The following is a 62158-nucleotide window of genomic DNA, read 5'->3' on the forward strand; positions in this document are numbered from 1 at the left end:
TACTCTCATATATATCAATGGCATCAAATTAAGTAAATCAATGATATATTTAATATGAGATATTTTGTTTTTTTATCAAGTATATACAACAAAATTTATATCAAAATGTTGATTAATATATCAAACTAGCTATGCAACGGCTCAGCCACATAGAGGCCAGGAGGGACATATATCCCCCTTCACCCCTCCCCTCAACTTATGGTAATTTACATTTTTTTATATAAAATTTAAGTAATATTTAACAATATATATATAAGAAACCCTCTTTCTTCCTTAAACTCGATGGTGGTGTAGTGGTAAGGAGAACACATATTGGAGCTGTATTCATGAGTTTGAATTCTCAAAAATATGTCAATGAAGCCGACCATTAATGACTAGTTCGAAGACCAGGTGCGGTCTGATCAAATAAGGGGTCAGACCGCTCTTAGAAAATGAAAGTAAATGTAACTTTTGAAATTTAATTTATTTTAAAATTGAAATCTGATGTCGTAGTTCGTCTAAAAAAGAAATTTAGGATAATAAAAAAAGACTTTAAATTTTCTAAAGAAAAATAAAATAATAATAATAAAGGAACTTAGGTTTTCCTGAACATAACAACCTTTAAGTTAAATTTTCTAGTTATCACCGAACAAAAATTTAAAAGAAGAAAAAATCAACGGCAATTTCTTTTGATTATAGATATTTTTTTCAACCTAAATTAGTTAATCTATCGAGTTATGAATATTTTTCTCTACATTTTTTACAGTTTTTTTATTACATAATGCTCCTATGCAAAATTTCTGGCTCCACCACTACAAGTATGTATATATATGTATGAATGTGTATATATATATATTCTAATTTTATAAAAATTGAAAAGTAATTGCTACTTTTATTTTATTTTATTGCTACTTTTGTAAGCACTCCAAATAAATAATTATTTTGTTAAGCATCTAGCGTTACGTGTTAGGAATATTTTGAGTTCTTTCAGATGGATGTATTATAAAACTCTTCATTTAAATAGTTAGGAGGACAAAATCTAATTGAAGTCGTTCAATGTTATTTTAAGAAGTCTTTATTTTATTAGGACTGGAAAATAGTTTTTTAAAATATAACTTCTTATTTAATTAGTATTGTGGAAAATTATTCATTGTTTTTTTTTTTTTTTTTTTAATAACAAAAACTATTCATTGTTGAAGTTTAAGGAAAAACCAATTATTATTATTTCTTGAAACATATCTTCGAACACATATTGGAGAGAGAATATATGCATAAAGCTAATATAATAACATATATCCATTATATACATTGTAAAATTACAATAATAAGCTCAATGATGAATTTGGCAATAAGAGAAAAGTTACGAGTTATTTTGAAGTTAGAGACCTTTTACAAAACATGCAAAATGGCTCTCCTAATTCCTTTAAAGAGCAAAAGCAAAGATGGTAAAAATGAAGACAGAAGCTTCTTTATTGGGAATTGATCAATAACAGCTTGAAGCCACAAAAGGCAAAAGAGAGATATAATAAAGTGATTTGTGCATATTTTCATAATCAAAATAAAAGTTACCCATGGCCATCATTGAAAGTTACCTTTGTTGTTTGGGAGACGAGAAATAAGATGATTTTTCTAGTTGCAGCAAGTGTTAGGGACGACAGAACTCCCACAATAACATGATATTGTCAATTTTGGATAGGTGGTATGATATTGTCCACTTTGGATATATCTTCGTGACTCTGCTTTTGGAACCATTCCAAAAAGTCTCATACCATTGGAGATAGTTGTTCTCCTTTATGAATCCATGATTATCCCCTTATTTAACCAATGTGGGAGATTGCGTTCCCACCTAACAATAAGTTAATTGACTAACATATGCAACGTAGGAGAGTAGGCCATGGAGAGAAGGGGTTTGATGTGAAGGAACTCGAATGAGAGAACTTTGAGCGAAACAAATCGACCAAATTCCATAAATTATTGTACAAAGTTTACAATAAACAAACAACTAGATATGCATTTAAAACTAAATTACAGCATGCTTTATAAGAAACGATTTCAAGAAATATCACTTTATAGAACCTTTTCTTCACGATTCTCCCTCGAACAAAATCACAAACTCCTTGAAGACCCTCTTCAAGATAAACTCGAACAAAAAAAATCCAGACACTACCACAATAGAAACCTTGGTATTCTCATAGTGAGAACCCAAGAGTGGTGGACTCTGACTATTTTAGTTAAGAGGGAAAGGTTAATGTGGAGGAAGAAGAAGATTGAGAACTTTCACAAGAACACTCAAAGATACAGAACACTTCTATTCTTTTTCTTTCTCTCAATCGTTCAACAACATCAACGTATTGAACAAGAAGAAAACAATTTTCTTTTTATTCTCTTTTTGCCAAATAGAATAATCACCCCCACTAATGTGGGTGGAGAGAACAGATGGGGAATGAAATTGTTACTCCCTTATTATCAGAATAATAATAATAATATAAATATAACTATGATGACTAACTTAACATATTACATATATATTAAATTATATGTTATATCAAATATAACACATAACCTATAGTTTTAATATTATATCACATACAATATAAACTATAGTTTCTTTTCTTTATTTATGACATTTAATATAAATCATATTTATATTAAATTTAACAATTATGGATCCAATTCATTGGAAATATATTTGAATCTCATTCAAATATTTCTTTCTCCCATTAAGGTATAATGTATCAAATCATTATGACAATTATATCACATATAATTTGAACAACTTAGTTATATCATATATAATTAAATCTCTCTATTAATTTCAACAATTCAAATTAATCCAAAAATTGATTCTCAACTAAATCCTATTGAACTACCAAGGAAACCTCATGGACCTGTAGCTTGAAGCTTTAATAGTACATGAATAATTAATTAAATTATTTAATTACATTATTCACCATCCGTTAACTTTCAGACACTCCACTAAAGACCGACAGTTCCACTCTTCGCACTACAGTGTCCACTAGATATAACCAATCAACAGTACGATGACCTTTTACAAATTGCTTGTAAGTACAACTGGGCCAAATTACCGTTTTGCCCCTATAGTTTACATCTAACTCCTTAAGTACCATTGATTCCTCTAATGAACAATAGATCATAGTCTTACTATGACTAAACCCCTCTCGGGCCAGAAGAAGGTGTGGCGTCACATTGTTCAAGACCCGAAATCAGTTCTTAAGAGAGCAATTTATCTACTAGGGAAGGAGTGAATTCCATCTTGTGTAGCTGTGTTCCCAGTTCCCCAATTAGACGAGTCCCCAAAATGGTAGACTTGTTGAGTCGGCAATCTGACCACTCTCTCCTATACAAATCAAAAGAACCGCCCTTATAGGCAGAAGTTCACAACTCACTCAGGATTCAGGTCATGTTACCTATGGTCATCTTGGTGAAATGTAAGTCTTTATTATGAACGACATTATATAATGAGACTAAACATTTCGTGGTCCGGTCTTATACAAACTCTTTTGTATAAAATATCCCGCTCACATGTCTAATACGTGAATGATCAGGATAATATCATTTGTAGCACTTTACAACAATTATGACACCTATAAAGCAGGTCATACTCGTAGTGACACCAGGATAAGGTACCCAACCCCATATCCATCTACTACAGACCATTTAGGTTATCACTTAAACATGATCTACTCATATGTCTCCACATACATGCTTCAGTTACAGAGATAATCTTGGATGTTTGTTTATTGGTTTGTGGTTAATGCGATTAAAATATCATATATTTTATAGATAATGAATAAAATATCAAATATTTTATTAAATACATAAACAGTTTGTTCAACAATGTTTACAAACTATAGAACCCTATGAGATTTAGGGCATCAATCCCACATGATGAAAAAGGCACTGTGGAGACACCCTTCCTCTTAATTTCCCTTCTCTGACCACGGTTGCAGCCTTCCGCGGTACACTTTTGAAAGTTGAACACTCATCCTCCTTGGAGTCCTGTCTCTAAGATGAGAAGCCTGGGTTGGATGCTTGGGGATCACCTGGATCGTGTTTGTCTTGCTGGATCAAAGTTAATTCCTAAATGTTGTGAGATTAAGCTAAGGTTCTTAATGCGACACTACTACAAAAATTGCATTACTTAATGCTTGCAAATTTTAATTACTTAACGTTTTTATGAAAAAAAAAATTGTCAAGTAATATGTAACTTTTAAGAACGTCAAGAATAATGAAACAAAAGCGGAATGGCATTTGAGTAAATAACACTTGATGAAACTTTTGTAAATAAGTGATATTCCCCACTTAGGGCTTCCATCGTGAAAATCCTTATTGAAAAAAAGGGATTTTACAACCGTGCAAAGGAGGACACACTTAGAGTGAGAGTGAAAAAAAAAAAAATTTGCAGTCGTGTGAAGGAGGACAAAGCATTTTTAGCGCCGGTCTCGGTTCCGTCTGGTCTTCATTCAAGGTCTCCGTCCGGTTGGGCATTCATCGGCAGCGGGTATGCTGCCAGTAGTTTTTGTATAAACCTCAACCTCTCTCTCTGGGTTTTCCTCTCACGCAAACTCTCTCTGCCTCTCTTTCTCAACCATCTGCAGAAACCTCAATCGGCAGCCTCCATCACCTCCACTGTTGTCCAGTCGTCGCCGCCCATACCATCCATCAGGAAATTCCAGTCGTGGGTGTCACTTGTAAGTTCAAGTATGTTCAATCTGGACTTGTACGAAATTCATCACTTCTCTTCCAAATTAATGGATGCCCAAGCTAGAAAATTCATGTTCATAGTGGAGCTTTCTCAATCTTTGAAGTCCAGCTCATTTCGTTTTTGTTGGTGAGGTTCTTCGAAGTTGAAGCAGAAATCCAGATCGAGCATCCGAGTATTGACTTCCAACTCGAACTCCTTTGAATCTTCTGCAACATTGAAAATTGAGAATGATGATGATGGAGGTCATGTTTTCCCTCCTGGTTATCGGCCCACGTCGGCTAATCCTAAGTTGTGGACTCCTCACAGCGGGTAAAATGTTGTTTAATTTTTACATCTAACAATAGCATAATTGTCTGTCTTAGTTCCAAATTTCTTACTAATGCTCACTTGAATGATTGAGATGGCTTCGCTGAGTATATCTATGAAAACCCCATTTGTTGTAGTGCTTGGAAGAGGGTATAGTCTCTCTTTCTTATTATTACATATGCTTTGTGTTTTATGATTAAGGATCATAACTCGTTTTTTTGTTATTAAGTATATTGTGTCCAAATGAGTTTTATTCACTTGTTGGGTGAGATAGTTTGTAACTTTGTATTATTCATGAGGTTGTTAGTTTTGCAACATTGAAAGTATTAATATAGAATTGTAATTTTGGAATTATTCATATACTTGACAATTATAACATATCAAGTAAATTACAGCTTGACACTTTTAGCTAGTAAAAAAATTTGTCTTATTCTTGACATGGGATTATTTGACGTTTTTAATAAACACTGACACTTGATTACAAAAAATAAAAAATAAAAAAAATCAAATAATACAGTTTTTGTAGTAGTATGATGACAATTTGACTTGGGATGGAGAACATTTCCACAATCATTAATTCAAGTTTTTTAGTTAGATCTGACTGTTTGAAAATGGTCAACTTGTTGAGTAATTTCATGATAGATATCTTTTAGGTCTATTTCTTCATCAAGAAGGCTAAAGCTTGGGGTAGTAATATGAGGTTATCTCTTTCCCTCATATTCACCATTGTCGAATGTCTTGGCATACTTCTTTTCAACTAAAGCTTTGGAGGAGTATTTGTCTTCCTTTCATTTTACTATTTATCCCGAGTGGTTTTCTATGCTTGTTTTTCATGATGTAATATTGTAGGTGGTGTGTTTTTTCTTGTTTTAGAAAGGAAAAAAAAAAGTTTCCATTCTTTGGAAATTGGAATCACCAAAACCATATATTAAAAAAAGAACTATATAATAATATCAAGATCTAGGTCTATATACCCCTACTAAATCTCGCAACACAAACTCTCTGAAAGCTTAGCGTAGTTGAGAGAATGAGAAGTTGGCCATGTTAATAAGCTACACCAAATCTCATCGAATGATTCTTGCCCAAATTTACACACATCAACACAATTAATTAATTCCCTATGATTCCACTCCACTGCAATCATTGCTGAAGCTATAATCAAGTGGGGTCAGAATTGAGGATTAAACAAATCAAAACCCCATTATTTTAGAATCCTAAAGTTGATCAGATTCAATTTCCAATGCGCATATACCTTTGGGAGGGGAAAAAAAAAAACCTCAGCTTGTTTCGAAAATTTTAATTAAACATGGGTATGAATACTAATTTAAACGTAAACCACAACCAAAAATGGAGCAGTAGCAGGTGGTTTTTAATTAATTTATTTTTAGCAAATAAAAATTTTGGATGGCTCGTACAACAACTCTCCGACAACCAGCCCACATCAGATTCTTCTAATATTTTCTTCCATTTTTCTCAGAACATTTTGACAAATTGACACTCACATGGTTTGGTTTTGGCTTGCCTTAATTTCCATCCCAAGTGGGCTTCATGTGCTTGCTTTTCATTCCTATTTTTGGCATAATTTAGCCTTTCATTGGTTGGACGTTGTTGGTTTCTTATAAAAAGCCTCTAAATTCTAGACCTACAACTACAACAAACACTCTTTTCAAATCCACTCATTAAATATACATTACTTTTTCTTTCTTCAAATCACTTTTTATTGGTTAAATTATGGGTTTTCTCTATAAACTTTTATGTAATTCAACAGGCATTTAATGAAATTCTTAAAATTATTTTTATATTTTTTCATATTTAATTCATTCCTATACTATCAATCCATTTAGTTTGACGTTTATTTTTTCTTTATTGAAGTATGGAGATTTGAATCTTTAACAAAAAAAAAAAAATGTCAATTACCATAAGTTATGCATATTTTGGTAGTTTTATGTTTACAAGACAAATTAAAAATCAACCTTCTGCATTATTTTTAAACTTTACACCTTCATGCTTCATTTAAACGTATATTATAGGATTGAGAGTTTAGAAAAGCATAGAAACATGTTTTAGAGTATAGGGATTTAATAAAAACAATTCTAAAAATTAAAGAAATAATATAGTAAGAGAACAAGAAAAATAGAGAAAATATAGAAGTGTTAGGTTATATATTAAAGTAGGAGAGAGAGGAAATGAAAGAAGAATATAACGAGGGTATAAAATGGTAAGAACGTTTTAAATTTTTATTTTTTTAAGGTAAGGGTACTGAAACAATACTTGATAGGTGAATAATCATGGTTAAATTTATTTTTTTTTTAATACAAACTACAAAGTTCAAGATTTTTTTTATAATTTAAAAAGAAAAAAGAAAAAAAAAGTTGAATAATCATGGTTAAACTATCAAAATAGGTGTAGAGGGACTTATTAAAAATGGTTTTTTAGGTATAATTCGAACTCCTTTTTGAGTAATGCATGTTATAATTATGATTGAAACTAGTTTCATCATCTAAAATCATAATTGAAGTAAAAGTAGAGAATGGGAAATACAAATATGTTAATACATAATTAAAGATGATAGCATATCTCCCTAAGATGGGGAGAGCTGTCCATGGGATTAAAATACGACACCTCCACATAGGATTCTTCCCTTGCCTCAAAAAATAATAAAAATAATATATTTTTTTGTGGGTCCATCATCTGCGATTACCAAAACACTTCCTGTGGGACCCATGTCCAAGTGTCGTAACTCAGTTTGTCCAATCAAAACGCACAGCTTAGATCAGATACTGCCATTTCCCTATCGCCCTCCGTCATCATAATGCTCTGTTTCAGTACTTCTTTATGTAGCTCAGCAACATTAAACATTTTTTTTCCTACTTATAAAATATGGTACGCTATTCATAATTTGAAATTTTATTAATAAATAATCATAATAATTAATGTAGGAAAGGAGAATAGATTCGGAAGATAAAATTAAATAGGTAAATTTATGGAAAGTAAAGGTTAAATACGGGTTTTTGTATAATGCTTTAATACAGGGCCAAGTACTGGCAGTCATAGTACCCCACGTTTGGAGTGGGTCCCGTCGTCCTTACCTGAGCCGTCCAATGTGCGCATCATCACAAACCCCACCCTATTCTTTTCCTTAATACTTAATTAATTAATTATAGCTTTTAACTCACTAATTTTAGTTGGTTTACGTCTCAAACCACCATAATTAATGTATTTTCAATGTCATTTACGCCCCCTCTTTGTTGATAGTTCCATTCACTCCTCGACACGTGTTGCTAGGGGTATGATTGGGCAAACCGGTCCCACAATTATTTCAAATGCTGAGAGGACGAGCAGTCAGTTACAGAGCTCTGGCTTCATGTACACGTGGATCATGGGCCCCAGTCGCCAGTATTTAGTCAAACCAGTTTTTTCTTTTTTCATTTTTTTTCCCACGGGACCATCTAAATATTTTGAGTTTGATCATTCAATCAATTCAGATCGCCCAACCCAAATTATAAAGATTTGATTGAGTTAGTTTTGTTCTTGAGTTGGGTTCAGTTGAACTTTTTGTTAGATTATTATGATGTTTGTATTTGTTCAAAGTTTGTAATAGTATATTTTACATTTGAATTGTATGAGATTTTAGTTATTATTTGGATCAATCCTAATTTTTTTATTTTATGTATTTTTAATTTTTGTTATTCGGATTACGTTGTGTTGGATTGGTTTGAAGATTTTGTTCGGATTTTTGGGTTGTTAATCCAATGAACTTGAATTTTTGAATTGGTCCAAAAAATATCCTTAATTCAATCCATGTACTGGCTGATAAATATGAATTTTCGTAATAAACTGGGGGTAATAATCCACTTACGATTTGAGGGCATAAAATTAAGCAGATGAATTGGGAATTAAAGATAAATTAATCATGGCCAAATTCCCAAATATGGAAGATTCCGGTCCGGTGCCAGTTTTCAATATAAAAACACAGAGAATGACAGCACGCGCCTTGGACAGAGCGTGACACTTAGGACAAGTCCATTTAATTTAAGAGTTAATTAATTATATTACTTGAGAAATATTTCGCTATTTGTATTTATATATTTAATTATCGCTTTCGTGGCTGTCTTGTCTTCTATCCTCATTTCTTACCATGCATCTGATTGAAGCTTCGATTTGACAGAAATGCAGACGAAATGAACCCAAATTCACATGAAATGCAACAAATGGAGTTTGTTATATATATACAACACATCCAGTCTCCAAACCCCTGCCCATGTGTTCTTAATTTTTTTTTTTTTGGTCCCCCTTTTATATTTTTATTAAATTTGATTCCCAGTCTAAGAGGGGAAGTTTTGGTAGTGTATACTCACTGTTTAATAGATATTTTTCCTAAATAATGGCTAAAGGTCGGAAATTGACGACGAGTCGGAGCGAGCGATTTCTCGGTAGCTATAGCTACAATCATAACCAAAACTCCACCGGGAGCGACTCGTCGGAACTGGGCGAAGAGGATGTTTGGCCGATGGCAGATACCGTGGAGACGGACCGGGAGGATTTCGGCGAAGAGAATTCGTTTGCCGCCTGCGGCGGCGGAGGGAGTAATAATCACGGAGGGATTCCGGTAAGGCGGGGGAGTGGGGTTCCTCGGGATACACGTGAGCGACACGTAGGCGGGCTATCGTTGGCATTTGAAGATCCGAGTAGGATGACATCGGCGAGAATTGTGCATCAGTTTCGAGGGAATGAGACGGTGGCGTCCCCACGAGGGCGGCAGATGGCTACGTCAGCGCCCGTGAACGTGCCGGATTGGAGCAAAATTCTCCGAGTGGAGTCGGTGGACTCGTTACACGAGTTGGACGAGACGTTGGATGACCCGGATTCGGAGATCGTTCCGCCACACGAGTATTTGGCCAGAAGTCGAAAAAAGAACGCCACTTCGGTTTTCGTCGGTGTCGGTCGGACCCTCAAGGGCCGGGACTTGAGACGGGTCCGGGATGCGGTTTGGCTGCAAACCGGGTTCGATGGATAAAATTTTAAAAGCCTTGTTGGAGAAGAAGATTCAATGATTATTAAATCCAGACATCAAAATCAACCAAGAATTAATTAATATTGTGAAAAAGGGATGAACTCATTTTTTCCCCCTTGAGCCGCAGTTGACCCGGATTAGTCGGGTAAACCCGGTGGCAACTCATCATCCCAGATTCGTAAGTATGGTTAAAAAAAGAAAAAAGAAAAAAAAAAATCCGATTCAAGTAATTTGAAAATCAACCCTTCTCTTTTTACTCTGTTATCTTATCTCCCAATTTGGTAGTTTTCGTTGCGGCCCTTCAGTACCGCGTCTCCTCTCTTCAATTAAAATTTTGTCAACGGCTGTATATAAATTTGGGGTAATTATTTGGCTTTTTTTTTTTTTTTTTTTTTTTGGTTTTTAAAAATTAACTCTATTTTCTTCTAATAATTGAATTTTTAGTCAAATTATAAAAATAAAAATAAATTTTTAAAAACTGTTTTTTTTTCCTAAAATTTTGATTTATTTTTTAACAAAAGAAGAAACTTAAAACTATCGACGTAATTTTTAAAAATAAAAAATTAAATAATTATAGCAAATAATTACTAAAGAGATTTAATTTTTTTTTAATTTTAAAATGTTAGTAGTCGGTTTAAGAAAATGATGACCGTTCATTGTCAAGATCTTATTTGCAAGAAACAAGATATAAAGTTGGAAATAGAGCAAGTGGATTGAAAGCAATGAAACAGTAGAGACTTGGGAAATGCAGTAAAGTTAGGAATTGAAGTTTGATGGGAAAGAAATTAGTCAAGACTAAGCGTTGGAATGAGTGAAGAAATGAGAGCAAGATGGAAATAGGGCGTCAAGCATCAAACCGTAAAAAAGAAAATTGGGTTGAAAACTGTGAAAATAGAATGAATTTTGTATTTACAAAAATGAATTTGGAATTTAAATCCCTTACAAACCTCCCTTGATTGAAATGGGAGAAGATTTAAACAAATGGCTTAAAAACACAATATAATGAAGCAGTTAAATTTGATTTTGCAAGATACTGAAAAAGAGATAGACATCGAAGGCAAAAGCTAAAAAGCACAGACACTTTAGTTTGGCTAGTGTGTCCGTATCCGATATGTGTCGAAAATTTGAACACTTTGACACTTGTTAGTATCAGACTATTGTTAGTGTAATAAATGTGTTAGACATGTATAAACACTTGTTGAGTAAACTAAAAAGACTACATGTATGATAATTGTAATAAATTTTAAGTGTCAAATACTATGAGTGTTCAAAAAACCTGATGATCCGAAAAAACCGATCAACCCAACCCAATCCATGCGATTTAGGTTTTATCAACTCATTTGGGTTGGGTTGGGTTCAAATAAATGAAAATTTCATGGGTTGGATTGGGTTCAAATAAATGAAAATTTTATGGGTTGGATTGGTTCATGGGTTCATCTAATATAACCTAAACCAACCTGAATTTATTATTAACTTTAAAATATTTTTTTTTTACTTATAACATGATTATTTATACATATATTAATTTTAATTTTATTTAATTCCAATATTTTTAGAATAATTTATTCTTCAACAACTCTGTAATTTTTTTTACACTTTAGAAAGAAAAATTTCACTATAAATTGAAGTTAAGTTGTTAATCTTTATTCAATATATAAAAATAATTAAATTAGATTTTTACATATTTACGTTTTGCTTCTTTTTAGAACAAAATTTTAAATACATGACCCAATTAACCCGAACCAACCCAACCCAACCCAAATATTTCATGGTTGGGTTGGGTCGGGTTCATTGTTTAATAATAGTTATTTGGGCAACCGAACAATTGGGTTGGGTCAAAAAAGTCTTTCAACCCAACCCAACCTATAAATGTCCCTATCAAATACATCAAACTAAGTTTTTTAAGTATATAGATGCATCGACCTATTTACTTTAAAATTTCTTTTGGTATAAAAATGATATATATTTTTGAAAATATATATTTGAATAAACGTGTCCTAAAGTTTAAAAATAAGATACATCTCTATATCTATGTCCCATCGTATCCGTATCCCGTATTTATATTTATATTGGAAAGATGGAAGGAAGCAAAGGGGGCGAACGTGTGATGGAAATGGTGGTGCCGGTAAGTGAAGAGAGTGCAAATGCTAAATGGGGCCTTCTTTTTGTATGAAAGAGACAGTTGCCTTTGTGAGAACCTTACATTTTGCACCCACTGTCCCTTCCACTCTTTCTCTTCTCTGTTTCACTCTTTTAGACAAATATGATCAAATTTTCACTATTCTCTACAAAACACCATTCTTTTATATGGTTTACTATCACTGCCACTACTTAAAACCTTCATAAATATGGCTATAACAAAACAGACATTATATACCTACTTTTATGCTTATAGTTATTGTACATTTGCCACCTTGTTTCTTCCTTTCTTTTGTTATTATACCATTCTTTCAAATGAATGGTTTATTGTATAAATTGTTAGGATATTTTATTACATGCCAAGAAAGTTAAAACTTCAAATTGAATTGAAAATATCCAATTGGATGATGTTCCACTCGCAAATATAACTTTTCATATGTTAAAATTTTTTGTTTCTTCCATTTGAATTAGTTATGTTTGATTTGTGTTAAGTAACGGTTTAATCGAATTAAATTTGTATTTATTTGATTTTATCTTTTTTATTTTGAAGAGTAACGGATAAATAGTAACTTTTTCCTCATTTAAAGTATCTCATTCCAATTTAAAGGTCTACCAGATTCAAGTAATTTGACATTGTTGTTTTACCAAAATTAGTCGTTATATCCTACTGAAACAATCATTATAGTTTGCTTACAACATGTGCAAAGTAAATAATTGTTTTTATGATAACGCTTATCATAAGTATACTTCAACTATCTATCAACGTTTCTACAATATTCGAATGTTTTTTTGTTATTTCAATTTATAAGTCATGTTATACTATCTAACTTAGTTTTGAGTTTGAACGTTATTATTGTATACAGTTAAGGTTGAATTTCTCTGGACATAAATCACTTTGACTAGAATCACTGATTAAAATTTCATACCCAAACATTCTCGAAATAACAAATTTTGGCATGGAAAAAAAACGAAAAAAAGAAAAAACTTCTTGCCACGTGTAGGTCAAGTCACCTTCTTTGTGAGATCAACTTGACCCCAAACACATGTTCAACATACCATCATTTTGGACGAATTATGGAGTATACTACATCATTCCTTAGCCCTTTCTCTCTATTTCATTTTCATTAATCCAAAGTTCTTTCATTATCAACTATTGGGTTCGGTTGTTTGCCTACCACACAAAACCTATAAAATTTAAAAAACTAATAAAAATAAAAATAAAAAAGGTCTTAAATTGGATTATTAGCTATTCCCTTTCCCGGTGACGTGAATATGTATTGTATCTCAAATTTGGTATATTATTATTGGGTTGAAGGTATTTTTTAGACCAACCCGATTGACAACCTAAAAGACTCAAGTAAACTCTCTAACTCGGGTTGGGTTGTCGGGTTATAACTTATTTTTTCTTTTTAATTAAAAATATGTAAATTTATATATAAAAAATTATTAATAACTAAAATCTTATAAAATTCAAATGCTAAATACCAAATATTTATGACATTTATTCCAAAATTTAGACAAAGACAAATATCATAACAATTTTAAAAGAAAAATATTAAAAGTTCACACATTAATCAACACAAAGTAATCAAACTTTAAATAAAGAGAAATATATATGTATATATGTATATATTTTATTCATATATATATAATTCGGGTTGGGTTGGATCAACTCAAATTTCTTTTTAGTCAACTCACGATCGAACTCAACCAACAAAAATAGAAAAAGTTTCATCCAATCCAATCCAAGAACATAACTAACCCAACTTAATTCTTACATTTAGAATTGGATAATTGGGATTGTTCGAGTTGTCAGATTATTTAAATACCTCTACTCTCAACTCCCTATATATTTTGATTTTTGGACCTAAAATATCGGACGGTAAGAAAATTGGGCTTTGGCTAGTTGGAGTCCAGTTAAAGCGCGTATATGGGCCGGGATGGGCCAGGATACAAGGAACGATAAATGCGGATCTTAACGATGAATTTGGGGGCAGCAAAATTATTAAATATCATTTTACACGTGTCATTCCGCATACATGCGAAAACTTCCTTTCAATTGCTTTGTCTTTTTTTCCTGTTTTGTTTTATTATATTAAAATCAAAATTAGGGTTTCCGCCCTTAGAAAATGACAAAACCTAAAAAGAAAAGTATAATATATATAATATAAAACGAATTTTAAAAAAAAAAAGGAAAAGAAAAGAAAAAGTGCATCTGTGATCTATGACGTATGAACCTGAAAAATCGTACATAATTATTGAGTCAGACTGCAATAAAATATTTAACTGGATTTAATAAATTATTAACAAAATACTCCCCAAGAAAAAGGATTGTTTAACATATTTAATTTTAGGATAGAATACACTTTTAATTTGAGATATGATCTTAGTCTCTATTTAATTTTTGAAGTTTCAAGAGATACACTTTAATCTATAAAATTTTGAAAATGATTCTAAATGGTCTCTCGAATCAATTTAATCATTAGTTAACAAATAAAAAATGACATGACATGTTGAAATGTCAATTTTTAATTAATTTTTTAAACCACTTTTCTGTTATTTTCTTTCTCCATCCTTTCATCTTCATGTGATTTCGAGTAGTTAATTTTCTATAATTAGGAGAATCATAAGGGTTTTTGTATTAATCTAGAATTTGGAGGAAGATAAAGAATTTAAGGAATTAGTGAAAGAAAACTTTCACTTATTGTAACGACCTGATCTTTTAAGTACTCTGATAAGAGTCATTACTCATAATTACACACTTACATTCAAAACATTTTGATCATTGAGGAAAATAAATTTCATTAAAATAATAAAGACGGTTTTCCAAAATAATTAACAAATAAGTAAAACCTTTATTCGGGACCCTAAAATAATGAAGAAAAAAATAACTTAAACAAATAAAATTTTGACCAACATTGAGTTTCAAATTAAAACTTTTAAATAGCTTGAAAACGTAAACTGAGCGGAAGCGATTTACATGTCCCATATGGCACGATCACAGGTTCCTCTTGTCACCCGCCGGTCCGTTCCTATCATTACCTGAAAAACATAAATTAAGAAAGGTTGAGTATAAAATACTCAGTAAGTGATTCCATTACCAGGATCAGACTATGCATCCATGAGCAAAAAAAAAGATAGCCCGTGGCTCATACAGCTGCATCAGTTTTTGATGATGAAAGGAAAACCAAAAGACGTACTATCTTGCCTTGAAACGCATGTCTAGCAGGCACACCGTCAAACATGATAATAACATGAACGCCAACCCGTCGACCCACACATGTCTAGCGGCCATAGGCACACCGTCAAACATAATAATAACCTGAACGTAAGCCTGTCGGTTCACGCATGTCTAGTGGCCCGTAGGCACACCGTCAAACATGATAATAACATGAATGTAAACCTGTCGGTTCACGCATGTCTAGCGGCTTGTAGGCACACTGTCAAAGCATGAAACATGAAAATAAAAGTAACATGAACGTAAACCTGTCGGCTCGTGGCAACCATAGATAGGCAGCGAGTGTTTCTGTCGGACGGCATAAATTGTTTAGGCTCGCGACTAGTAGTGAGGGTCTTGCATGAGGAGGGTTTGCGAGAGTGGGAGAGAAGGGGAAGTTCTTGTTTTACAGATTTAATTCAACCGCGATTACAAACAAACTAGAGCTTCAAATAACGATCCAACCATTCAAAATGAAACCTATATGTCTTGAACAGACTGACCAAATTTGAGCACAATCCAACGGCTCAAACTCTAGCAATCGACAATTTTGTGGAAGTTGTCGCTGAAAAACCGAATTGTTTTCTCTCCAATTTTTTACCTCTTTTCACTCTCATTTGATTTCGAAAAAATCTTAATTCTTTTATTTTTAAAATTTTTTTGAAAAGATAAATAAAATATTTGATCAAAATATCTTCAAAATCTCCAAAGATTCTATTAAATTTAGAAATCAATTAACTTTTCAAATTATCTTAATTTAGGTTTCAAAAATCAAAATTAAAGGGCATAAGATCCATCAATTTAATACAAATTAAATCTTTCTAAGTATTTAAATCAATTAAACCACATGAAATTAATTATCTCTTTAAATTTTTTTTTTTTTTAAGTTGGCCCTAAAATCCAAAATCAAAGGGAAACAAAATTCAATATTTTCAAGATAATCAGTTCAAATATCTAATCAATTAAATTAAATTTAATCAATAAAAGTTTTTCAATTATTTCAATTGAACCCCAATTTTCTAAATGAAAGGGAAATTTAAACTCAATAATTTTAGATAATTAACTTAAATTTTCCTAAAATTCAGGATGTTACACTTATGGTTTGTAAAAATAAACATTTTTCCACAAAAAAGGCATGCAGAAACAAAATTGGGTAGAATTGCAGCTCACGAAAATGGCTCTATTTACCACCTTATTGTTGGGATTGGTGTCCCAAATCTCTTATATTTTCGCAGTTTGTAAACTTATATAAACAAATTGTTACTAATAAAATAAGCGTTATTTTATATGTGCATTAACTCAATCTAATAAACTAACATTCTAGATTATTTCATGTAGCTTAAACATGTATGTTGTGACATCCAAGTGGATCATGTTTAAGTAATAACCTAAATGGTCTGTAGTAGATGTATAAGGCTGGATACCTTATTCTAGTGACACCACGGATACGACTCGTTTTCTAATAGTTACAATTTTTGTAAAGTATTATAAATGATCTAATCCTAATCATTCATGTGGAAACATGTGAGTGAGGTATACTATACAAAGAGTTTGTATAAGACTGAACCACAAAATGAATAGTCTCTCTTTATAACACCATTATTAAAAAAAGTCTTACAATTCACCAAGATGACCATAGGTGACTTGACTTTAATTCTGAGTGAGTCATGAACTCTTGCCTATGAGATCGATCATTTGATCTGCATGGGTGAAAGTGGTCTGATTCACTGACTCAATATGCTTACCATTTTGGAGATTCATCTGATTGGGGAGTTGGAAACACAACTACACAATAGGGAATTCACTCACTCTCATTGTTAGGGTAAGTAGATAAATTGCTCCCTTAAAAACTAATTTTGGGTCTTAAACAATGTGAAGCCACATCATCTCCTGGCCTGAAAGGGGTTCAGTTATAGTTCGACTATGACTAATTGTTCATTATAAGGATGAATGGTACTTAAGAAATTATATGTGACCACTTGGGTAAAATAGTAATTTTGACCTAGTTGTACTCACGAGCGATTTGTGAAAGGTCAAAGCACTATTGATTGGTTATATCCAATGGACATAAAAATATATTTACAGTGCAAAGAATGCAGCTGCCGATCTTTAATAGAGTGACTGGTTGTAACAACCCCACCTCCTAGGACTACTAAAAAGGGATCGCTACTGCATGCGTGCATAAATATTCTCATTGAGGAAAATAAAGTAAATTAAAATAGAATAATCATGATTTTGAACTGCTTTAGGTATATAAGAAAATGTTCTGACATTATCTCAAAATTTTAAATCGTTCAACCCGGGCATCCTCTTTAACGAGAAACAAATTATATAAAAAAAATAAATTAAATAAAACCATGAATGTAAATAAAAAAAAAAAAAAAAAACATGTGAAAATATAAAGGGTCAAATACGGAAGCGAATTCTTGTTCCTTTGGCATTGTCACAGATTCCTCTTGTCAGTCGCCTGAGTATCCTTGCCCTTACCTGAAAAAAAAATAAAGATAAAGATTGAGTATAAAATACTCAGTAAGTGATTCCATTACCGGGATCAGACTATGCATCCACGAGCAAAGAAAGATAGCCTATGGCTCATACAGCTACATTGGTTTTTTATGATGAAAGGAAAACCAAAAGACGTACTATCTTGCCTTGAAATGCATGTCTAGCGGCCCGTAAGTACACCGTCAAACATGATAATAACATGAACGTGAACCCGTTGACTCACCCATGTCTAGCGTCCCGTAGGCACACCGTCAAACATGATAATAACATGAACGTAAACCTGTCGGTTCACGCATGTCTAGCAGCTCGTAGGCTCGCCGTCAAAACATGAAACATGAAAATAAAGGTAACATGAACGTAAACCTGTCAGCTCACGCATGTCTAGCGACCCGTAGGCACACCGTCAAACATGATAATAACATGAACGTAAACCTATCGGTTCATGCATGTCTAGCGGCCCGTAGGCACACCGTCAAACATGAAACTAGACTCACAGGTCTTCTGAAATAAAACATGCGTCAAGGCGAGACAATAAACCGATCTACTGGTCTATTCGTGCATCACATACATAATATCAGTACTGATTAGAAATTTGAACATGCTCATAATACTTGTAACTGCCATGCAACACGCAAAACATAATGACAAACAAAATCATGCTCCAGAGTCTACCAAGTAACTTTATAAGTCTAATCTAGGTCGCCTGGCACGAAGGCATCAATAATAGTATCACTTACCTCAACTTGGTCTCAAAAGTCTGCACAAATAACTCCTTAATAGCCCTTGGATAAAACTCAAATCAACCCTAATATATTAAACACAAGTTTAGTTTAGCAACTATGGCCTAGGAAGTGAGTCAAAAATTAAGTAAATCCTTATATATATTTTCTTTTAAAAAATCCAATAAACACATTTAATTATCTCCATAGATAATCAAATCTCCAAATGCAAGCCAAAATAAAACTCAATTAATTCCAAATAATTAAATCATATTTTAGCTTAGCAAAAAAAAAAAAAAAACATAAATCTCATATAATTTATCCAAGTAGCCAACAATATATATATATAACTTAATTACAAAATAAATCAGGATGTTACACTGATAGTTAATGAATGTGAACTAATTTAATCAAAGAGTTTAATTAATTAACCTCGTATCGTTAAAACTTCAATTTGTAGGTTCATAAGGTCATTTTGTTAACTCAATAAGGATTAATAAGAATCAACTTGATAAATTTGAATTGTTCAAATTAAAGGATATTAATTATATGAGTTACAATTAATATAATGTATCTTGATACATTATAATATAAAGTTTAATAAAAAAAACTTTATATTTGAATATAATTCAAATATATTAATTATATGATTATGATTCAATATAAACTATAGGCTAAAATTAAAATAAATATGATTCATATTAATATCATAGGTTTTACGAGAAAATATAAATTATGATTTATATTATATGTGATATAATAAATTATAGGTTATATATTATATGAGATAAAATATATAGTTTAATTATATTAAATTAATTAATATAATTTGAATTTGAATTTTGAATTCAAAATTTATGAACTCTTTAGGAATTATTAATTAAATAGTGAAGGGAGTTATAACTCCCTCACTCACCCATCTCTCATATGGTAATGGACAGAGGATTTTGAGGAGTTTTTTTTTTTTTTTCTTTTCATTACATGATATAATTCAATCGAAAAATACTCTCTCAACATTCATTTCCTTCCTCTGTACAATTTCTCTCAACGCAACTCCTTCACCCTTTTCACCAAAATTAATCAAGCAAGTCCACCAAACTCTGGTTGATTCTCACATTGAGAATAACAAGTTAATCATTATGGTGGTGTCTCATTGCTATTGGTGTTCGAGAGAAGATTTGTGTTCAAGGGAGTAGATTTTACTATTCGTGATCATTCTCCAAAAGGGAAATGGAGAAGAAGGGTTCTTCAAGGGTTAGTATATCATTTTCCTTCATTATAATTTAAAGTAGAAAGCATGCTTTTAGGATTTATATTGTTTATCCTTGTTTCTGTTCTCTGTTTTCTTAAGTTCTGTAAAACGAAAAACTAAGACACAAATGCAAGCATATGCTTCCGATTTGGGAATTCCAATCCCTTCATCACTTATTATGTTGTTCCACTTCCAGATCAATTTCTTCCATACCTCATCTTCATCTTCGTCCATCCATTTCCACTCCCAAATTCATTTCTTTTGCTTGTTTTTTCAATCTTCCACTCATAAAAGTTTAGGCCTGTTTGGTAATCATTTCGTTTTTTTATTGTTGTTAGAAAATTAAGTCTATTTCGTTTCCATTTCTTACAATGATTCACAGGTTTCTTAAGTACAATAGTTGAATTCTTAGCCAAATTTCAAAAAAATAAAAATAAAATTTTAAAGCTTTTAGTTTTCATAATTTGGCTTGGTTTTTTAAACCATTGGTTAAAAAAAAATTAAGTTTTTTTTTCTTCCATAATTTGGTTTGGTTTTTTAAACCATTGGTAAAAATTAGATAACAAATATAGAATTTGGGAGGTAGAAGTAGTATTTATAGACTTATTTTTCAAAAACAAAACAAAAAACAAATGGTTACAAAACGGGGTCTTAGCAATTTGCTTTTCTAGTTTTAACTTACGAGTTGCAATATTTTTGGAGTTGAGATATTATGTTCAAACTTCCATCAAAACAAATTAATGATAGGATTAGAACCTTTGACCTATTAGAGATACACATTTTGTTTTTCAATTTTGGTTGATTTCGAATTGGGTTACTTGATTTTGTATGTTCAATAATGCAACAGGAAGAAGCTGCAGCTAATGCACACACAAATTTTGACTAATGCCATAGTTTAGGTTTTGGTGGAATTGAATTGTATGGGTAGATATGAGAATCGCCAGCCACAATGGACAAAAAGAGAAAAGAAATGGAAAGGATGGGGAAGGAGAAAGAAAGATGATAATTTCATAAGGAAATGGTTGGAGAAGAAGAAGATGAAGAGCAAGAGAGAAAATACTTGAAAAAGCTTAAAAAAAAAAAAAAAAAAAAACCATGTATTCTAAAACATAATATAAGTTTAATAAAAGATATCCACCTCATTAAAATTTACACTTCAGCATGTCATATCATTTTTCCTTTAGTCAACTATCGGTCAAATTGACTAAAGTTATCTTTTAAAACTCCACGGACCAAACAGATACTTACCTCAAACCTCAGAGACCAAATTTGTATTTTGCCCTTAATTTTATGTTCTCCAATTTAATATTCACATAAATTCAATAATAATATTTGGTACGATTTTGGCATATTAGATAACATGAGTTCAATCTCAAAACCAATTAGCTATGAAAGAAGTAATTTATCTATCTTATAAAGAGTGGCGTCCCCTTGATTTTTTTCAATATGGAATCCTCGACATGATAGTATTTTTTACTCAAATGTTCTAATTATTTTTTAATTGGTTCTTAAAAATGTTCAAACCATTTTTTGTCATCAAAATTTATTTTAAATGTACTTTTATTTTGTAGAAATAATTCTTACCTATAGCGGAAATTTTAACCCATACCTATATCGGAAAATTTAACCCATTAAATAAATATTCCTCGTCATAGCAATACTTTGGAGGCATTTGGTGTGCAGGTTTGGGATCTTAAGCCTGAGAATGTTAAGTCTGGGGTTAAGTTGGGAGGTTTAGGTAGCCTAGATTTAAGAAAATTGTGTTCGGAATACAGATTTTGAAAATATGGGTTTAAGAAGCCTGTGTATGGAGTGCATGTTTAACTAGTCTGGGAATGAAGTATTAATTTATAAATCTTTAGTTTGTGAAATATTTTCTAATATTTAATCACTGATTAAATTTTAGATTAGTTTAAATTTGTCATCTTAATTATCTTAATATAATTAGGTTTAAAATAAACTAAAAATTTTAGAAGAATGTTTAAAAAAAATTGAAATAGAGATTTTTACTAAAATTATAATTTTATTTAATCTATTGTTTTAATACTTTGATATTTTAATTTTACTAGATTTTGAAATAAAATTTCACAGACTTTTGTCATTTTAACTAATTTGGAAATGATCAATTTTTTTTTCTACCATAATATGTTAACTTAAAATTGAAACAAACTAGTATTTTAATATTAAATTCAATTATTGAAAAACTATTTTTTTTATCAAATTACATTTGAGGAATAAAAAATCATAAATTTTGAGTTTTAATTTTTATTTGGTCACTAAATTGTTTTAAACATTTTAAATCCTTATGTTTAGAAAATGATTCTAAGTCTTCGAATTAATTAAATTGACTAACGAAAAAAATAAAATATTATTAAATTAAATTAAGGTTTTCTACGCATATAGCCTAAATTCATATACCTAATTATACAATTACAGTCTAATGATATGTTTGGAATAACTTAGAAAAAAATATCTTTAAAAAATTCATTTTTATTTAAATACTTTTCATAAAAAAAATCCTTGAAATATAAAAACACACATGTATTTGGCAAATCTTTCTTAAGAGTGTTTTTATATATAAATTTGTTTAGTTTGTTATATACTAAAAGTGTTTTTATTAATGTTTTTCAAGGTTGACTTGTGGCAGTCACAGGTTGGTCGACAAAGTTGATGGCCAAAATGTCGCCAATGTGGGGGCAAGGGGGTTGCTAGAGGTTGGTCGTATTGGAATTGATATCCTAAATCTAGTGTATCTTATGGTTTATAGTTTTTGTTAATACAAATTATTTATCTAATAAAATCACATATATTTTAGTTGACATTTAGACCGTATTAATTCAATTCAATAAACTAAGATCCAAGGTTATATAATGTCACTTGAACAGTATGTGGTTGATATACAGGTGATTCACGTTCAAGTAATGATCTAAAAGGTCTACAATAAATGGATGAAGGTTGGGTGCTTTATCCTGGTAACACTAAAGATACGACTCCCTTTGTAATTGTTACATGAGATGTAAGTGTTACAAACAATATGAACCATATTGTTCATGTAGAGACATGTAAGTGAGGATATCATGTATAAAATAGTTTATACATAGACCGGACCACGAAATAATTAGTTTTCTCTTTATGACATCGTTACTTGAAGAAAGTAATATTTTACTAGAATGACCATAGGAGATTTGACATTAATCCTGAGTGAGTCATGAACTTCTATTTATGATGACAGTTCTTTGATCTGTATGGGTGAGAGTGGTCATGATAGCTGACTCAATAAACCATTCATTTTGGGGATTTGTCTAGTTAGGGAGTTGAGAACACAAGTACACAAAATATAATTCACTCCTTCTCATCCCTTGAGAAAGTAGATAAATTGCTCCCTTAATAGATGGTTCTGGGTCTTGAACAATGAGGTCTCAATCTCTCACTGGCCCGAGAGTTGTTAGTTTATAGTTGGACTATAAACTATTTGTTCATTAGAAGAATCAGTGATACTTAAGAAGTTATATGTAACTGCAGAGGTAAAACGGTATTTTGTCCCAGCTGTATTAGTTATAAGCATTTGCGAAGGGTCATCACTTTGTTGATTGGTTATATCCATGGATATAGAAATATATCTACAGTGCAAATAGTACAGCTATGGTCTTTAGTGGAGTGATCGGTTTGGTTAATTGGATTAAAGGAGTTTAATCTCTCATATCATTGTAGTTTTTAATTTGTAGGTCCATAAGGTCCATTTGCTAGCTCACAAAAGGATAGTAACGAGGAATGATTTGAATTGTTCAAATCAAATGAGGGAATTTTATATTAATGAGATTAATATATAATGGTTAATTATAAATATGATTTATAATCCAAATGATGTAAGAGAGATATATTTGAATAAGATTCAAATATTAGATACATATGAATTAGAATTCATAAAGAGATGTATACATATAGATATGTGATATTTATATGTTAATTAACTCCATATTAAATATGATTTAATATAGTTAATTAATTTATTAAGAAATAATGGAGATTGATGGTTAAGATAAATATATGATATTTATGATGATTAATTAAATATATATTAAATAAAATTTAATATATGGTTATTTAACTAATGTGTCAATTAATTAAATAAGGGTTATTTAATTAATTAGCACTAAGGGCATCAAAGAAAATTCTTGGAGAAGGGGTTAACCATTCTCTATATAAATACATCCATATAGCCATTTTAGAAAAGATTTTTGATATCACACAAAAACCTAGCCTCCCCCTTCTCTCTAGAATTCTCTACCCTTAAAGTTCTTGGAGACCACACTTCTAAGTTCTTTGAATCCTAGAGAATATCAATATATCCTCTTGGTGGTGTTCTTTTACGTTAGAGAAGTTCGAGATTATTGACAAGGGCGGAAGAAGAAAACTAGAGAAATCAATAAAGGTAAATTGTGATTTCTCCTATTCTTCCTTTTTCAAGCATGCCTATGGTTTATTTGAATGTTTATCCTAAAATTACATGTTTTATTTTACTGTTTTTATTTCTTTAAAAATCAAAATTCTAAATGCAAGGCGTTCACATGCTTTCGCAAGAATTCGATTCCTTCAGGTCGGTGGTGGTCGGAGTTGGCCAGTGATGATCGTCGGAGGTGGCAACCAGTGGTAATCATCGATAACGGTCATTAAGGTGGCGGCCGAAGTTGACTAGTGGCAGTCGCTAGAGGTGGCGATCGAAATTGGCCGGCAGCTGTTGCCAGAGAGTGGCAAACGGAGCTGGTCGGCGGTGGTCGCGAAGGGGGTGTCCGAAGGTTGAAAGGATACACGAGTACTCGTTGTGGAAGTGATCGCGTCCTATTTCTAATTTTACATAACATGCAAAAAATATGAAAGACAGAAACAAGATATACAAGATCTATTTAGCATGTATTTGTATAGAAATTAAATAGGAAAAAGAGATTCAAAAGTCACATATCCTTGAAGACTAATCTCTTCTCAATTCCTCCTCGAAATTCAAACACAACAAACACTTTAATCATAAAAACACAACAATCAATCAAACACCACCATGCAGAAACCTCGTTATTCTCTGGGTAGAGAATCGATGAAAGTTGTGGGCTTCAAGATTAATTTAGAGAAAAGATTTGAAGGAAATAATTTGAGAGAACAAGGCAATATCACAAGCACACCAAAATCTACACACTTTGGGGGTGTTTGGCGTGCGATAAAAGTAGAGAGTTGAGTTGAATTGAGTTCGTAATTATTATCTAGAGAGTTATATTGTCTGTGCTTAGTGTGTAGAGTTGAGTTGAGTTAGTAATTATTGTCTGTGTTTGGGGGTAGAGTTGAGTTGGGGTATTGGTGTTGTTTTTGTAAATGAAATTGATTTTGTCTTTTTTTGTCTTCTTTCTTCTTCTTTTTTTTTTTTTTTTTTTTTTTTTTGCTATCGTTGATTTTCAACTATACATATTTTCCTAACTTTTCTAAGATTAAAAAAAAAAAACTTTGATTTTTTTTCGATTCTCAAAACATAACAAAATCTCTACAAAGTATTCATATACAGAACACAAAAACCCAACTTAATCATTATTACTGTAAAAGTTAAAAAGAACTGAAAGAATTAGTGTCATCAAATAAAATTATTGGTATTGTTTTAGATAGAAGGGTGACACTTAATTGTTAATCTTAAAAAGACCAAAATCTTACCATTTAAATCATAAAACCAACTATTAGATAGTCTTTTTTTTTTTATCAATTTGTAGAATATGGATTTACCTTTTTCTAACGGTGAAATAATTTTAAAAATATTGATGTCTATTTTTTCTACTATTATGTTGCATTGGTGTGCAAACTATCTTTTTTAAAATAAAAACTTGAGACATAATTTTAAATTCCACTATTTCATTAGAATTATGTAATATTTGAAAACATCAAGGAATAGGTTATTTAAAATATATCGTTGAACTTTTGTTTAGTGAAACAATAATAGTACGTCGTATGTAATATTTTTTAAATCTAAGAAAAAAATGAAATAGAATAATAATAAAAAAAAAAAAGATAAAAAAGGAGTTGAAAAAGAAAATAAAACCCTTATGAGCTAGACAGAGAAAGAAGAGAGAAAATGAAAAAGACGAACTAGAAGGCGAAAGAAGAGAGAAGAGTAAATATGAAGAAATGCATGAGAGAGAGAAATAACAAAGTAATTGAGGGAGTTGGGAGAGTAATAAAACGCGTGAAAGTGAAAGTGGTAAAATGGTGGATAATTAAACTCACCGTTTTATTTTTATCAGTGGTCATCGAAGCTGGGCACAGGAAGGTGGTAGTCAGAGTATGTTGCCGAAGTTGCTTGTGCAAAGGTAATTGTTGGAGACTTGGAGTTAGTCGCTAGAGTTATCGTTGGAGGTGGTTGGTGGAGCCTGGAGTTCTTCGTCGAAGTTGGTCGTGTGAATATGAAAGTTGGAGTTGTTTTGTACCAAGGTGGTTGACGGAATTGGTTGTCGAAGTGTCGTCGGAGGTGGTTGTCGGACCTTAGAGTTAGCCATCTGAAAATGGTCATCAGAGTAAGTCGTCGGAGTGTGGTAGCGATAATCGCTAACGAAGACCAATAGGTGGAACCGTTAAAAACATTAGAAGGAGAGAGAATTAGAGAGAGTTAGAGTGAGTTGTAAAAAAACCAACTCAACCCCATCAACATTTAAACTTGGTTGTCAAACATTGAGTTAGTAAAAAATACCAACTCAACCCAACTCTCTTGAGTTGTCAAACACCCCATTATGCAAATTAATGAGAGAATATGAGGAGAAAAAGTTATTTAAAACCAATTCTCTAATTAAAAAATATTTAATTAAACAAAAAAATAATTTTTCTTTAATTAATATATATACATAAATTAACTAATTTAATATTATATATATAAATAAAAACAAAACACATTCTCTCATTTAATTAACGATATTTAATATGGATCAAATTCATATTAGTATTTGAATCATATTCAATTAATTATTTTTCTCTCAAATATATATTTGGAAATTTGTATCAAATAATACAAATAAGAAAAAGAACTCATCATATATATCACATTTAAAATATTTGCTAATATAGCAAATATTGACCGGTCAAGCTATTTTTTTTTAAATTCCAAATTTATCCTCTCTTTCCCTTTATTATCTTTCCTTTTTACATTGTCATTTTCATTCTTTTCACAGTCAAGCTCTATCAAAGAATCAGTCTCCATTCACTATCAATTTCAATTCGTGAAGTTTCGTGATACTACGGTTAATTTCAATTCGTGAGTTCATTTTTCTTTTTTCTATTACATCTTCGATTGGGAGTTTGTTTTCTTTAAGCGTTCTTGTTTTTTCGATTTTGTTTTTCAATTTTTTTCTCAATTTCTTCAGCTCATTTAATCTTTTCTTTCTCTTTTTCTCAAGAACCTAATGATTTCTTCAGCTCACTGTGAACATAATGGATTGTGAGGGGAGTTTGTGTGCTTTCATGAAATTTTGCTTTGTTCATTGCGTTGTTTACTTTTTCTTTGATATTTTGAGTTTTGATAGATTAATTAAGTTAGGGCTTGCATTCTTCACTATTTTATTTGATATTGTATAATATTTCTAGAAACATATCAGTGAATTTTGATGTTGGTATTTTTAGGTTTGATATTACAGCTACTTTGGCTTTTTGTTTGTCATTTATGATTTTATGCTATTTTCATTATATTAACTTAGGGTTTAGAAGCTACTGTAATCAATCGGAAGATATCAAAGGCTATCAGTGATGGTCACTATCAATGATAAAATATATGTGATTGCTATCATTTTTTATTTGTTCATTATTTTTTATTGATATCCATTGAAAGACATGAAGGAACTCTTATTCAAGAGTACCTACGAGCGGAAACGGATCATTCCAATTCATTGTGACAGAATTTTCACATATACATTCAAACATACTAATATGCATAACACCAAATTATTGGCATGCTCAAAGGAACAATAAATAAGAGATCGAGAGATCATACCAGTTGAAAATTTATTCTTCATAGAAAATCTTGCTTTCGCTGAGACGGTAAGCTATCGCTCAGCAAATCCCAATCGTCTACCTCGAAAAGTCTCCACACTAACAGAAGGAAACAGGGACGACACCACCACTCAGAGCCTTCAGTATTCTTGGAGTGAGAATCCAAAATGTGGGTTTTGTTCAGATTTGGTAGAGGGGAGGAGGAAGGGAGATCGTATACAACGATCAAGTAAGTAAGAGAAAAGCTCGTCTATCGTATAGACAAAATGCTTGATCGTTTAGGTGAAGTATACGATCGTATACGAAAAGCTAAGCGATCGTCTATATGATCGTTTAGTAAATATCGGGCGCTAAATGATCGCTTAGGAAATGGTAAACCATCGTTTAGTAAATAGCACGCGCAAGTGTAAGCGTTAAGCGATCGCTCAGCACTATCGTATAGGTAAGCGATCGTTCAAGCATTATCGTATAAGCACGGGTTTTACTAAGCAATGACACACTTCAACACTATGTTCGCACATTCAATGCTTAACACACCGATATAAATCATATTTATATCCAATTTCCTCCAATTAATAGACAATTAATATAATCACATCATATTCATAACCTATGGATTAATATCATATATTAATCATAGTATTTTTCCTCCACTAGATATAATTAATATTTATATCCAATTTCCTCTAAATTAATGTATCTCATACATAAAATTAATTATATCATAAACTGGTTCAATTATATCATATATAATTGAACTCCTTCTTGTCAATTTGAACATTTCAAACTGACCCAAAAACTGATTCTCAACTTATATCCAAGCTACCAAGGGGACCTTATGAACCTATGGCTCGAAGCTCCAACGGTACATGAATAACTGACTAAATTCTTGAGCCACGATATCCACCATCCTTTAACGGCCAAGCATTCCACTAAAGACCGACAGTTGAACTCTTCTTACCATAGATATATTTCTATGTCCATTAGATTAACCAATCATCAGTACGATGACCCTTTACAGATGCTCATAAGTATAGTTGGAAAATTTACCATTTTGCTCCTATAGTTACATCTTACTCCTTAAGTACCATTGATCCCTCTAATGAACAATACAACATAGTCCTACTATGTGTGAACACCTCTCGGACTATGAGAAGGTGTATGGCGTCACATTGTTCAAGCCCCGGGATCAGCCCTTAAGAGAGCAATCTATCTACTTACCTTTACTTTGGGGAAGGAGTAAACTCCATCTTGTGAAGTCGAGTACCTAGCTCTCAAATCAAAAGAATCCACAAAAGTGGTAGATTTGAGTCGGCGCTCTGGTCACTCGTACCCATGCAAATCAAAGAACCGCCCACAATGGCAGGAGTTCCCAACTCACTCAGGATTGAGGTCATGTTACCTATGGTTATCCTAGTGAAGTGAAATCTCTGTCATGAACGGAGTTATATGACAAGACGTTAACACTTCGAGGTCAGGTCTTATATAAACTCTTTGTATAAGAAGGCCCCGCTCACATGTCCCCTACATGAATGATCAGGATCAGATCATCTATGACAAGTCACAACACTTGTAATTATTCCACAAAGCGGGTCGCGTTCATAGTGTTACCAGGATAAGGTTTCCCTCCTATATCCATATACTACAGACCATTTTGGTTATCACTTAAGACATGATCCACTTGTATGTCAATACATACATTCTTAAGTTATATAAAGACAACCAGGGATATTAAGTTTTATTGGTTTGTGGTAAAATAAAAACATCTAAATGTGCAAAGTCAAGAAGTGAAGTAAATATTATAATTGTAGGACATGCAAATTGCCACCAATTTTTTAATGAAGAAGCTTGTTTTGTAATTGATGTTTGTAATGAAGAAGCTGAAGGAAATCAGACATGAGGATTTCCATGAGCAGTGGAATGATCGTTCCAAATTCTATTCGATATTGAATATACATAATAACAATACAAAAAATGGAAACTAACAGGTCATATACAATATGAAATTACAACATGCTTACATATGAGATCAAGGGATAAAGTATCATACCTTTGAAGACTCATTCTTCAAACTCCCTCGATCACGAACACTCGTTTAGTCTCCAAAACAGAAATACATGAACGCTCGAACACAACGACCGCAACACAGCATATCAACAGCAACCACCGCACGAACAACGCGAACACACAACGAACGGCCTTCAAAACCTCGAACTCAGTCGAGTTGAGTGAGAACACCACCACAATGGTTACCTTGGTATTCTTGATGTGAGAATCCAGAAGTGTGGGCTATGTATTGACTTGGTTAGAAGAAGAGACCGAAGGAACAACAATCATGTAGACGATTGAGCAAGTGGGAGATGAGAAGTGTCTATCGTATAGACGAATTCTCAATCGTGTCGAAGAAGGTAGCCTATCATATAGATAATGCATTGCGATCGTTTAACTACAACCAGCTGAGTGAACTATCATATAGAAACACTCCATGATCGTCTAGTCTCTCTTTGAGCTATCGTTTAGTGAAACTATTTCACTTGATTGTCTTTCCATGAGTTTCTTTCTAAATTAGGCAACTCTTCTAAATTTAGGAAAACAATTTTCCATTTAATTCACGATTACCATAAAACCACCAATAACCTCCCACTCAATTGGTTATTAGAGAAAAAGAGATAATTATCCAATAATTAATATTATTATGAAGATATATGATAACTAACTTACCATATTATATTTATAACCTATAGTTTTAATATTTCATCTCATGAAATATATAAACCATAGTTCTTTTTCTATTTTATGGTACTTAATGTAAATCACATTTACATTAATCCTCCACTTGATGTATCTCATATATCACATCGATTATTATCATATATAATCGAATTTTCTCTCGTCAATTTGAAAATTTCAAATCAATACAAGAAATGATTCTCAACTTGAATCCATTGAGCTACCAAGGGGACCTTATGAACCTGTAGCTTGAAGCTCTAACGGTACGCGAATCACTGACTAAACTCTTGAGTCAGGGATCCACCATCCGTTAACTGCCGGGAACTTCATTAAAGACCGACAACTGCACTCTTCTTACTACAGATACATTTTGTGTCCATATCAACCAATCAACAGTGCGATAACCTTCACAGATCGCTCGTAAGTACAGCTGGGCCAATTTATTGTTATGTCTCTTTAGTTACATCTAACTCTTTAAGTACCACTGATCTCTCTAATGAACATAAGTCATAGTTCTACTATGACTGAGTCTTCTCTTCCAAAGAGAAGTTGTGGTCATTGTGTTTAAGACTCGAAATCAGCCCTAAAGAGAGCAACCTATCTACTTGCTCCTACTTCAAGAAAGGAGTGAATTCCATCTTGTATAACTGAGTTCCTAGCTCCTAAATCAGATAAATCCAAAAAAGGTAGGCATGTTGAATTGGCAATCTAGCCACTCTCACCCATATTAATCAAAGGACCACCCTCAAAGGCAGGAGTTCTCAAAACACTCAAGATTAAGATCATTTCACCCATGGTTGTTTAGTTGAGTTGTAAGTTTCAAGTATCAATGACGTTATATAAAGAGACGGATCCTCTCATGGTCCGGTCTTATACAAACTCTTTGTATAGGGCACCCCCGCTCACATGTCTCCACATGAATGGTCAAGATCAACCATCTGTAGTAGTTCACAACACTTGTATACCTCTACAAAGCGGGTCGTATCCGTAGTGTCACCAGGATCAAGTATCCCTCCTTAATCCTTATACTACAGACCCTTTTAGGTTATCACTTAAGGCATGATTCACTTGTATATCTCATATACATGTTTAAGTTTACATAAAATAACCATGGAGCTTTGTTTATTGGATATGAGTAAATGCAAAATAAAATAACTCTTATTTTTTCATAACAATGTGTACAATTTACAAACTACGAGACTCCGGGAGAATTACGACACCAATCTCAACAAAAGCTTGTTTTGTAATTGATGTTTGTCATTAATTTATCAATGATAGTGAGACGGCTGATGTTTTTCACCAAGTTATCCATTAGATTGTAGTTGTTGCTTGTTGTCATCAATTTATCTATTAGATAGTGAGACAATTTGTTATTGATGTTTGTCATAAATATATCAGAGACCTTGTTACTAATGTTTTGTCAGTGGAACAGACTTTGTTGTTGATATATCTATTCTTTAGTCAATATGATGCTTCACAATATGATGCTTTTGTTTATGAAGCTTTTGTTTTCCGTTAGCCACAGGAATTGAAAGAAATGATATCAAGCTATCTGTAATAGCTTCTGTCAGCAAGTAATACAATGAATTTAAAATCATCAAACAAAGAAATAACTATACTAAAAGATAAGCATTTTTGTATAAAATCCATCAATGATAGATTCTATCACTGATAGCATGTCTATTACTGATACTATACTATCAATGATAGAAGTTGTGCAGCCGTGTTTAAAGTTTGAACAACCCAACAACCTGTTGAAGAACACTAAAATAAATTGAAAGTTGCAACTATATCAATCACATTTCTGAAGGATTCATATTGATTCCAAAATAATTTCCAATCTAACTATCACTGATCTTGTAAAATAACAATCTAATTTCCAAAAGCATAACAATCATTGTCTAATTATCACAGAAGCCTATCTATTGTCAAAAAAAAAAAAAAAAAAAAAAAAAGAAAGAAAGAAAGAAAGAAGCAACCATCATTGTCAAGCAAAAGTCTATCTATTGTCAATAAACAAGTCTATCTGTTGTCAATCAAAGTTGTGATATTTTGAGATCAAAACTTGAAGTGTCGTCATTCCACCTTGGAGAATGCCTTGTAGCTTTGCTTGGAGACACCTTGGTAGACACATTTGGAGATACCTTCTTTTTGTCTTGTTTTTGTTTTTTGCGTTTTCCAAAATTTTCTTGGTTGGTTTTGCTTGCCTTTTTCGTCTCTTGTTGTCCTCCATATTTTCGACCACAACCTTTAGTCGATATTTTTTTGGACTCTTTTTAAGAGTCTTTTCAATAACCTGAAATCATTGAATCAAATATAACATGACATCTATCAATATGCTATCAGTATCAGTCAAGTAAATAAAGCTTCCTATTATTTATACAATGACTGATAACAAACTATCAGTGATAGCGTGTTATCGCTGATAGTTGATTATCAATGTTTTCAGATATTATTAATAGCATGCTAATCTTATACTTAAAAACATCACTCAATCAATACTTACCTTCTTTTTTGTCATATCTTCTTTATCTACATTCTCTTCCTCTTCTTTATCTTTATCCTTTTTTTTCTTCTTGATCTTCCTCTTCATCTTCGAGATCTTTCTCTTCATCTTGCAATTGTTTTTGCTGTTCATTCTCTTGAACACCCTTTTCTTGAGTCTCCTTGCCCTTAGTAGTTTCAACTTCAGCCTACATGCATATATCATTTATGTTATTGTACTTCTTTACAGAAAAAGACAATCACAAATTTTACCTCTAAAACTTCCAAACTTGCATCTAAAAGCTCCAAACTAGAAGATGGTGCTTTGTTCTTCTCAAGAGATTCTTGAGATTGCTTTTCACCATCTTCTTCTTTTTATGGAAGTTTATCACTGACAACTTCTTTTATGTGGCTCAATATATCAAGAATCTCTTTGTGCTTTTCATGGATGTCTTTCTTAATATCTTCTTGTCCTCTTTTTAATTCATCAATTTCTTCTTATAATGATGTAATTTTTCTCCCAGTTGACATTTGTTTTCCTTCTTTTTCTTTTTCAATATCCATCTCCCTTGTTTCCAGCTCCACAAAATAGTCGTAATAGTTTGATTGTAATTCTTGTTCAGTTGGAACCAATAAAACAACGGTAAACTAAAAGTTTAATAAAGATGTTAGTGATACAACATGTTTATAGAAATAATCAGTGATTTTAAGCTATCACTGATTGCTTCTATCTATAATAATATGCTATCAATGATATAAGATATCACAATAGTTTGAAATGAGTGATAGAAGCTATCACTGATAACTTAAAATCAGTGGTATCTTCTATGTCATAAAAGCTTAAACATCAATTATAGTTTCTATCATTTGATAACGTGCTAATAATATATATAAATAAAGGAAATAACAGTGATAAAAGACTTACACCAATGGCTTTGAAAATATTGTTGTTGATGAGGTCCATCGCTTTTTATTTTTCGTGCAAATCCAATAGTGGGGTTGGATAATCTTGATATAATTTCAAAAGTCCAGTATACTTGGAGGAAAATGGAGATGACTTATTAATAATAGCCTTCTTAAAAAACTCTATAGTTAGTTCAAAGGAAACCCTGCCCCATGGATAAGATCTAAGCTTTTCATCATCATCCAACATTTTTAGATGCTTCCAACTTACTTTGTTATGTCTTTGTGTAGGAATTAGAAAGCTTTCTAGAAAATATAAGTGTGCAAGTTTAACCTTTATATGAATAGGTATATTGACATAAGAACCTAACAAATTAAAAGTAGGTTGGAGCTCTCTCCTTATAATTTTCGTATTTATCTTGAAAAAGAAGTTCCTAATTGTGTTGTCCATCGATTCTTGTTCACTATAGATACCATCTATAGGGTAATCTCACAATTTAAACCTATTACTAAACAAAAATCCTTGAGACAGAATCCTGAAATATGTCCTTCTAAATTAAAGGTCAAGATATTTTGTTTGGTAGTTGTGCATTGCCTTCTATGAGTTGGTTGAGCACCCTTTTCATTTTCATATCTAAAAAGTGCCCAAAAAAACATTCCCTAAATAGTTGGAGTGATGGCTTATCTAATTTTTCTATGTTAGATAGGACTTCTAAACTTATGAAGGAGCTGACTTTCAACGGGTTTGTCCATTCATTTTCTGGAACAATTAATACATTTTCCTATATATATAACAACAACTTAAATATAAGAAAAAAAACAACCACAAATCTATATAAATTTATAAAATATTATTAGATTGTGGACCTTGATCTTCTTGTACTTTTTTCCAGATTTTGATCCTTCCAACGATTTTTTATTTCCTTTCTCCATTTATCCTAAAAACAAACATGTGGAACCATTACATTCATATCATTGATAGCAGCCTATTAAAGATATCATTTAAAGATACTATCAATTACATTCTCCTAATATTATACTCTAGTGATACTATCAGTGATAGATGCTATTAGTGATAGCAATAAAAAAAGTATCACTAATAGCAATAATAGTGATAGATACTATTCCTATAAATAAACAATCATCAAATCACAGTACAGGAAACATAGATAAATCCATCAACAAACTATCAATGAACTGTCAACATATTCACTGAAGCATCAATGATAACTTCTAACACTAATAAATAACTAAATTAGCATAATATTCACTGAAACATAAATAAATCACAATCAAACACAGTACAATAAACTTCACATAATTAGAAATCAAACACAGTCAACAATAAACTATCAACATATTCACCGAAAAATCAACAAATCACAATCAGCATATCAACAACTATAAACAAATATCACAAATAAACTTCACATAATCAACTTTTTTATGACTATCAGTCTATGATGACTACACTGTGACCAAAATGTATAATAAAACAGTGAATGAAATACCTAAAAAAGATGGATAATGCATGTAGCCCTAATTTGAAATAACTATTTATCTTCTTATATAAACTGTAAATGGAAGAAGAATGAAGCCCTACGTTTTCAAAGTTTTGTTATTAGTGATGAAGAGATGAAGAAAGGAAGAAGAAGAAATGAAGAAACGAAGAAGTGGAACGTACCTTTTGAAGTTTGGAGCGAAATTGAAGGGGAAGAAGACGACACTGTTGGAGCAAAAGAAGATGAAGAGTTAGAAGTGTTTTCCCCAATTATAGAGCTCGAAAGAAGGTGGACCAAACCGTGCTTTTCAAAATGGGCCATGTCCATTTTTGTCTTTTCCTTTTTCTGGGCTTAAATTTTTAATATAAAAAATCTATATTTGCAATTACTTTTATCTTTTTATATAAACTCTAATATTTATTATAAAATAATTATTTATGCAACTCCCCCTAAATCTTTATATCATAATGTATCATATATATTATATTATATCTCGTAATTATATCCTATATAATCAATTCCCTTTATTAATTTGAACAATTCAAATTAATTCAATTCTCACTTATCCCAAATGAGCTAACGAGGGAATTTTATGGACCTATAGGTTGATGTTACTCGATTAATTAATCAAACTCTTTGGTTAAATCAATCAACTTCCATTAATTATCGGTCACTCCATTAAATACTAACAACTGCATTCTTTGCACTACAAATATATTTTAGTGTCCATTGGATATAACCAATCAACAGTACATCGACCGTTCACAAATTGCTTGTAAGTACAGCAAAACCAAAATTATCATTTTGTCCCTGTAGTTACATCTAACTCCTTAAGTACCACTGACCCCTCTAATGAACAATAAATTATAGTTCAACTACAACGTAACCCCTCTTGGGCTAGAAGAGGGTGTGGCGCCGCCACATTATTCAAGTCTTGGAATTAGCCCTTAAGGGAGCGATTTCTCTACTTTCTCTAACTATAAAGAATGAATGAATTTCTTCTTGAGTCCCAGTTCCCTAATCAAACAAATCCTCAAAATGGTCATATTGAGTCTGTGAAACTAGCCACTCTCACCCATGTAAATCAAAGGACCACTTTCATAGGCAAGAATTCACAACTCATTCAGGATTCAAGTCAAGTCGCCTATGGTCATCCTGGTGAAATGTAAGTTAACAATGGTGTTATATAGAAGTACTATTCATTTCGTGGTCTGGTCTTATACAAACTCTTTGTAAAGAATACCCCTGCTCACATGTCTCCACATGAATGATCAAGATCATATTATTTGTAACACTTAACAACAATTATAATAACTATAAAACAGGTCCTATTTGTAGTGTCAGCAGGATAAAGTACCCAACCTTATCCATCTATTACAGACCGTTTAGGTTATCACTTAAACATTATTTATCTGTATGTTTATACATACATGTTTAAGTTATACGAGATAACTTTGGATCTTAGTTTAATGGATCATTGCATAGGTTTCATAAAACTAATCAACCATTGATTCAACTAACATAAAATTACGAGGCTTTAGGGCATATATTCCAACTGAGGTTGGCCAATGTACTTTCTAGATTAAATTAGGAAAAAAAAAAGTGACTCATAGGTTTGAATAGTATTTACTATTCAAACCCGTGGGTAAAGATGTAAGAAGCCAAGGCTTCCTAAATCTTTGCCCCAAACAAGGATTGGGCTTAGAATGTCTAATCCATCTAATTCCAAAACTCTGACGAATATCATAGGTCAATTTTCTCTATAAATATATCATTATAACTTTATATGAGATAACTTGAATCATACTTTCAAATTCTCTAGCTTCCACGCTCTTTTACTTAAGCATCAGAGCTTGTATGTGGAAATACCATATTAGTGTGTAGGTTTCCTCTTTTGTAAGCTAAATTTTCCTCTCCTCTAAAAAATTTAGAACGGATGTCACATCAGATAAAATAATGAAATTATCATATAAATAGTAAAACAGAAATTATCGAGCAGAGGTTTATTAACAAAAGAATTAAAAAAAAAAAAAAAAAGAAGTATATGATTATAAAATGGAGCATAAATTATTGAAGTAAATAGGTGATATAAGTTTGAAAGAAAGTTGTTGAAGTAGATTGCTTGGCGTAAGAAAGTGATATTGCAATTTGCATACTTTGAGGTGAAGAAAGCTGTGATTTTTTTGGTTTGTTATATAAAAAACTTAATTGGAGCCCGCCACGACCACAATTTTATTGAGTGGAAAAGGACATATAAATAAAGAAAAATAAAATAAAAATTGGACCCCGCCAGCACGGCAGTGGGATTTTCATATCCTTAGGCAATGCCAATGAGTCCATTCAATCCATTATCCAGAAATGCATCCACACGCCTTCCCATCATCATATATTCAATACAACTTTTTTTATTCTCATCCCTTGAGGTGAAGGGACCTCAAGCAAATATGCTTAAATTTAGGGTCAAATTTTGATCATTCTAATTTTGAGAAAAGTACAAAAAAAAATGGGGGCAATCAGATATATGCAAATTAACTCAAAATTATAGCAAATCTAATCTAAACTAGATATATTTGCAAATATGATACAATTATAACTCCATCAAAACTAATGTATGTGAAAAATCTAAAATGTGGATCAACGTATCTTTATGTCGTAAGTCTAATAGTGATACACATGTACTAATTTAGTTCATTTTGATCCTTATACTTTAAAAATATTTATTTTAATCCTTGTATTTTTAATTTTGGTTCATTCTAGTTTTTTATATTTTTAAAAAGTTGTCGTTTTGGTTCCTTAATTTTTACTTTTCAAAGATCAAAATGAACTAAAATTGAGAGTACAATGACTAAAATGAACATTTTTAAAGTATAAGGTGATTGAAGAAGAAGAGAAGATTGCTACTATTATTATTGTTGTTGTTTTTCTTAACTTTTTGTTCCTACCATTCAACTACACACATACTTTCCCAAATTCTCAATGCTCGATTTGAGATGTGAACTCAATAAATGAAAATATATATAATTTTCTACGTATTCTAATGCCCTTAATGTAGACAAATTCTATTATTTATATAATTTGTTGGAATAAATAGTAGTGACCTTTCGTATAGAGTTGCATTGTTTTATGAATGCTGTCCTTTTGAAAATAACCAACTTGAAGAAGAAACACGACTATTCGAATGACCACGAATAGTCTATAAATATTCCTCTTCTTCAAATTGTCTTTTAGAACTTTTTCATAATCACTTTTATCCTATTAAAACTTTCTCCCTTCTTATAAAGTCATTGAAGTTTGGTTTATTTCCACAAAATATAATTCGTTGGATCTTGTGGATGAGGTGTGCTTCCATAAGAAAGTTAATCCATTCTATCTTAGGAGACAATTACTCAAGAAACTCAGACACTTGAGTGAATAAAATTGTCTTAAGGAGACAACGTGAAGTCGTTGGACTCAAATTCTCTTCAGTATACCAGGATTTATATTTTCTAATTTTTTATGATATTACTACAATTTTCTACTTTTTGTTTTCTGTTTTGTTTCAATTTTTTTCTCACTTTATCTCATTCTATAGACTTTGTAGACAATCGTTTCGTTATTATTGTGTAATGCAAATTTCCCGTTTGGGTTTTTTTTTTTTTTTTTTAAAATAGTGGCTTACAGAACAATGCATACTAAAGAACAAAACCAAGCATCTATTATTAAAAACAAAAATTGGCACATATATTTTGGCATAAGTTCACTATTTGACATATATGCAATGGATTATTATTTGATGTTCGGCACTAATTTTGTGTTCATACAATTATATGTATGAGAATAGTGATTTAAGCAATGAGTATTGCACTCTTTTTGTTATTATTTTTTCATTGACTTATTTTGGTATGTTTTTACTATTATGCATCATAATGAATATCAAACACAATGTTCTCTTGTGACATTTTAAGTTTTATGCATGATGTGTATAATGTGCACGTAAATTATGCAGAATTGCATAATGCAATATTTCAAGGTATAAACAAAATGTTTACATGTTATCTTAAGTTTCAAGCATGATGAATAATGTCTCCAAGTTTATTTTATTGTTTTATCGATTTTATTTTGTGAGAAATTGTTTACTAAAGTTCTTCACTTTTTTTTTTCTTACAAATCTATTGTGATCGGTCTCACATAAATATCATCAATGATACAAAATTGTTGTATCATATTTTGGTGGAAATCATTGAGGAAAATTATGAGAAATTTAACTACACGATTACAAATGATGACATGCAGAAATTTCATTCTCCTCTACAACTTGGAATATGGCAATTTTTTTAAAAATGCTATTGTAATGTTGAAGGCAAAGCAAACAAAGAAAAGTTGCTTGTACTCGAGGCATAGAAACATGCAAAATAGTTGTGCATGAACTACAATTTGAACAGACTAAATAACACACTATATAATATTTATAATGATGGATTTGGTGAAAATCATTGGCAATCATTAGAGAAAAATAATATATGTAAGACAAAAAATGTCATAATAATGATATTTATGGTTAAAAATTTTCTGATCTATAAAATGATTGATTCCAAAACCGTGATAAGACTTATCCGGTAAATATGTCTCGCCGTTTGAAGGTCAATTATGTTTTGTATAGAATTTTATATACGAAAACATAGAAAATTCCTTGGGATTTATGAAAAAGTTGAAAACCTTTTGAAAGTTTTATTTTATTGTGGGGATATTAGGAAAAAGTTACTATTCCCCATTGATAATCCAAGTTTTAGAATATTGGATAATAATTTAAAAAGAGGTTCGGACATGTTTGAGTTGGCTACAAAATGTTTACATAGTATTCCTAAAGTAAATACAACCTATACCTCTTTAGTGAATAATAATATGTCTCGACATATATGACAAAGACATAATATAATTAGACAACTGCTTTCTAGTGAAATTATCACAATTGACTTTGTAAGGTCAAAAGATAATATTGCGGATCCACTTGTAAAAGGCCTAACTAGATAGTTGTTGAAAGTTCATCAAGAAAAATGAGATTAAAGCCATTAATTTTAAAAAGTTAACTAGAGAGACAACCCAACCTAGTTAACTGGAGATCCCAAGATCTAGGTTCAACGGGCAAACCGACCTCTGGATAATTTAGTGAGCACTGCGTTGAATTTTTTTTCTTACCCATTCTAAGGATGATGAGACACTGCAAGGTAGTTTTAGGGTAAGCATTGTGCTTTTAGTGATTTCTATAAGTTGTTAAATAATTATTATTTATGAAAAGAGCATATATGATGTTCTTTATAGGAATCACCTATGTGAGTGTGAAGGGGCCGTTTCTATGAGAATTTTAAGGCGATTTCTCTAAAACACTCATGAGACCATGCGGTATTCAAGGTCAAAATTAACACAATTATGAGAACAAACTTTGTTATAATGAGAAACTGTGTGACCTCCATTGCCTTAGTTTACTTTAGAATGGCTAACAATTCAAGGCATCAAGTACACTGATCAGCTAAGTAAACTCAATTGATGTTTACTAGGGAAAGTTCAAAGTGTTTATTACTTATCTCAATGCAGATTCTTTAATGGGAAATACCAAACGTTTTTTTTTTCTTTCTTTTATCTTGAATTGCCAACTTACAGGGGGGATTGTTAGAATAAATGGTAGTGACCTTTCGTATAGAATGACATTGTTTTATGAATGAATATGTTCTTTTGAAAATAACAAACTTGAGGTAGAGATACGACCATTCGAATAGGCACGAATAGTCTAAATATGTCTCTTCTTCAAATTACCTTTTAGAACTTTTTCATAATCACTTTTATCCTATTAAAACTTTCTCCCTTTTTATAAAGTTGTTAAAGTATGGTTTATTTTCATAAAGTATAGTTTATTGGATCTTGTGAATGAAGTCTGTTATATCATGTGAAACAATTACTCAAGAAACTCCGGTACTAAAGTGAGTAAAATTGTCTTAAAGGAGACAACGGAAAGTCGTTGGGCTCAGATTCTCTTCAATATACCAGATTCTATATTTTCTGATTTTTATGATATTACTAACCATACAACATAATTAACAACTCTACGATATACTTTAACTCTCATATTTTTGTAAGAACCACACAACAAAACAAACACTACAAAATAACATCCTTTTCCTCTATTACAAACAAAGAAAACCAGTCAGACCAAGGTGATTGAAGAAGAAAAGAAGATTGCTATTCCAATGGGCTGGTTTCATGGATACAAAAAATATTGTTCATTAGTCCAATTAGTCAGTTTTATCAAAATATTGTCCACTATAATACATAAGTATTCTTGTATTTTTTCCCCTAAAAAAGAATACTTTTAAGTTTAACTTATATTCCTTTATGACAAATCGATTTCTTTCTTATAAACATTTTCTTCTCTGTAATGTACTTTTTAGGAACATTTATCATTGCATTTTGTATAATTCTTTTTAATAAAGATCCACTTTCTGTTACTTCAGTTTTCACAATTGTATGAGAGTGATGTATTTTGGTGTACATTATTTTTCCTCATTCACATAAGATGTATTCTTTTTCCTCTCCATACATTTTGCTTCACTTTAAATCCAAAACCCAATAGTTTTTTTTTTTTTTTTTTTTTTTTGAGACGAAAAAACCCAATGGTTATTCATATATACTTATGGATGAAATTTAAAGCTGAAACCTACCAAAGAAAAAAATAAATTAATTAAAATTAAGTTTTCTTAAAATTAAATCAAATAAGAATGTTAAAAGAAAAAAAAAGAAAAAAAAAGAAAAAAAGAAAAATTGTGCGCAGCTTCCGGTGCAATTCTCAAGAAATGTTGAGTTGACTAAAACTAGCTTTTAAGTCAAGGGACAAACAGGGAGAGTACTGGTTGGCCACATTACTGAGCAATTTTTTGCCCAATCTTTGGGTTTTTGTTTTCTTTCAGACTTTGAATTTTCATCCCTCTTTCGTCTCACAAAAACCAAATTTCTTGAATACCCTTTTTCGTGTTCTTGTTCTTCTGAGCTTCTAAAATCCCTTTTTCCCGGAGCGTCAGATTTGTTCTTTAACATTCCCAGAAATCCAATCCCCATTTGGGTCTTTTTTTTACTGAAAATATCCCTCTCCGCATTGACACTTACTGATTAGATTATGGGTTGCTGTAGCAGCACGCAAAAGCCTCCATCATCAGGAATTAATGGGTTTGATTCAGCGACAGGGATTGCAACCAGAGGTCCATATCAATCTTACCAACCTCAGTCCACTGTACCAACTCCTCACAAGGTATCAGCCCCTCAAACCCAAATCCCATCTAATAGAAATCAGCCTCAGCCACCACCAACGGGGGAGCATCTGCCGTCAGTTTCTGCTTTCCCAAAGCCTGCGGTTGCTACTCCTAGAACAGCCCAAAATTACCCAGAAACCATTTTGGGTAGGCCTTATGATGATATTAAAAAGTACTATACTCTTGGAAAAGAATTGGGTAGAGGTCAATTTGGTATTACCTATTTGTGTACTGAGAATTCCACTGGCCAAACTTATGCTTGCAAATCTATACTCAAACGGAAACTTATTAGTAAGAATGACAAGGATGATATGAAGAGGGAAATTCTGATTCTGCAGCATCTTTCTGGACAGCCAAACATTGTTGAGTTCAAAGGTGCTTATGAGGATAGATATTCGGTTCATTTGGTGATGGAACTTTGTGCTGGTGGGGAGCTTTTTGATAGGATTATTGCCAAGGGTCAATACTCTGAGAAGGCTGCTGCTGAAATTTGTCGTGCTATTGTGAATGTTGTTCAAATATGCCATTTTATGGGGGTTATGCACCGTGATCTGAAGCCTGAAAATTTCTTGTTGGCTAGCAAGAAAGAGGGAGCAATGCTAAAAGCTACTGATTTTGGACTGTCTGTTTTCATTGAAGAAGGTTCATCTTTTTGTTTTCTTTTACCCTCTTGGATTGATGTAGTTTCTGAACTAAAAGCTAACTTTTTCTACTTGCTTAGAATCCATAAGTACGCTTTCATATCTGGAATATATACTCCAAATGGATTCAGTTGATGCAATTGAATTCACACGTTAAGTAGTGAAATTATTCCGATGCCATTATGGCTCAAGTGGTCTCCATGTGATATGAGAATTTTGATTATCACTACATTTCAGCAATTTGTACCTTTCATAGGGCATGCTTCAAAAGTTAAAAGGTTATCAATCTGCCGTGCATTTTAGGTAATTTGATCATCATGTGTCCCTTTCTCCCTGACCCTGGGGCAAACCAGAGATCAGAAAATGATGATTAATATAGATAATGGTGATTTAGATTGGGATTGTGTCTACTATTTTGTAGAATTTGGCTGATACTTTGGGCATAGATGTATGGCCTGTCAAAATCAATGATTTGGCATCTCTTAATGGAACCAGTTTGTAAATTTCATTCTATTCTTGCCCATTTTCTATCACTCTTTTTTATTGTGTATGTGAATGAGCTTCTATTAATATCCTACTCTCTTATGCCACTTGAAGAAATGAAAACTCTATGATAACTTAGTGATGATCCATGTGCTAAACTGCTAATGAATGTGTTTTGTAACTAATCTCAGGTAAAGTGTACCGTGACATAGTTGGCAGTGCTTACTATGTTGCTCCTGAAGTGTTGAGGCGAAATTATGGGAAGGAAATTGATGTTTGGAGTGCAGGAGTTATTTTGTACATCCTTCTCAGTGGTGTGCCTCCATTCTGGGCAGGTAAAGTTTGCCACAATAATTTTTTTTTTAAAAAAAAAATTCACATTCTATTATATTATAGTTTCAGTTTGTAAAACTGCGAAAGGAAAATGTGTTCATTTGCCTTTATAAATTTAAAATGGCAGAAAATGAGAAAGGAATATTTGATGCCATACTGCAAGGAGATATTGATTTTGCTAGTGCACCATGGCCAACAATATCTGAAAGCGCTAAAGATCTTGTGAGGAAAATGCTGACACAGGATCCGAGGAAGAGAATTACTCCTGCTCAAGTTCTAGGTATCAACCAATCCTTATGTATGTGTGTATTAGAAAAATTTTCGGTTTCACATTTGGCACTCTTGGTTTTCTACAATGCTGATGCCAGAAAATATACTTCTGTTATATGTCGAAGTTTCTTTTTTTTTCTTAATTTGTGTCCTATTTGGCCTATTATTATTTACAAACAGGAAGAGGGGACCAAAGTGATTGCCATTTTTCTCTTTGCAGTCTTCCATAGTTATCACATTCGGAATTTGGGAATTTTGTATCTTTTAATTATCTAGGCTAATGATATTAGTTGTGTGGGGGCTGACACCTGAAGTTTTCATCTAGAACATCCATGGATCATAGAAGGTGGAGAAGCATCAGACAAACCAATAGACAACGCAGTTCTGTCTAGAATGAAGCAATTCAGGGCAATGAATAAGCTTAAGAAGCTTGCTTTGAAGGTAATTTATAAACTGTTATCAGGCTCCCGTTTATTGTTTGATAATATCTATCTTAGTTGCAGAAGAAATGTAATGTTGTCTTGCTTTCTAGGATCTGCGTGAACAAAAGGTCAATTCCTTCAATAGAATACAATTGATGTACACCACACTGCATTTCTTTTGTGCATATTGAGAACATTAAGATATTTGATGTATATGTTCCGTCTCTATGGGCTAAGGACACCATTCCTGAGCACATTTGATAATGACGATGTTACTTTAGTGGGTTTAAATATTGACCACACTTCAAGTAAATACTCTAAACAAATTAAGGGTCTGTATGGAGTGATTACTAAGTCCTTAAAAATGTGTTTTGAAGTAACAATAAATATTTTAAGTAGTTAGAAAGTCATTCCAAACAGACTTTGTTGCTTCCCTTTTCATTTAAGTGTATCGAAATGTTTGTTCAACTTGTAAAGTTTTTGTAACCACCTATCGAAATCTCCATTGGCATTAGAAGGAGGCCTTGTTCTTTGCCTCTATGTGAACTTTTTGTCGTTCATACAATGTTTCTTTTCTATTTTCCTTCTTCTCAATTCTTATATTTGAGCCCCTCTTATACATCGAGCCCCTCTTATATACATCGTAGGTCATTGCGGAAAACTTATCTGAAGAAGAAATCAAAGGCCTTAAAGCTATGTTTGCAAACATAGATACTGACAATAGTGGCACAATCACCTATGAAGAGTTGAAGACAGGTTTAGCTCGGCTTGGTTCACGGCTCTCAGAGGCTGAAGTGAAACAACTAATGGAAGCTGTAAGTAAATACTTTCCCCCAATGCTGTTAATTGGTTTTTGCTTAAGAACTCTCTGATAGCAAGGTGCAAACTTTTCAGGCTGATGTGGATGGAAATGGATCGATCGATTACATTGAGTTTATCTCTGCAACCATGCATAGGCACAGACTAGAGAGAGATGAACACTTACACAAAGCTTTTCAGTTTTTTGACAAGGATAGTAGTGGGTAAGTCAGGAACTTCCTGATCCTAACTTGATCCAAATCTGTAATTCAAGTTCATGCAAGAAAATAACGTTGAAGAACTTCAATAATTTGCAATGACCTGTAATATATATGCCTTCACATGACTGAGCTTTACTATTGGTTGTGATAATAGTTTCATTACAAAAGATGAACTGGAAACTGCTATGAAGGATTATGGCATGGGTGATGAAGCCAGCATCAGGGAAATTATCTCTGAGGTTGACACAGATAATGTAAGTTGTTCATGTTTTAAAATTTCAAGCTCCTTAATCAAAGGCCAAAAATAAGCTTTTCTTGTGGGTATATTGATTTTCAACTCACTATTTTTTGCTTGGCATAGGATGGTAGAATCAACTACCAGGAGTTCTGCGCAATGATGAGAAGTGGAACAACACAACCAGGAAAACTCTTAATTTCTTAGAAGCAAATTCAAACTTCAAAGCGGTGTGTATATGTGAATGAGTTGCCAACAGATTCGACTCTGCCGGGATCGATCTGACTGATTGCCAGGCTCTTAAATTCAGACATCAAAAACTTGTCAATTTTTTCCCTTTTTCCTTTGCTGCCTTGGCTTGAGATTAGTACTTCCCTGAGAAATAGAGGTGAGTATTGTGTATATGTAGCCTGTCTTTTTGTCTTTCAGCTGTTACCTAACCGAAGAATCTTGCAACAGCAAGCTAATAGTTTTCATTCCTGTCATTTTTCAGTTCTGTTTGATTGTTAAACTATTGTTTAGAAGAAATTGATATCTGTTTGACATAAAATTAAAAAGAACTGCTTGATCTGATCAACTACTTGATACATTCTTGAAGAGTAGTTTCAACAGAAACATTAGAATCAAATCCACTTATGTTTTTCAACTGAAGGAAGATAATTGAATGGACTTGATTCTTTCCCAATGGATGTCTTGTTCGTTTACTCAGGTTAATAATTCATAGGTCAATATCTTAGAACTGCTTCTAAACAGTTTGGAAAATTTGGACAAACTTTTCATTGCATCCTTCATCATGGTGTCTTCTATATATTTAAAAATATATATATATGGCTTTTCATGTAACGTTCTTACATAATCAAAATGTAATTGTACCATGCAACAATATCACATGAACAAGAAGCCCTCTGTGTACGGATAATTCAACCATCTACCCTATTTTAAGATTTTGTTGTTAAAACATCACCGATTCCAAAAACTCCAACATTGAGCAAAAAGAACAGTTCTCAACTTGCATGAATTATAATGCTTGTGACAAACGCTTCATATAAACCACCCCTTCAAAGTCGTATCAAGGCGATCAAGACAGCTTTTTGGGTCTTGTGTGTATAAACCATTACCATCACCGTAGCTCATCTAGATTCATGCAGAAAGCAAATTCCTCAACTGTTCTATTGAGTCCTTTTGCATTGAACATCCGCAACAAGATGGCGAATGTGAGGGGCGTACCATTTTACTCTCTCGACATGTTCTATCGAGATATCCCAACAATGACCTGAAATAGAAAATCACTCAAGTCAATTTTAGATCAAATGGTTTTTATATTTATAAATATTCCCAACTTGGAAAAAAAATGGAAGAAAAAAGAAACCTTCAGATTTAGCAATTTCTGTTATCGAGTGTAGGAGGTGTTGAGTCCACTGTTCTTCTTTCGAGTCCTTCACATTACCATGCACATGTAGTGTCCCACCTTCACTTCTGCATATTTGGTTTCAGCATTGAATGAAATTATTGAAGATGATGACGTAGATTAGAAAAAGCATAGTACTCGTCATGAATGAAGCAAGAAAAGGAAGTCTTCATTCAAATATGTGGTTTTTCAACTTTTGATAGCATATAAGTGCCTCAGGAGGTGAAGCCATCTCATGGTCAGATAATCAAAAAATTATAAATGAAGTATATAGGAGGTTCCTAAGATGCAATCCGAATCCAAGGCACAAAATATCACCTCAATGCCCTTACAGCAGTTACCCAGCTACCCTCACTTGTTGGAAGAAGACCAAGACAAACCCGATCAGCAACTCCCTAAAAAACAATAACAAAATACAATACGGAGCAGCAGTAAATTTCCATCCAAAGAAGTATATCAGACCTTACAAATCTATTACTATCTGAGGATGGATGCATGGGTGTAATGTAAATACTCTTTATCCCTATTCCGAGTTACAAACCAAGTATTTTTGGTTGAAATAAGATGATATTAACTTTTAAATGATAACCTTCCACACTCCCTAGTAAGTCCATAATACTGTTTAAACCCTAAACCCTAATCAATGAGTCCTAAGTCTAATTAATATGAGCCGCTAATAACACATTCTTAAATTTGGAAAGTAGATTTTAGAGAACTGAATGAACCTTAGGTGCTGTTTCCCGGTTATCTCCTTCAAGAACAACACAACGATTGCTCACGCAATTAGCTTGTAAATTACGTTTAAGTGCCTCAATTGCGTGAGGATTCCACTCACAAGCATAGACCAGCTTTGCTTTAGCCCTGATCAGTCAATAGGCACCAAAGTTATAAATGCATAAGAATTTCGAAAAAATGTTTGTCATAATTTATTTCATGAGCAAACATGGATTGTTCTTAATGTCTTCACTGTGTCATTAATCTATGGAGCTCGGCAAAAATGAAAATATTGGCCAACTTTTTAGCTTAATATAAATTGTCAAGAGATGTTACTGCCCTAACTTCGACAAATCTGTGGTTGGCCAATTTGACATTAACACAATTTAGATGAATCAGAAGAAAAACTAATCGGAAATATCGTAATCAATTTGAAGAGGAAGGAATAGAAGAAAGAAAGAAAGTGGTCAAAGAACAAAGTAATGTACCCGACAAGAAACGGCAACACAAAATATCCAATTCCAGCAAATAAATCCACAATGGTCTCCTCTTTACAATCTTGATGGGCCATCCGTAGCTTCTCAGAAAGATTTCCCCAGGAAAACATGCACTTAGTGGCATCGAAAGAATAACTTATTCCATTTTCTCTATGGTCAACCCAACCATTATCCCCCACAAGAATCTCCAAGTTACTATCCCTTGTACCAGTAGAAGCAACCCTTCCCTAAAAAAATATGTGCAAGTAACAAAGACAAGTTAATTTATAAATTTCTGGGAGTTCAAATCTCCTAAAAAATGTCATTTACTGATTGAAAAGCAGATAAAAGAATGAAGAGCAGATAATAATCGTTTTGAACTAATGATCTCAGCTGATCTTTTTCTTTTCTGGTAAAAGAATTATTAAAAAAAAATCATGTTCAACTCCTGAAGGTGCAATTGAAGTAAGTTAAAGATGGCGTATTGCCCAGAGCAAGGGAGAGTGAGTTAGAGACACCTATTAAGTTGGATCCAAGGTTCATAAGGAACTTACTTGGCGAGCAAGACAATCAGTACCAAGTAATTTGGCAACCAATGGCCACAGCTCCACCCCAATAGCATCCCATGTAGGATCCTTAAAAGATGTGACTGGAAGCACAACAATATCCCCAAGTCTCTCCCATCTGAGAAAGCCAATAGATTTAACTTTTAGCAAGTGCAAAGCAATAAAATCATATCCACTCACAGAAGTGCCAGCATGATTGTCGGATACCTATTAAAGCATTTCTAACAGAAATGACATGTTCTTACCCTTTTCTACAATTAGGACGCCATATCAAACCTTGTGATACATACATCAATTCGAAATATTGAAAAAAAAAACATGCAGATGGCAGGATGGAAGAAAAAAGAAAACCTCACACACACCTTGTTGGCAGCTCCTCCAAAAGTCCTTCAGATAAGCCATTATGCTTTAGCAAGGAGGATACAGCTTCACTCATCTTTTTATAGGGAGATTTGGTTGCTGTTTTTATGTCAACAACTTCATCCACCAGTTTAGTTGCACCACATTTCTTTAAAACATTCAAAGCTTTTAAGTTAGAGGTCAGGCATCCTTCCCAACTTTCAGGTCCTGATACACGAAAGTCATTCTCCTGTTCAAGTTGATCTCCCCACCAGGACTGCTTTTCATCAAATATATCACAGAATTTGCCATTCACTGGAAAACAAATATGTGTTCCACTACCTCGTGAAGAAACATTTCTACCCATATCCAGCCATCCAAACTTCTTTAAAATGTCTTTCACTAATTTTGCATACTTTCTTTCAATTTGTAAAACCCAATACAAAGCACCTTCTTTTTGTTCATGTGAATTGGATTTTTTAATATCCAAAATAAAGCCAGACGCTTCATTAAAACATTGAGCATTTCCGTTGGGGATACATTCTGGTTCTCTGTTCTCCTTCTCCAAGTCTTCAACTGGATGAGTCGCAAGCTTTTCTGTGTTTCCAGAATCCCCTAAAATAATCTCTGAGGACATCAATGGATGCAACCTAATCTTCATTGGCTCACTAAAGGTCGTCCCAAATGCATAACATGATGCCCCACCACCGACTAGAACAAGATCATCACCAACAACACTGGCTGTGCTACGAACAAATAATTCTTTGCCAATACAATTTAGGGACACATGCCTCCAACAACGACATTGCAAATCAAATAATGCTAACTCTTGATAGGTTTGCGTCACAGGGCAACCTCCAATAATTCCAAGATAATTTTTATACACAAACATTGCATGGGAGAACCTTGCACTCGGAGTTATCCCAGCTATATTTTCTTTCTTCCAATAACAAGTATCCGTATCAAAAGAATACAAGTCTCCAAGAGTTTTCTCCCCATCATACCCCCCAAACATATAAATATGTGACCCATAAGACACCATTGAGTGTGAATGACGACCACATGGCTGTTCACCACCAGCCTGTATTTCTTTCCACTGATGACTATCTGAGTCCAGGACAATCAAGGAAGATGAGATTTTGTCATTCTCTAGTCCACCAAACACATAAATTTTTGAGCCTACTCCTGCTGCAGCATGCCGGTGCCTGCATTAGAACTGTGAACATTAAGAATAGGAACGAGGTAAATTGTGTGAATCAGATAAGCATCCATTAATTGACCTGTTGCATTAGAACTCTAACAGTAGGGGTAGGGTGGGGGGGGAAGCTCTTTAGATTTTATTACTTGTTGCTTCTAGTCAATCCCTCGGTTCTTTAACCTTCTCTTACGAAAAGGATATTTCTCACACAGAAAGGAAACTGAAATGACAAAACGGCACAAAGACAATGCAGGAACCAAAACTTCACCTAGGTGAAAAGGGGCTTCCACTGCATTTTAGTAACGTCCATTTTTCCTGAGTGATATCAAAGACCCATACATCATTCAGAATGCACGTAGGATCTGTCCTGCCACCAATAACGTAAAGATGGTCTCCAACCAAAGATGATGTGTGACCCAAACGAGGAGATGGACTATCCTCTACATTGATTGTCTGCAATGTGCATGACAACATATCTAGTTGCAATAAATCATTTCTTCTTGCATGTCTGCCCATGCCTCCGAAACCACCAAAAGCAATAACTTTATTGTGGATAGTAGTGGCCGAGTGCCCCCAAATAAAAAGCTTCTCGATAGGTTCTCCAGCAATGTCTATCTGTTCAACAGATAGACTATAACTGTATGCTTCTGATGATCCTGCCAATGATTCAAAGACTCAGACTTGCTTTCAGATTAAAAGGAAAGGAGTCCTGCAATTACAAAATATCAGTAACAGTCAATACTACTTGGACTAGAATCAATACACCTTAATTACAGCATGTACATGTCTAAAGAACGTTGTCTATTTTATCATTTAAGTTGATACTTTGTTTGTCAAAGATGAAGAGATTTCTCCTGTTCTTTCAACACATAGTTTCATACAATATGAAACTAGTGCTAAGACTCTTCATTACCCTCTATATCTAATAATTGAAAAGTAGATATTAATCACCAACAGTTCCAATTACAAATTTCTCTCACGTTAAACATGAACGGGTTGCATTATCCATATACCAAAACATACGACGCTTAAATAATTGGAATTTTCAGATAGTGATCAAATTACCAGAATTGGCATTCCTAACCCCGCCTTCCAGCGCTGCACCATCATCATCATCAGCACAACCATGTTCCTTGCTGTCCAGTGAATCATTGACATCCTCCATTGTCTCCCTCGATGAGTTTCCAAGACACGTTAGCGAAACATTAGAAACACTACTTTGCAATGCCCTCAGAAACCCATCGGTTCTCTTCTTATTGGCCACCATCTTCTCATTTGCTACATCGACAAGGTACTGGACATACTCGGGCGAGACCATAATCTTCTCGGTAGTCCCCAGCGGCACCTCCATTCGAATCGAACAGCGTATTGCAATTATCACACGCTTACTAGCACAGGTAATGCCTGATTCTCTGAACCCACAAGATATAGCAGTGGAAACCAGAGCCTGAGCTGATCCAAGATCCTTGCATTCAACTGCTATTATCAGAGGTTCAAACCTGAACACAAGCTCAGATAACTCCCTATTAGTTGATGGAGAACGGAAGAGGAGGTCGATCACCGAGTTGGGTTCGGCAAACTCATGACTAACAAAGAGCCAAGAACCACCTAGGGCTTTCTTCTTCGGCTTCGGGGCGGCGGCAGAGGTGGTACAGACTGGTTGGGCGAGAATAGAAATACGACCAGAGCAGGAACTTGTGGTGAAATAAGACGGATGGTTGTTGAGAGTGTTGATGAGAGGAATGATTGGAGTATCCAAGCTTCCCTTGGGTGATTTATCGGCCTCAGTTGAGCCCAGTGAAGCCATAGTCGCAGCTTTCCTCTTCTCAAATTCCATTCTCTTCGCTGCTTTCAAAAGCCTCCCCAAAATCCCAACCAGAATCGAAGGAGTTTCAACAACAGGGGAAAACGGCGGGCGATGAAGATTGAAGAAGAAGTGAAACTGGTTCTCCCTTGAATTGGGCCAATGGCCCGTGTATCCATCCAAACATGGGCCGACCGAAGCCCATTCCGTTTACCCTTTTTCGTCTCTTTTCTAGGCGGGGGGGTTGCGTTTCTCGGCTAGGGGACAGATCAAACTCAGACGAATTGGAGTCGCGCAGCCGCATACACCATCCACAGTCAAATAGGAATGTACAAAGATCATGCCCCATCAGCGCGCGTAATGGAGCCCACCAGCAATCTGAAACGATGAAAATCGTTATCATAAACCTGATCCTAATTCGTCTGTTTCCCTCCACTCATTTCCCTCCTTCGTCCCTCAGAACAAAAGGCTCCAAAATGAAGATAATACCACTGAGAAACGCATCTGAAAGAACACTTGATCACCCACCAGACCCTTTTCTCTGAATCAAAGCCGAGAAGGTCGTCCATTAAAGATCATGGCTTGCTCAAACTTGACAATGTGGGTATCCTCAAAACCGTCTTCATCCGATGCCTCTGTTCTTTCTTTTCGGCCATTTAATCCTCTTCAAGTTCCTTCGCAAGGCTCTGCCTCGCGATCCTTGTCTGTCACTCCGATTCAGTGCGGCCTCCGTGAGCTTCGAGAACGGATTGATTCAGTGAAGAACACCCAGAAAATTACCGAGGCTATGAAGCTTGTTGCTGCTGCCAAAGTGCGTAGAGCTCAAGAAGCTGTTGTTAATGGAAGACCATTCTCGGAGTCTCTAGTTGAAGTTCTTTACAACATCAACGAGCAGCTCCAAACCGAAGATATAGATGTTCCTCTGACAAAAGTCCGACCAGTCAAGAAAGTTGCTTTGATTGTTGTAACAGGGGATCGAGGCCTCTGCGGCAGTTTCAATAACATGATCATCAAAAAGGCAGAATCCAGAATCGCAGAATTGAAGACCCTTGGTCTTGATTATACAGTCATTAGCGTGGGCAAGAAGGGGAATTCGTATTTCCTTCGCCGGCCTTACATCCCAGTAGATAGATTTCTTGAGGGTGGTTCACTGCCGACGGCTAAAGAAGCTCAAGCCATTGCAGACGATGTTTTTTCCCTCTTTATCAGCGAAGAGGTCGACAAAGTCGAGCTTCTGTACACCAAATTCGTGTCATTAGTTAAATCAGACCCTGTGATCCACACTCTGCTTCCATTGTCACCTAAAGGAGAGATTTGTGATATTAATGGTGTTTGTGTTGATGCCGCAGAGGATGAGTTCTTCAGATTGACGACAAAAGAAGGAAAATTGACCGTAGAGAGAGATGCCGTGAGGACAAAAACCTCAGATTTCTCCCCAATTTTACAGTTTGAGCAGGACCCAGTTCAGATTCTTGATGCTTTATTACCTCTCTATTTGAACAGTCAAATTTTGAGGTCATTGCAGGAATCATTAGCTAGTGAACTTGCAGCCAGAATGAGTGCCATGAGCAATGCAACTGACAATGCAAGCGAGTTGAAGAAGACACTTTCTATTGTTTACAACAGACAGCGGCAAGCCAAAATCACTGGCGAGATTTTGGAGATTGTTGCCGGTGCCAACGCTTTGACTTGAGTCAGTTTTATGCTACTTTTAGGTACTTTCCACTGAGAATTCATTAAAAATAAACTATGCCCATTTAAGAACTATGACATATTTAACAAATTCCTTAGAAGTCTCATCCCATCACAAACCAGTGCAATGAGACAATGGGGCAATGTGTCTTGGAAAATAAGACAATTCTCTACTCGGTGTTTTTGACGCTAGGATTGTTAATAATTCTTGTAATATTTGCACTTTCTGGTGTAGCTCTGCTTTCTTAAGCATTGTTCGAGTATACATAATTATAATAAACGTATCAATTGGGCCTTTTGGCCTTATGGAGTATATCGGTCCATCTGAATTTTATATTACGTCTCTTTTCATATTAACAACAAATAGGATAATGTGCTTTGTTAGATATTATATTAAATTTATTTTTACCCATCAATTTAAGCTTTTAGGTCAATTGATGATTATGATATTAGAGAAGATAGATCTAGGGAGGTCCTGGATTCAAGCCTTGCAATCTCACAAGAGAAGGAGTGTTAAATTGTATTAAATTTGCTTTCATCCATCAGCTTAAATTTTTAAGTCAATTAATGATTTAAGATATTTTCTTAAACCAACAGATTCTTGAACAATGGATATTTTCAAAGTCAAAGGTTATCATAACAATGATTCTACAAATGTGCAAGCCAGGGAAAGTAGAAATGAGAAAGCTGAATGCAAATAAAGTCCAGATTTTGTATGAAATGAAATGAGAAAGCTGAAATTTAAACTGTGTTGTTAAACTCTTAAGATTTAACAAACATGGATTACTTATCAAGTTCTCCTGCAATCATAATAACCATGAGCAATTCTGCAAGATAAGCATGTGTTCCTCTGCAATCTTGACTGGTATAATCCAAATGTGAAGACACACCTATATTTGGTACATGGGCTTGTGTATCAAGTTAAAAGACACTTTAGATTGAAAACTCAAGTGTTTTATACACCTTTTTTTACACTTAAAAACTGTTTTTTTTTTTTAAAAAAAAAAAAAAAACACTCAAAGTCATTCTAAACAAGCTCTGTTTGTTAGTTATAGAAATACTCAACTTAGTCTCTCGACTTTGATATCTACATTTTAGGTGGAGAATATCATGAGTAATAAAATACTTATTTTTAGTATGAGATCTCTTAGAAAGAATTCAGAAGCATATGAATGCATACAAACTTTAGATGTAATATGAACAATACCAGTATAGAGATAAAAATGGTCTTGTGTCCTAAGTAGCAATTAAGTCACATCTTAGACTTAGCAATCCTTGAAAAGTTAAACGAAAGCAGTGAGCCTTAGTCTTAGTTATCTCATATGGATGAGCTTTATTTTATTGAACATACGTGAAGAAAACGTCAAGGGAAGTTATCTAAATAAGTGGATTATTGCATGAGAAAAGGTTTGGGATCACGGTGTCCTAAGTAGCAAGTAAGTCACATCTTTGACTTAGCAATCCTTGAAAAGTTAAACGAAAGCAGTGAGCCTTAGCATTAGTTATCTCATATGGATGAGCTTTATTGAACATACGTGAAGAAAACGTCAAGTGAGGTTATCTAAATAAGTGGAATATTGCATGAGGAAGGTTTGGTAACCCTTTGTTCAAATGAGAATTAGTAAAGACATAATAGAAAAACAGTAGAATTTGATTAATGATAGATCTCTTTAGACAAGAAAACAAATGATCTTTAAGAAGCAAACAAAATAAACAAAATGAACTGTTGTCTTACAGGCCTTGTGTAGAATTTATTAATATTTATCTCAGCTCTTAAGATTCATGTTGTCTCACAGAATGTTAACATTATTTTATCTATGCATATTTATTTATAATAGAAATATTATTTATACTGAAACAGCCAATGATAGTGAAAAGAATGGGAATTAATTACTCCCTTTCCTTTCTGTCTATAGCTATAATGACCATAACAATGAATAAAACCCCTCTACTTTGTAGTCTGTCGGTAAAACTTCTTTGCTGGTGATCACGCGTTCTATCTCTATCATTATACATAAGTAATCAATAAAGTAGAATTGAAAAATGACATGCTTAATTATGCATCATAAAGGGAAACAATATTGACGCAGACAAACAAATCAACAGCAGCCTAAGCAATGGCATCTCAGAGCATTTACAAAGAGGATAGAGGCAAAAAGAAGTTGAAAATGGTCGTAGGAAGCCATTGTTTTTGCAAGAGATTTAAGGGAAATCTGTGGACTTAGATTAAACTTTAGAGGATGAAATCCCATCCCCTTGAAGGAAAGTGATTGAATGAATGAAATAAAGGTTCTGTCTGATCTTATCTTTACTTTATTCAAAGTATTTTCTTTTTCTTCCATAACAGATAAAAGGGTTTTCATTATCTTAATGATTATCACTCTCTCTTGAGTTTGGTTTTTGATTACCCCATTATATGATTTTCAATTCTTTCTTTCTTTCCTACTTGGAATCCACATAGTCTTGGCCTGTTTCAAAGTGAAAGTCCTACTAAGCACTGCAGTTCATTCATAAACTCATCTCTTTAGAATATCTTTAGTACTGCTATAATTCCTTTGTATTTTGACAAGTCATGAAATACTATTTTATAAGGAGATTTTTGTAAGGTTGACCTTTCTTTCGTAACGATTACTTACTTCAGAGAACACTATGCTTTTTATAACGATTATATTAGGGATGATCACGTGTAACCTTAACGCCATAATCATCTCCATCGCGATTTTTTTTTTCTCATCTAAAAAAATAACAAAGTGGGAGAAAAATAGAAAAAAATACAATAGAAAAATGAAAATTACGATGGTCATCACATTAGCGTTAAGAGAGATATGATTATCTCTAACGCGATATATTATAAAATGCAGTGGTACATCTTACGTAAGTAGAATATTAGATTTCAGTAAGATGCTTGTGAATTAATATCCATTAAAAAAAACTTTTTTTATAGGTTTCACCCAATTTTTAAACACTCCTTTTATGGCAAGTTGCCATAAAAAATAATAGTAGTATGAAATTTTTTTCAATATTTTCCCATTTGGTCACTTCAGATCTGTAACATTCTGAGAATTCCATTTTCGAAACTCTCTCTCTCTCTCACTTTTTTTCTGGTTGTAGTGGTGATACAGAAATCTAAGTTAGGCACATTTAAACAAATCGCCACGTCTCCTTCATGTCATTTCAAATTTTATCTTTGGCAAAGTGTTGGTTTCTTATTCACCCTTTCAAAAGTAAGCATTCTTTAGCGTGTTAAATTGGATTACAAAACGACACCCAATACAATGAATTAAGAAACCAGTATCTAAACATTAAAAAAAAAAAGAGTTTGATTGTTTGCCAAAAAACCAAGGTGGTTTCATTTTTTCCCCCTTCTTCTGTCTGGAACTTTTGAAGTTATTCTCAAGAGTTCATAAGAATGAGATGAAATCAGAAGATTTCCAAATAGAAAAAAGGACAGAAAGTGGATCATTTTTCTTGTTTCATGTAAACAGGCCCTCTGCATGAACCGAACATGGAGGGTTGACCCACATTCACTCTTGTGTCATTTTCAAACAGACATTATGATTTGAGCTTTGAGAAGACACCTCACCACCTCTACCTCAATACCAAGACAGGTGCTTCTCTCTTCTCTCTCCCCCCATAAATCCCAAAGCACTTTGAAGCATTGGAGAATGAAGTAATATTAGTGGAAATTTTGAAGTGCTTAAAATCCATGGTGGCCAAAACTTGTCTCACATATCTCAATGCAGAAAGACAGAAGCAAATTAAGTGCTTTTACTACTCTGGCTCCATCTTCAAGGCCACCTTCAGAGATTGAAAAAAGCAATGGAAATAGATTACTGAGGTTTTCGGACTGTAAACTAGGAATGAGATGGGCTGTGCTGTGACTTAAGAAGATAAGGTTACGGAAATCAGTGAGGTTTTTGGTCAGACTTTTTGAGACTCTTACTCATCGTTCCCCATCATCTTTCCCAATCAAGAGCCAGCCTTTTTTTTTTTTCTAAACATACAACAACTTCCCTTGATCTTATTTTTGCTTTGGGTTTTTGTTCGAGTTTCTTTCCAAATCAACCCCATCTTACAATTGAAGGGGGAAAAAATAGTGGTTTAATCCTTTTAACTCAGATTCTCTTCAAATCCCATCGCTTTCTCTTCCAATTATTTCAGCTTTTTGATAGGCCATGAAAGTACAATTCATCTGTTTTTTGTTATCTTTTTTGGGGTTTCCCTATTCTTGCTGGGTGCCATTTCTGAACCTGAACTGAGTCCCTTGAAATTTGTGATTTTCTTTAGTAGTATTCAGGTCAGGCCAAGGGAATTTCTTTTTATTTTCCCTCTTTTTTCCATTTCTTCTCTTAGTTTGTCACGGTTACTTTTGGGACTCTGCACCTCACTCTGCATCTTACTAATTTTCAGAAAAACAATTCTGATAAAAATCCGTGAAAAAGCTTAGTTTCTTTTGAAGAGTGCTCAAACAGGAAGGTAGGTTCATTTCATATTGCTTCTCTCTCTCTTTCTCTCACTGTTCCTTTTTGTTCCCAAGAAGATAACCCAGTTCAGTTCCATCTCATTCTCACTTTTCTCAGCTCAAAAAATGAAACAAAATATGTTATTTTCCCCATATATTTATATTGGAACCAGTGACCCTGTTTTACTCATAGTTAACAAGTGATTGCTTTTCTCATTTTTTTGTTTTACTCCTTGTTCTCTTATTGGCTCATGGACTAAATTTTTCCTTCTTTTTTTTTTTCCTGAACATTGTGGTTGTGTTCTGTTTTAGATCAACCAGAAATGGCAGGTTCCAACACCAGATGGAGTAATGGGTTTCAAGGAAAATCAATCAAAGATGAAGACTTTGATGAAGAAGAAACATGGGGATTTGTCAGTGAAAGAAAAGAAAAAGAAGCTTTGACTCCAATGTCAACAAAATTTAACCATCTCTCTTCTTCTTCTTCTTCTTCTTCTTCTTCTTCTTCCTCCTCCTCTTCCTCTGCTTGGCGCATGCAGATCAGCAGTGCTCCTAAAATGATACCAAAAGCCAAAACAACAGCAAATCAAGAACCCATAACTGTGAAGAGATCATCAGCTCCTTTGGAGATACCAGATTGGTCAAAGATATATGGAAGAAATGGCAATATGGGTTCATGGATAAATAATGAATATGGCTTTGTTGATGGTGCTGCATGTAATGGTTTTGTTAATGATGATGATGATGAAGAGGATGTTCTGGTTCCTCCACATGAATGGATTGCTAGGAAGCTTGCAAGGAGTCAAATTTCATCTTTTTCAGTGTGTGAAGGGATTGGAAGAACATTGAAAGGAAGAGATCTAAGTAAAGTGAGAAATGCCATTTTGACAAAAACTGGTTTTTTGGAGTGATGAAAGAAAAACCATCATCATCATCATCATTTTCCTGATTATTAGACATGAAAAAGAAAGCCCTTTATTTTTCTTCCTTTTTGTTGAAGTAAAATCTTCTGAGTTGGTGATGGAAACTAGAGAAATATCAGGAGAAATTTGAGAAGAACTGTTTGTTTTGGTGTGTGTGTGTTTTCCTTTTTGGGTCGGCATGATCTGACATTTTGTTGTTGCATTTGAGTTTTGGGTAATTGAATTCCAGTTTGGTAATAAAAACAAAATGGTATAGAATAGTGTTTTTCCAAGTTTGCAGTGTTTTTAGAATTTCAGTGTTGAGGAAATGAAGTGCACTGTTGATGAAACGATGTGGGATTGGATAATCTTCCTGTCTTGTCCATTTCCAGGGGCAGGTGTTTGTTTGTCTTGGAAGTTGGAAATACCTCTCTATTCTTTTCCTTTTGGCTCTCTAGGAATTTAATCAACCTTCATAATCTTCTTATTTTTATAAATTACATTTCTAAATCTTATAGATTTTTTAATTTGTTATTATTATTTCTTTTGCAAAGTTTTCAAAATTCAAGCAAATTTTTTAAAGCTAAAAGAGTAGTTTTCTAAATGAAAAATAAAATAAAATTTGGCTATGTATTCAACAACTTCTTTTAAGAAAAGGAGATTATATATATAAAAAAAGTACAATTTTCAAAATTTAAAAAGAAAAAAAACTTTTGGACCTTTTCTTATCTCTGCATCAGTAATGAATTTGTATTTGGATATTAACCTGATGTATTTTATTTGGTTGCGAGTGCATACGTATAACAAGGGAAAAAGTATAGTGACAATTGTTGTGGTTGAATTTGGGTTCTAAAGAAAGTGAATAATTTGAGTTGGATCAACCAAGCTAAGAAACCCAACTCAATGGTTCATTTAGGCTGCGAGACTGGTGGCATTGTGGACTTGGACTTGGTTCCATCTAGCTCTTTGGTCCCATTTCAGAAGGGAGTTAGAAATCCTAGGTCAACCGAGGATATAAATAATACATTTTATAACTGGGAGGATGCAAGTCTGATGTTTTGTTAAAATCTCCTTAAAATAAAAATATGTAGGTGTTTGACAACTTTTTTTCAAAGGTGTTTTTATGTAAGTTTTTGTTTATATTGTTATATACGAAAAGTATTTTTATTAATTTCAAATTAAAATAAAAGAATTTGCTCGCGAAGGTGATGGTTGGAGTTTGTCGATGGTCATTGGGATGGTGGTCAGAGGTGGTCGACGGCGATGCTGGAAAATGATGATAGGAGATTGGCAACAACAATTGCTGGAAGTTGGCCGACAGTGGTCATGCGAAAATGGTCATCAACGTTCACCGAAAAATACAAAATATATACATTCAACACATACAGTTATGCAAATAAATCTAATTATCGACATGCTACGAACAACAAAATAACAAAGGGACAGAGTTCCATACCAGTTGAAGATAATCTTCACACTTCGGAACTCCAACGCAGCGAAAACCCTCCATCTACCAACGCCCGACGGAAATGTCGACTGCAGCAGCACGATCAACGCAAATTCACGACCGCAACGGGGACGACACCACCACTAATGAGCCTCAGATATCCTCGGAGTGAAAACCCAAAGGGTGGGCTTTGGTGATTTTGGTAGAGGACGGAAGAAACATGAATCGTGTAGTCGATAAGCAAGTGGGAGGGTGAAGGCCGCTATTGCATAGTAGAAATGCTTATCGTCTAGAGGACTACACGATTATGTAGAATTTGCTGAATGATCGTTTAGGAAAATGACACACTATACGATCGTTTAGAGAAGCTATCCGATCGTATAGGAAATAGTGTACGATCGTTTAGCGCGAGGTAGACGATCGTTTAGGCGGAGAAGAGCTATCGCATAGTCTCTCGAGCGATCGTTTTACAAAACAACAGCGCACTTTCGAAATCTCTTCAGGCCATCTGACGATGGGCTATCGATTGAACGATTCAAAAATGAAAACTTTTTTCATTTTAACTCATTGGTTACCATAACCAATGCTGCCCATTAACCCACGTCCAAACGTGATATTAGGATTAATTATCATATAATTAATCAATTAATTAATTAATAAATATAGTCATATTATATTTATATCTTATAGTTTGATAGTACATATCTACTATAGTATTTTCTCATCTACTTGATATAAATCATATTTATATCTAATTTCCTCCAAAATAATGTATCTCATACATTTAGCCAATTATATCATATATAATTAACCAGTCCAATTATATCATATATAATTGAACTTCCACTTGTCAATCTGAACATTTCCAATTAACCCAAAATACTGGTTCTCGACTTTATCCAAGCTATCTATGGGACCTAATGGACCTGTGGCTCGAAGCTCCAACGGTTCGTGAATAGCTGATTAAACTCTTTAGCCACGAGATCC

The 62158-nt window shown here is 33.2% G+C and overlaps 6 protein-coding genes across 9 annotated transcripts; 4 read left to right on the forward strand and 2 right to left on the reverse strand.

The window, feature by feature from the left end:
* Positions 1–9172: 9172 nt before the first annotated feature.
* LOC120073884 (protein S40-5-like) lies at positions 9173–10281 on the forward strand. The gene has a single exon (XM_039026798.2). The coding sequence runs from the start codon at positions 9396–9398 to the stop codon at positions 10026–10028; it is 633 nt and encodes a 210-aa protein (XP_038882726.1). The 5' UTR covers positions 9173–9395; the 3' UTR covers positions 10029–10281.
* Positions 10282–32481: 22200 nt separating this feature from the next.
* Positions 32482–35734, reverse strand: LOC120074535 (uncharacterized). Its single transcript, XM_039027689.2, has 4 exons — positions 35666–35734; positions 34849–34919; positions 33101–33287; positions 32482–32890 (listed from the first exon to the last, which is right to left on the reverse strand). The coding sequence occupies exons 3-4, from the start codon at positions 33230–33232 to the stop codon at positions 32627–32629; spliced, it is 396 nt and encodes a 131-aa protein (XP_038883617.1). The 5' UTR covers positions 33233–33287; positions 34849–34919; positions 35666–35734; the 3' UTR covers positions 32482–32626.
* A 6365-nt stretch (positions 35735–42099) lies between these two features.
* On the forward strand, positions 42100–46740 carry LOC120073299 (calcium-dependent protein kinase 2-like). The gene is made up of 8 exons (XM_039026051.2): positions 42100–43402; positions 44076–44219; positions 44345–44497; positions 44813–44928; positions 45557–45724; positions 45804–45931; positions 46083–46182; positions 46290–46740. The coding sequence occupies exons 1-8, from the start codon at positions 42628–42630 to the stop codon at positions 46368–46370; spliced, it is 1665 nt and encodes a 554-aa protein (XP_038881979.1). The 5' UTR covers positions 42100–42627; the 3' UTR covers positions 46371–46740.
* Positions 46741–46936: 196 nt separating this feature from the next.
* LOC120073297 (Met-10+ like family protein / kelch repeat-containing protein) lies at positions 46937–52949 on the reverse strand. The gene is made up of 9 exons (XM_039026050.2): positions 51930–52949; positions 51133–51520; positions 49690–50871; positions 49316–49445; positions 48774–49009; positions 48297–48432; positions 47890–47966; positions 47533–47639; positions 46937–47436 (listed from the first exon to the last, which is right to left on the reverse strand). The coding sequence occupies exons 1-9, from the start codon at positions 52699–52701 to the stop codon at positions 47333–47335; spliced, it is 3132 nt and encodes a 1043-aa protein (XP_038881978.1). The 5' UTR covers positions 52702–52949; the 3' UTR covers positions 46937–47332.
* On the forward strand, positions 52934–54673 carry LOC120073300 (ATP synthase gamma chain, chloroplastic-like). The gene has a single exon (XM_039026052.2). The coding sequence runs from the start codon at positions 53246–53248 to the stop codon at positions 54359–54361; it is 1116 nt and encodes a 371-aa protein (XP_038881980.1). The 5' UTR covers positions 52934–53245; the 3' UTR covers positions 54362–54673.
* Positions 54674–57646: 2973 nt separating this feature from the next.
* Positions 57647–60017, forward strand: LOC120072694 (uncharacterized). Of its 4 annotated transcripts, XM_039025146.2 has the most exons (3): positions 57648–58657; positions 58771–58836; positions 59135–60017. In XM_039025146.2, exon 3 carries the CDS (start codon positions 59146–59148, stop codon positions 59731–59733), a length of 588 nt encoding a protein of 195 aa, XP_038881074.1. In that variant the 5' UTR covers positions 57648–58657; positions 58771–58836; positions 59135–59145; the 3' UTR covers positions 59734–60017. The 4 variants fall into 4 exon arrangements, with proteins under 4 accessions (XP_038881076.1, XP_038881074.1, XP_038881073.1 ...); XM_039025148.2 differs by lacking the exon at positions 58771–58836 and having other exon boundaries at positions 57647–57968; XM_039025145.2 differs by having other exon boundaries at positions 57975–58836.
* The last annotated feature ends 2141 nt before the right edge of the window (positions 60018–62158 follow it).

This window comes from Benincasa hispida, chromosome 3, assembly GCF_027475165.1.
Source record: "Benincasa hispida cultivar pf3 chromosome 3, pf3_genome.v1.1, whole genome shotgun sequence".
NCBI classification, from domain to species: Eukaryota; Viridiplantae; Streptophyta; class Magnoliopsida; order Cucurbitales; family Cucurbitaceae; genus Benincasa; species Benincasa hispida.

Bases quoted from the DNA above. Each gene is read 5' to 3' on its own strand.
- LOC120073300 (XM_039026052.2), top strand. From the start codon at position 53,246: ATGGCTTGCTCAAACTTGACAATGTGGGTATCCTCAAAACCGTCTTCA.
- LOC120073297 (XM_039026050.2), bottom strand. From the start codon at position 52,701: ATGGAATTTGAGAAGAGGAAAGCTGCGACTATGGCTTCACTGGGCTCA. The intron at 47,967-48,296 runs GTTCATTCAGTT...ATTGTTTTTTAG, and splicing joins ACCGGGAAACAGCACCTAAG to GGAGTTGCTGATCGGGTTTG. The intron at 47,437-47,532 runs GTTTCTTTTTTC...TTTCTATTTCAG, and splicing joins AGAAATTGCTAAATCTGAAG to GTCATTGTTGGGATATCTCG.
- LOC120072694 (XM_039025148.2), top strand. From the start codon at position 59,146: ATGGCAGGTTCCAACACCAGATGGAGTAATGGGTTTCAAGGAAAATCA.
- LOC120074535 (XM_039027689.2), bottom strand. From the start codon at position 33,232: ATGAACAGCAAAAACAATTGCAAGATGAAGAGAAAGATCTCGAAGATG. The intron at 32,891-33,100 runs GTAAGTATTGAT...CAATGATTTCAG, and splicing joins AAGATATGACAAAAAAGAAG to GTTATTGAAAAGACTCTTAA.
- LOC120073884 (XM_039026798.2), top strand. From the start codon at position 9,396: ATGGCTAAAGGTCGGAAATTGACGACGAGTCGGAGCGAGCGATTTCTC.
- LOC120073299 (XM_039026051.2), top strand. From the start codon at position 42,628: ATGGGTTGCTGTAGCAGCACGCAAAAGCCTCCATCATCAGGAATTAAT. The intron at 43,403-44,075 runs GTTCATCTTTTT...AACTAATCTCAG, and splicing joins GTCTGTTTTCATTGAAGAAG to GTAAAGTGTACCGTGACATA. The intron at 44,929-45,556 runs GTAATTTATAAA...TATACATCGTAG, and splicing joins TTAAGAAGCTTGCTTTGAAG to GTCATTGCGGAAAACTTATC.